Source organism: Lissotriton helveticus, chromosome 3_1 (assembly GCF_964261635.1).
Source record: "Lissotriton helveticus chromosome 3_1, aLisHel1.1, whole genome shotgun sequence".
Classification (NCBI taxonomy): Eukaryota; Metazoa; Chordata; class Amphibia; order Caudata; family Salamandridae; genus Lissotriton; species Lissotriton helveticus.
The window spans coordinates 2,046,798,783-2,046,870,871 of NC_136061.1; positions in this window are offsets into that span (position 1 = coordinate 2,046,798,783).

The window sequence follows — 72,089 nt, forward strand, 5'->3', positions numbered from 1 at the left end:
ACATACCAATCCCTACCATTTTCACAAATTTGATTGGAATTCCATTTAGTCATTTAGCCTGTAGACCTCTCTAAATACCCTGAGGTAAATTACTTCACAAAACACATCTGAAGTGTTGGAATTGACAACCAATGAAAATGTTACTTTCATTTTCTACTTTTTTTACCTGACATTTCATTGGTTATATACCTGAATATATATAAAGGAAGAGAAGAAAACACAGCCATTTTGACTACTACTTCTTGCTGTACATTTCAATAGTATTTTCACTAATTCCTTCAACTTCTTTCTAAAGGTAAGTTTTTATTTTTAAAACTGAAGTATATTGTGCACTATAAGTTAATATGGTAAACTTTTTCTGATAGATATATACTATCCCTCTGTAGTAGTTATAGATTTAGAGAGACTTCTCTGTTATAGTTATGGATGGAGTTAGGCTTCTCTTGTATAATTATGAATTTACTTACGTTAAATCACATACACTTTTTTATATTCCACTCTGATACTATACACTGCCCAAAGATAAATTCACTGATAAAAAATGCCTATCTAAAATTATTCCCAACATTGCCCTATCTCTACTAATATATATTTTTTTAATCCAAATTTCAGGCAAAATGGAAGGCGAAAACCAAGTTTCTTTTGAAATGGACCTGCAAGAGAGCAGCCAAGAATTGATTGATACAATTGATCAAATTGACATTGAATTTTTCGATGAAACTTGGGACAATGAACTACTGCAATGTGTACAAGCAGTAGATAACCTCCTTGCAAATGAGGACATTTTACACCCTCAGAGACTACAATGTATATTCCATGATAATTATGAAATTTCTGACAATGAAATGTTAGAAAGTTTAATAAATTATGAAACACAATCACAATAAAAAAAAATGCTTAAAAAATAAAAAAAATAAAAAATAATCAACAAAAACAACAATCAATTAACATACAGCATTTGAAAAGTCTATCATTCATTTTTCATTGCAGTACGCTGCCCAGAACGCTTCCCGGTTCGCGGACCGGGCGCTCCCCACGCAAAAAAAAACAAAAATGTATTTTTGTTTTTTTTGCCCCGCGGGGCCCTTTTAAAACCTCCACATTAAACCTAGGGGGTCAGGGAGGATCTAGTATGCCCCCTTATGGTCATTTTCGCCTTTGTTTTGGCCTCCTCTTGTCTCTCAATCCTACCGAGAGACAAGATGGCGGCCGCTCCGGACTGTTTAGAATGTTGACAGACACCGGAGAGCCAATCAGCTTAGCTACGCGAAGTTCCGGTACGCTTAAGGTCCGCGGACCGGAGCGCTGCCCGGAGCGCGCTTACAGATATATATCTTTTTTTAAACGTTAATTTCTCAAAATCCACTGGAGCACATATATTGAGACCTAGAAAAGGCACATCGGGCTACCAGTCCCTACAATTTTGCCAAGTTTCATGCAAATCCATTCAGCCGTTCGGGCTAAAAGTGAGGCCAACCGCCCTATGGAAAACTCAATGTTAAAAACACGTTTTGGGACCCCCCTTTTTTCTCGGTCCCCCCTTGACGGAACCCCCCCAAATTTCCAAGGGCTGCTCAGAAACAAAATGTTCCATTTTCCAGAAAATTTCAGCCAATTCCGTCCACAAACGCCAAAGTTATTAGACATAGAATTTTCAAAAATCCCATAGGGAAAAAATCCTAACTATATATACCTACTGGCGACCGCCAGTAGGTAATATATATAAAAGGCTTTGTCCTTTTCTATCTCGCCGTGGACAGCACTGTGTTAACCCTTTGCTTAAAGACTTTGATAGAAAAGCAGAAATATGAGGTGAGCAGATCTAGAGTGTCGCTGGTGTTGAGAGTGTTCTATACAGGAGTTGCTTTCCACCTAAACTTGAGAACTACCCAGAGTTCTCTGCTTCTTTTTTGCATATATATATATATATATATATATATATATATATTATATATATATATATATATATATATATATATATATATATATATATATGTGTGTGCATTTAATCTTCAAAGGACACCGATTTGAAGGCCCGACTAAAGGTTTGATTTTATTTTGCAGGAGGCAGAGCCCAACATCGGTCGTATGGTGGTTGGAGGACTACGAATCCCAGAAGTCCTTAGATGACGTCAGCAATAGCAGCTAAGAAACAGGACAAATCAGGGACTTGTTTTCTTCCTACGTCTGCCGCTGCATGCCCGCCCCAAGAGCAAGGAGCAGAAGGCGCTCCGAAATGCGTTGAGGCTTAATGAAATATCCAGCACAGTGTCTCGTGCCTGAATAAAGGACTTAACTGAGGTGGCTGAGTTCGTCTGTCATTGCGTGCACCTCAAACTGTGGCAGCGTAATTGGAAATATTTACCGGCCGAGCCAGGTCGGGGAAGTAGCAACATCACTAAAGTATTTGTGGACTGCAGGCTTTAAAAAACTTGAGAAACCTAATTGCAGAGTGACAGGTTGTGTGCATTTAATCTTCAACGGACACAGATTTGGAGGCCCGACTAAGGGTTTGATTTTATTTTGCAGGAGGCAGAGCCCAACATGGGTCGTATGGTGGTTGGAGGACTACGAATCCCAGAAGTCCTTAGATGACGTCAGCAATAGCAGCTATGAAACAGGACAAATCAGGGACTTGTTTTCTTCCTACGTCTGCCGCTGCATGCCCGCCCCGTGAGCAAGGAGCAGAAGGAGCTCCGAAACGCATTGGGGCTCAATGAAATATCCAGCGCTGTGTCTCATTGTGCCTGAATAAAGGACATAACCGTGGTGGCTGAATTCGCCTGTCATTGCGTTCACCTCAAACTGTGGCAGCGTAATTGGATATATATATATATATCTATATATCTATATATATATTACCTACTGGCGGTCGCCAGTAGGTATATATAGTTAGGATTTTTTCTCTATGGGATTTCTGAAAATTCTATGTCTAATAACTTTGGCGTTTGTGGACGGAATTGGCTGAAATTTTTAGGAAAATGGAACATTTTGTTTTTGAGCAGCCCCTGAAAATTTGGGGGGGTTTCGTCAAGGGGGGGCCGAGAAAAAAGGGGGGTCCCAAAACACGTTTTTCCCATGTTAATTTCCATAGGGCGGTTGGCCTCACTTTTAGCCCGAACGGCTGAATGGATTTGCACGAAACTTGGCAAAATTGTAGGGACTGTTAGCCCGATGTGCCTTTGCTAGGTCTCAATATATGTGCTCCAGTGGATTTTGAGAAATTAACGTTCAAAAAAAGATATATATCTGTAAGCGCGCTCCGGGCAGCGCCCCGGTTCGCGTACTTGACGCGTAACGGAACTTCGCGAAGCGAAGCTGATTGGCTCTTCGGTGTCCGTCAACATTCTAAACAGTCCGGAGCGGCCGCCATCTTGTCTCTCGGTAGGATCGAGAGACAAGAGGAGGTCAAAACAAAGGCGAAAATGACCATAAGGGGGCATAGTAGATCCTTCCTGACCCCCTAGGTTTGATGTGGAGGCTTTAAAAGGGCCCCGCGGGGCAACAAAAAAAAAAAAAATTTTGTTTTCTTTGCGTGGATAGCGCCCGGTTCGCGAACCGGGAAGCGGCCCGGGGAGCGTACTATGAGGAAAAAAGAATGATAGACTTTTCAAATACTGTATGGTAATTGATTGTTGGTTTTGTTGATTATTTTTTTTTTTTTTTTTTTTATAAGCAATTATTTATTGTGTTTCAAAATTTAATAAAATGTCTAACATTTCACTGTCTGAAATGTCGTTATTTTCATTGAACATAGCTTGTAATGTTTGAGTGTGTAAAATGTCCTCATTTTCAAGGAGGACATCTACTGCTTGCACACATTGCAGTAGTTCTTGGTCCCAAGTTTCATCCATAAATTCTATATAATTTGGATCAATTATTTCTTGGTTGGTCTCTTGCAGGACAATTTCAAATGAAACTTTGTGTTCGCCTTCCATTTTGTCTGAAATTTGGATAAAAAATATATTAGTAGAGATAGGGCACTGTTGGGATTAATTTTAGATAGGCAGTTTTTAACAGTGAATTTATCTTTGGGCAGTGTATAGTATCAGAGTGGAAGTAGGAATATAAAAAAGTGTATGTGATTTAACATAAGTAAATTCATAATTATACAAGAGAAACCTAACTCCATCCATAACTATAACAGAGAAGTCTATCTAAATCTATAACTACTACAGAGGGATAGTATATAACTATCAGAAAAAGTTTACCATATTAACTTATAGTGCACAATATACTTCAGTTTTTAAAATACCAACTTACTTATAGTGCACAATATACTTCAGTTTTTAAAATAACAACTTACCTTTACAAAGAAGTTGAAGTGATTAGTGAAAATCCTATTGAAATGTACACCAGGAAGTAGTAGTCAAAATGGCTGTGTTTCCTTCTCTTCCTTTATATATATTCAGGTACATAACCAATCAAATGTCAGGTAAAAAAAAATAGAAAATGAAAGTAACATTTTAATTGGTTGTGAATTCCAACACTTCAGATGTGTTTTGTGAAGTAATTTACCTCAGGGTATTTAGAGAGGTCTACAGGCTAAATGGCTAAATGGAATTTCAACAAAATTTGTGAAAATGGTAGGGATTGGTATGTAGTATGAGCAAATCTATATTTGGTGAAAGTGTCTCAAGGGTTTCTTCTGTAAATTACTTTCCCACCTTTTTTAATGGAGCGCTTCTCGGGGAGCGCCCCGGTACGCGAACTGGCGAGCGCCCCGGTACGCGAACCTTAAGCGTTACGGGAGTCCACCATTTTGTGTTTCGGTCGAATTAAGATACAAGATGGAGGGCACATAATGTTCAGAATGGGTAGAAGGGGACACGGTAGATGTATTTTGACCCCCTAGGTTTTCTGAGGATGGCTGAGGAGGCCCATATGTGCGAAAAAAAAACATTTTTAAAAAGAAATTCGCGCGGTTAGCTTCCGGTTCGCGTACCGGGTAGCGCTCCGGGGAGCGTACTTTGTTGAAAATTAGTTAAAAAAGTTAGAGTAAAATAATAATTGTGAGTGATCAGATGTAGGGTAGCTCTGAGAAGAGCTTTTGGGTTTATGGTACATTTAGGTACTTATAAGTAGGTACCAATGCACATTTTTAAATTCAGAATGAAAACTCTGTTCCCTTCATCTGAGAAGTGAACTCCATCTCCTCTGTAGATATCTTGCATGTAGTAACGCAAGTTATTGTTGTACACGGAGCCCATTCCATGGTCTCTCATGTAAGCTGAAACAGATTTGTTTACATGCTTCCTCGATTTCTCAATTTGTGGACACAATTGGTTCGACCACCTCCATTTCTGTCTTTGGCATATATTTGAATATACCAAGGCAGTTTGAGGAAAAAGTGCCATTAATTGCTCAAAGGTGTCCTTTAAAAGCATTTCCAGACCTACTCCAGTCAAAGTGCCCAAATCATTACCTCCACAGTGCACAATTAACAGGTCAGGTTTTGGCAAATGCATAAAGGTTTTCACCAATGGTATCAATTGGTGACATTTTAATCCTCTGTGGCCAAACCACTTAATTTCCACATCTTGTAAATTGAGGTTAGGTAAATTTCTGTTCTCAGCATACCTCTGAGCCCAATAGATGTAACTATGTCCAACAATCCAGACAGAAAACATGGTGAGAGAAGGTTCTGCTGCAGTCAGATGAAGTGTGGTAATGAAATGGCAGTTGAAAAAATAAGAGTTTAAAATTAAAAAAACTGTGGAGTTTCTGTGTTAATGAAGCAGTAACAGTGATTGGTGGATTTTGATTGCTGAAAACAGAAAGTTAGGGTGCATGGATGAGTTCTTTGAAAGATGTAATTTGAATGGTCAAAAAAAAATCATTTAATGAAAGATTGCACTGGATACGCAGGTGCACTGAGAGTTCAGAGTTCAATTGAAACATTGTTGTGTGAACTTGCAAACACCAGAGGTCTTCCAGGAGGTGGTTGCTATGCAAAAAAGGCAGAAAGGGCAGAGGGGGGAAGGGTTTTGATTTGAAAAAAGTGAGGGAAGAGTTTTGATTGGGTGACATGAGAGATATGTGTGAAGAATTACAGCATTTCTGTGCTTTCTATAGCTGCAGCCTCTGGAGTGCATACCCTTTGTTCTGCTGAAGACAAATTGGTGTATTTCTGAGACTGTTTTGAAACTCATAAAGTATTTGCTAAGGTGAGAAAAGATTAATTTAATTTAGATAGAGAATAGTATGGTTTAGGGAGAAAATTATGAAGAAAGTTGTGTATTTAAAATGTTGCTTTGTGTCAAGTGTTTTACAAATAGATTTTGTTTCTTTGAGTTACATAGCCATGTTAAAAGTGACCCTTAAAAAAACGCTTTCATGTGTCTTAGGGCATTGTAAGTCATGTCCCGATGAATGTAGGTATAAAATTGATTTCTATGATGTGTTTAAAATCGTTTTATGAAAAATATTAGGTTTCTTGAAATGTACTGTTAGAGCTTCATAGGTTGCTTGGGGCATATTTATAAGGCATTTGAGTCTCTCTGATGTTATTTTTCCCATTTTAACTTAAGACCTTTCCCCGTGGAGCAAGGTCCTTGTAAATATGCCCCACACTGTGCTTGGCAAATTTAGATTTTAATTCTTTGACTAACATAGCCATGTTAAAAGTGACCCAGAAATGGTGCAAGGGCCTTAAAAAAACGCTTTCATGTGTCTTAGGGCATTGTAAGTCATTTCCCCTTGAATGTAGGTATATCATTGATTTTGTTGCTGTGTTTAAAATCATTTTTAAAAAAAGATTAGGTTTCTTGAAATGTACTGTAAGAGCTTCATAGGTTGCTTGGGGCATATTTATAAGGCATTTGAGTCTCTCTGATGTTATTTTTCCCATTTTAATTTAAGACCTTTCCCCGTGGAGCAAGGTCCTTGTAAATATGCCCCCATCTGTGCTTGGCAAATTTAGATTTTAATTCTTTGACTAACATAGCCATGTTAAAAGTGACCCAGAAATGGTGCAAGTGCCTTAAAAAACGCTTTCATGTGTCTTAGGGCATTGTAAGTCATTTCCCCTTGAATGTAGGTATATCATTGATTTTTTTGCTGTGTTTAAAATCGTTTTTTAAAAAATATTAGGTTTCTTGAAATGTACTGTTAGAGCTTCATAGGTTGCTTGGGGCATATTTATAAGGCATTTGAGTCTCTCTGATGTTATTTTTCCCATTTTAATTTAAGACCTTTCCCCGTGGAGCAAGGTCCTTGTAAATATGCCCCCATCTGTGCTTGGCAAATTTAGATTTTAATTCTTTGACTAACATAGCCATGTTAAAAGTGACCCAGAAATGGTGCAAGGGCCTTAAAAAAACGCTTTCATGTGTCTTAGGCCATTTTAAGTCATTTCCCCTTGAATGTAGGTATATCATTGATTTTGTTGATGTGTTTAAAATCGTTTTTTGAAAAATATTAGGTTTCTTGAAATGTACTGTTAGAGCTTCATAGGTTGCTTGGGGCATATTTATAAGGCATTTGAGTCTCTCTGATTTTATTTTTCCCATTTTAACTTAAGACCTTTCCCCGTGGAGCAAGGTCCTTGTAAATATGCCCCCATCTGTGCTTGGCAAATTTAGATTTTAATTCTTTGACTAACATAGCCATGTTAAAAGTGACCCAGAAATGCGTCATTCAAATGCATATGATGGCTGTGCGCCTCTTTTGCGCCGCTGTGGGTCACTTTTGGGTAAACGATGCACCATGTTGCAAGATAGGTTTCAGTTCATCTCCAGTAAGATACCATCAGTTTAAAATGTATATAATTAGCAATGTGTAGGGGGCATGCAGAAGCTGAAGCTTTTGTAAGTGTCAAAGTTGTTGCATGCAGTGCTGCACTTCTGGGTACTGTTTCATATGCTGGACTACATCTGCACTATGAGATACCTAAGCAAAGGAAACACAGGTGATGTGATTGTGAAATGAGGAAAAGAAACTCCACATTTTTCAATTACATCACCTGTGTTTCCTAAGTTTACGAATGACATTGTGCAGATGAAGTTTAGCTCTGTCCACGGACACAAAAGAGGTCTGGCCTTTGTTCAAGAGTGAAGTGGACATGACTTACTTCATTGGTAGGCTTTCACATGTATTATCTCCTTTGTATTCTTCAACAAGCGTAAATTTGATCTGCAACTCTGAGTAGGCCTCACCTTAAACAAACCTCTGGAGAGGCCACACCTTATCGTCATCCTGAATTAATCATTTAAAATGTTAGGGACAGATTTATGATAGGTGTATGCCTCTTTTGCGCCACTGTGCGTCACTTTTGTGACGCAGTGGCGGTGGAAAAGATTTGCTATGAGGTGACAAAATTACAAATTGATGCATCTAGGCAGATGTGTCATGCTGTAAAAAACCCGTGCCACATGAAACCGATGCAGCAGTGATGCAAAAGATGCACCATGTTGCAAGACAGGCCTCACTTCATCTCCAACAAGATAAGAAGCTTAGGGGCAGATTTATGATGACTGGCGCATCCCCAGGGATGCGCCAGTCATCCTGCGCCGCTGCTCCGCCACCCATGGTGCGCCACATTTACAATGCGGCGCACCATGGGGCAAAAACGGCACAGATGTGTGACGCATCTGTGCCGTAAAGGTGGTGCATTGCTGGAGCTGCATCACAAGCGCGACGCAGCTCCAGCAAGGCTCAGGGGTGCCCCATCTCCACAATGCTGCGTCAAGACCTATGCCTGCTTCAAGCAGGCGCAGGGTTTTGACGCAGCATTGTCCTAAAAGTGACTGAGTGAAATCTCATAGATTTCACTGAGCCACTTTTAGGAGGCGTTCCTGCGCAGGAACGCCCCCCCCTGCGCAGGAACGCCTCCTTATGGCGCAGGGTTTTACAACGTGACGCATCTCCTAGATGTGTCACGTTGTAAATAGGGCGCATTGTTTGCGCCGCCGTTGCGTCAAATAAAGTGACGCACCGGCGGCGCAAGGCCTTCATAAATCTGCCCCTGAGTCTTCTGTAAATGTCAAAATTGTTGTATACACTGCTCAACTTCTGTGTACTCTTTGATATGCTACACTCCATCTGCACTATGAGATACCTAAGCAAAGGAAACACAGGTGATGTGATTGTGAAATGAGGAAAAGAAACTCCAAATTTTTCAATTACATCACCTGTGTTTCCTAAGTTTACGAATGACATTGTGCAGATGAAGTTTAGGTCTGTCCACAGAGACAAAAGAGGTCTGGCCTTTGTTCAAGAGTGAAGTGGACATGACTTACTTCATTGGTAGGCTTTCACATGTATTATCTCCTTTGTATTCTTCAACAAGCATAAATTTGATCTGCAACTCTGAGTAGGCCTCACCTCAAACAAACCTCTGGATAGGCCACACCTTATCGTCATCCTGAATTAATCATTTAAAATGTTAGGGACAGCTTTATGATAGGTGTATGCCTGTTTTGCGCCACTGTGCGTCACTTTTGAGACGCAGTGGCGGTGCAAAAGATTTGCTATGTGGCGACATATTTAAAAATTGATGCATCTAGGAAGATGTGTCATGCTGTAAAGTCCCGTGCCACATGAAACCGATACAGCAGTGATGGAAAAGATGCACCATGTTGCAAGACAGGCCTCATTCATCTCCAACAAGATAAGAAGCTGAATCTTCTGTAAATGTCAAAATTGTTGTATACACTGCTCAACTTCTGTGTACTCTTTCATATGCTAGAGTCCATCTGCACTATGAGATACCTAAGCAAAGGAAACACAGGTGATGTGATTGTGAAATGAGGAAAAGAAACTCCACATTTTTCAATTACATTACCTGTGTTTGCTAAGTTTACGAATGACATTGTGCAGATGAGGTTTAGGTCTGTCCACGGACACAGAAGAGGTCTGGCCTTTGTTCAAGAGTGAAGTGGACATGACTTACTTCATTGGTAGGTCTTCACATGTATTATCTCCTCTATAGTCTTCAACAAGCGTAAATTGAATCTGCAACCCTGAGTAGGCCTCACCTTAAACAAACCTCTGGATAGGCCACACCTTATCGTTATCCTGAATCAATCATTTAACATGTTAGGGACAGATTTATGATAGGCGTGTGCCTCTTTTGCGCCGCTGTGCGTCACTTTTGTGACGCAGCGGTGGTGCAAAAGATTTGCTATGTGGCAACATATTTAAAAATTGATGCATCTAGGCAGATGTGTCATGCTGTAAAGTCCTGTGCCACATGAAACCTGCGTCAGTTTTCATATAGGGTTTTTTTTGCAAGGTATGCATTAATTTGCAAGAAAGCCCTGTAAAACTAACATAGTGAAATTTAGAAGATTTCACTGAGTCAGCTTTATAGCATTGCTGAATCAAATCCTTACGCCTGTTTGAAACAGGCATAAGAAGTGATACATCATGCAATGTGAGGGTTCCTCCTGTGCATTGCAGTAGACATGTCGCGCTTATGACGTGATTCCTGCAATGTGCTGCTTTTGCGGCACAGATGTGTAACACATCTGTGCTGTTTTTGCTCAATGGTGCTCCACATTGTAAATTCGGCACACTATGGCTGGCAGAGCAGCGGTGCACATTAACTGGTGCATCCGTGGGGATGCGCCACTTAGCATAAATCTGCCCCTGTACATTTAAGTATGAGCAGGGGACACAGAGTCGGTGAGGCTTATCCAAGGTTAAGAAGAGATGAGTCCTGTTCACTGAAAACTTGGACATAGGCCTCACCTCCTCAGCATTGCTGGACATGGATAAATAATAGCTGCAAAATGTTACTCTTGTTAAACAATTTTACTATTATAATCTCTGAGATTTGTCTTTTACTCTGCAACATCTCATTGTTGTTATCTTTCTTTAAAGATAACGACAACAGCAACATGAGCGACAATCAGCAATCAGTTGATCTCGACCTCATCATTGAACTCATAATTGAAACATCAGTGGAAGTAGATCCCTTGGATGATTTAAATCCTGAGGATGAAGAAGAACATGATGAGGATGCAGATTTGTCAGAATTGTATGACATAGGGTGGGAAGCTGACCTGCTTGAGCCTATGGAACTATAAACATTTATTTTTAAAATTTACAATAAATGAAAAGTAAAAATGTAAACTGTTTAATTTTAAATTAAACACACCTTCAAAAACAGGTTATGTGTAGTGTCTTCAATAAAATATTAAAATATGCTCATAAAATTAGATCAGATTCACATATAAAACAGGACAGGTAAATGAAGAAGAATTCCATTTCTTTTCTGCTATTTGTGTATTCTAAATTTGCCAACGCACTAAAAAATATTCTATGTAAAAATGTCAAGTAGTGTGTTAAGTTTTTGACGACTGTTATTGATTTACTGTTTGGTAATAGTGGTTAATAAAATTTTTTATTATATTTTACCACAGATTCAACTGCAGACCATTTCAAAATTTGAAAATGCCAACTATGGCTCGAATTAGAAAGGCTACAAAACGTCAAAGACTGCAGGTGTATCAAATACTGCAGCAGTCCTCTACAAAAAAAAGTTGTCAAGTCACCAAGAAAGCACCGGGTAAGACCACGAAATCATTCATAAGTAATATTTGTAGTAAAAAAAGTATTACTACAGAAAATGTTTCAGTCCAGAAAAAGAGAAGCAATTTAAACGGAAAGGAAAGGCCAATGAAAAATGTTACTGCTAGAGCATGAGATAACTCTGTGCATGATAGTAGAAGGAAACAACAGTTTAGGGACATTCGTAAACGAATGTTCCGCAACAGGATAATTGGCAATTTGTTAAAAAATATTAAGAAAGGTCAACAGAAAGTGGTTTTTTATAAGAGAAAAAAAAAGTTGAGAAAGTTATTGATCAGGCATTTGAAATTAAACATAAGTTATTTATTTTGATAATCAATAGAATTAGGAAGCTAAACAAGGCAATTTATGATTTCAAAAGAAATAGTAGATGGAAGAGAATAGTTAATCGTAGTAATTTTTGTGAAGTTTTTTCCGGAGAATGGATGCATAGTTCAAGTTGTGAGGCATTTTTCAATGAGGAGAGTTATTTCCAGGATAATGATTTGGTGCATGCAGTTGACACCAGCGGTCGAGCTTATGAGGTGAAAGATGGTTGTCCAGTTGAAAAAGAAAAACTTGTGACAACAGAGACAGAAGAGGTGTTAGGTAATGAGGTTTTAGGAAGACGTCCTAAGGGTCCTGTGTACACCTGGAAGTGTAGTAGTATTTGCAGTGTGTGACAGGATTCCATCAATTTGCTTTATGATTTTGTACGGACATTTAATAAGAAAAGTTTGAAGCAGAAAATGAAGTTGTTGCAAGAATTAGATCCTTGCAGAGTGAGATAAGTGACAGGTTTGCATGGTCATTCACTGGCTTGTCTTTCCAGGAGAGTATGCCAGAGTGTTTTTCATCATTTCAGGATGCTAGCAGTGCATCATAATAAAGTGAGGAAATTAGTTAGAATGTTGTATTATGCTAAGAGTCCAGCAATTATGCTTAAACAATTATGCGCTGCTCTTTTGCATGGTTCAGAAGTAGATGTGAAGAATATTTGTGCAGAAATTGAGTTTTGTTACTTTGGAAGTAAAGAAGAGAATGTTGAAATTGACCAAGAAGAAGAGGGTAATGTGGAAGATAGTGTACAGGTTTCCAGTACAGATAATTTTCAGAGGGAAATTGCGACGTTTCAGGTGAAATCAAGTGAGAGGCCTAATTTCACTTGCGTGTGTTGTCAACGCACTTATTATAAGAATCAGACTAAGTTAGTGGATTTATATGCAAAAAGTGAAAGGGAAAATAATAGTGAATGGAAGGATTTTGCAACATACTTGATGGTAGAAAATTGTTTTGATTTGGGATTGGATCAACGTGTGTGTACTTATTGTTGTAACAAATTAAATCAAAACCAGATGCCTGCTAGAGCGGTTCATAATAATCTGGAATTGGTTGAGATTCCTTCTGAATTGAAGGATTTAAATACTTATGAATCTATTTTGATTCAAAGTATCCATCCCTTTCAGGCTATTGTAAGAATGGAGCCAAAGACAGGGAAATTGCCTCCATCAGATTTACAGAGAGGATTAAAGGGAAGAGTTGTTTATTTGCCTCTAGATTTGAAGAAAAACATTAATACAATTGGAGTAGAGAAAGTGGAAGAGGAACCTCTGGTTATCTTAGTTAATGGGGTTCCGACAAAGAGTAAGAAAATATGGCAAGATTTAGTGGATGTTAGGAAAGTCAAAAAGGCAACATTGTATTTGAAAAAAAACAATAAGTACTATAAGAATGTATATGTTGCAGAAGAGAAAGTAAGTGAAGAAGAGGATAGCGATTTGTGTGCTGGTCAAATTGAGAAAGTAGAACCCTCTAAAAGTGAAGAAATATATGAACATTATAGTGTTCATCCTTTGCATTCCAAGGAAGTCATGGGGAATGCTATTGAGTTGTTTCAAATGAAACAAGCCAAAGGGAGTCCCATTAGTGTTTGGGAGGAAAGTTTGGAAGCTCGGTGTTTCCCACAGCTATTTCCAACAGGTCAGGGAGGAAGATATGATGAGCGACCTCATCAAATTCCTGCTTCTGAATACCGGACTTTGCGATTGTATGCAGGAGATGCTAGGTTTCGACAATGTATTCCCTAATTGTTTCATCTCCTGTTTGAAAGCGATCTGTCTGGACTGTCATATGCAGTGAACCACATCTTGAAAAGTGGTATACACATGCAAAACATCTCGGCAAGTGACTTTATGGATAAAGTCAATGTCCAAGACAGTATTTTGGATTGTCACCTGATTAATCTCATGGCGTGTCAGCGTGGTACTAATGAGTACTGGTACCGCCGCCATGGTGATTTAAAATGTATGCTGAGGAACTTAGGAAGTCCCACATGGTTCCTCACTCTGAGCTATGGCTGGGAAGACTTACTTGAATTTCTACGAGAGGCAAATGGAAACATTGAAAACATCGAATTCAAGACACCCGGAGAACTGTGCTCTTTGGATCCAGTCAATGTATGCAGGTACTTCAATCATAGATTTGAAGCTATGATGTCTTTCATCATGAATAAGAAGAATCCACCTCTTGGAGAGGTGTTGGATTTCTTCTGGAGAAAGGAGAACCAAGCAAGAGGTGCTCCTCATATACATATGCTGCTGTGGATCAAGGATGCACCTACATTTGGAACAGATCCAGAAGACCCAGTGATGAGTTTCATACAACAGTATTCTACGTGTGCTGTTCCAAACGCAAAGGAGAAGAAAAGCCTAAGAGAAAAAGTTCTACGTTTCCAAAGCCATCGTTGTGGAAAGTACTGTCGTCGTAAATTCCGAAACAAGGACAAGTTCTACACCAAATGTCGTTTCGGCTTTCCACGACCGGTGATTTCTTAAGGAAGAGTAAACAGTTTGATGTCTTCGCTGCGACATAATGTGATGAAGAAATCACCTAAAAACACATACAATTTGAAGAGGAACGAAGAGTCCAAGTACATCAACGACTACAACCCAGTGATTTTGTCCATGTGGAATGCTAACATGGATATACAGTTTGTGGCTGATAACTGTATGGCTGTGGCTGGGTATGTGACATCTTACATCACCAAAAAAGAAAAGACAGAATTGAAGGATATGTGGGAGGACATTTCCCATGAAAAGAGCCTCAGTAAGAAGTTGTACAGTTTCAGTCTGAAGATGTTGTCGCATCGAGAAATCGGAGCTTACGAATGTTCTGACCGGTTGTCTTCAGCAAGTCTCTATGCCAAATCTAGGAGTATCGTTTGGGCGAGTCTTGGTCTTGCTGAAACGCGTAATCGAGTTCTGAAACCTGTGAGGGAAATTGAGTATTTGGCGGAAAAGGAGCCAAACAGTACCGACATTTTGAAGACCAACATGTTGGATACATATTATCCAAATCGAAGCAGTCACCTCGAGAATGTTTGTCTGTATGAGGTTCTACAAAATTACATATTCAAGAGGAACATCAAAGAAGATACTGAGAAAGGAGTGTATGCTGTAATTGGAAGTGAGGGATGTCTGGTCAAGCAAAGAAAATGCCACTTGGTAAACCATCGAAAATTGAGTGGCGAATCTCCTGAAAAAAAGGAGTTTTTCTATTTAGCACTTTTGCAACTTTTCAAGCCTTGGCGTGCAGAAGAGGAACTGCTTGGAGATTTCCTCTGTTACGAAGACTCTTTCACTGCCGCCAAGGAGACCATAGAATGTCCTGCTTATCCCAAATATGTAGAAATGTTGAATGCGGAAATCGAGCAGGAAGCAACGATTGCAGCCGAGATTGCCAGAGAGAGTTCTCAGGACAGTCAGAGTTCTGTTTCATTGAGTCAGGATCCACTAGGAGGACCTGTTATCGAACACGAAGCTGCCACTGCCATGAATGAAGTGGAAAGAGCCATGGCACATGCTCAGGAGGATGCGGTTAACTTAGAAGACTTGGAAAGACAACTCAACGTTGAGCAGAGGAAAATATATGACGAAGTTACCAAGCTAATTGATCATGGATTAAGTCATGAGAAGAAAGAGTGCTCATGTACGTCGTTGAAGCCTGTCCGACTGTACGTGAGTGGAGAAGCGGGAACTGGAAAAAGTTTCCTCATTAAAGCAATTTCATGTTATTTGCAGGAAAGGACTGAGTCATCGCTGTCTTGTGTTGTCACCGCTCCAACTGGACTGGCAGCACATAACATTAAAGGGATTACTTTACATCGTTTACTGATGCTGCCAGTGGAGCATGACAACAAATTACAATATCACAAGCTATCTGGAGATGCTTGTTGTGAAGTTTCAAGAGTCTTGAGGAAAATGAAACTTTTTATCATTGACGAAGTAAGCATGGTTTCCAATGTCATGCTTGCCTTTGTGCATTTGAGAATGCAAGAAGTTCTCAAAACAGAGTATGATGTGTTATTTGGTGGCAAACACATCATTGTTTTCGGAGATCTTCTGCAGCTGACACCAGTGAAAGGACAACCTGTGTTCAAAATGCTCACGCATGAAGATACCAGGAAGTGCCTAGGGAGCATTGGCAACGTCAATATATGGTTAAACTTCAATTATGCTGAACTGCATGAAAATATGCGTCAGGCGAAGGATGAAGTTTACAAGAATATTCTACAAGATGTTAAAATTGGAAAAGTGACCGAGCATGGGAAAGAAGCTTTACATGCACGATTACTGTCAAATTTATATCCAGAACAAGATGTGCCTGAGAATATTTTTCAGAAAATTACTGAGAAGAAATCTGGAATATGTTTGATGCCAACTCTTGCAGAATGTGCCATCTTCAACAACAAAATGTTGCATTTAGAAAACCAAGAGATTGTGAAACTGGAAGCTATTGACAGAGTAGAGCATATGGGATCAACAATTATTTTGTCTGAGAATTTGAAATCAAAATTGGATTCATTAGAGAAGACTATATCTAAAACTGCAGGTTTTGAAAAGACTCTGAATGTGTGCTTAAACTGCCGTATAATTTTAAGAAGGAATTTACATGTTGAAAGAGGTCTGGTAAATGGATCAATGGGTAATGTTGTTGATTTTGTGAAATACAGAAATAGAGATGGAATTGAATTTTTAAAAATTAAATTTGATGGCATTGAGGAAGTACAGCTAATTGGTCGTTGTTCTGCTAGATTTTTGCTTGTAAAAGACTTATATGTTCGCCGTAAGCAGTTTCCTGTTTGCTTGGCATATGCGGTGACAATCCATAAATCGCAAGGTTTAAGTGTAGACAGTGCATTGGTGAATATTGGCAGTTCTGTGTTCAAGGAGGGTATGGCATATGTGGCATTGTCACGAGTTAGAACTTTATCGGGATTGTACTTGATTGAGTGTGATGTCACAAACATTTGTGCGGATCTAGATTGTGTTAAGGAATACAATAGGTTAAGAAGAGAGTATGCGCCACATTTGCCTCAATATCCTTTGTTTGAGAAACGTGTGGTAGGCCGGAAACGAAGAAATGTGACCAATACTAGAGAGGTTGTAGCAAAAAGACGAAAAGTCGATGAACCTGAAGTTATAAGCAGAAAGAAAAAGGATTCTGTTGAAGATGTTGTTAGTTTTCAATTTGAAAACAGTTCTGGTGTCAACTGCTATGCTAATGTAGTGGTTAATGTTTTGTTTTCTCTAGAAAATGTAAAAGAAGAGATTGTGGTCAATTCGGATCAAAGATTTTGCAGTTTGTTGAATTCTGTGTTAGAGAAATGTAGCACTGATAGAACAAAAATAGAAAGTGTGTCTGAAATTCGAAATCTGTTAGACAGATGTTCAGGTCAAACACAATTCTCTCAAAATATTCAGCAAGATTGTCAGGAGTTTTTAATGTATATGCTTGATGTATTGCATGCTGAAGGTGTAGATGTAGATCACCTGTTTGGGCTTTCTTATCAATGGCAGCATGACTGCGAGAACTGTAGGGTATCAAGTACTACTAGTGTAGACTCAGAAAGATTTATATATTTAACTTTGCCAGACAGTAAATCAGTGTCCTTTAATAAGCTAGTAAAAGCAGCTGATCACAACATGGAGTGTAGCCAATGTAAGTCTGCAATGCTGTCCACATTATTTATACGAACATATGGCCAGTATGTCATTTTAATGTTCCAACGATGTAGGCCTGATGGAACAAAATTGACAACTTGAATTAAAAATTTTGTGGCTTCACAGTTGTCAATATCAGGAAGGACTTTTGTAACTGCAGCAATTATATATCATGACGGTCCTTCAATAACATCAGGACATTACACAGCTTATTTAAAGTCTAGAAATGGCTGGTCATTCTGCAACGATTCTGTTTTAACTTTCAAAAAAAATTTGCCGTATGACCTTAAAAATTCTTACCTGGTGATTTTAAAACCAAAATTTTAGGGAAAGAATCTCGGGATGTGCTCTGAGGAATGTCAAGAGGTTCTAATGGCTCCTACACGATTTGGCCTTGAGGATAAGTGTAGTACAGAGACATAACCTCTTACCATAACACTTGACGTCATGGAAAAATAACTGCACTTTGAATGAGTTCAGAAAAACTGTTTCTTTTTATAAGCTAATTGAAGCAGCCAATCAAAACATGGAGTAGAGGGAATGTAAGTCTGCAATGCTGTCTACTGTTTTATATTGCTTTGTGATTAAAAGTGATGTACAGAATTAAATAATTGTAGTAGTCATAGAGGTAGTGTAAGTCTGCTTCATAGTAAGCAGTATCAGTGTCATAGGAAATGTAGAACATGAGTGAGCAAGAAGGGTAAGATATTACTAGTCCAGGATTGTGAAAATGATCTTCAACATTTTAATTCTGAAAGTTGCGGAAATACAAAATGACGGGATTGGCTTACAAGAATTCCAAGAGTTATAAATGGCTCTTACATGATTTGGCCTTGTGGAAACGTGTGGTAGAGAGCGAGAAGTCATTTATTGTATGTAACATATTTTTCAAAACGATGGAGGTTTTCTTTCAGAAAGTGGCGGGCTGAAAGTAATAACTATTTACAACAAGGGGTGGTGATGGACAGAGTTTCTCACTGCTCCATCAGGATTCAAGCAAGCCGGGCCAAAGAGGCTGAAATGCCAGAAACCGGTCCCCGGTAGCTTGTCTCCTTTCTGGTGAAGAATTGGCTTGGTAGTTTGGTCTGCCCTGTTCCCATGATGCACTGGGCCAGGGACAGACTAATTTGCATATAGCCAGGTTCTGAGCTGGGAAGGGGCAGTGAGATAATTAACGGTGATAGATCAAGCCCTGATCTTTGGACTGGGTAAGAGTGGTCTGCTTAATTCAGACATTCTGTTCATCACCACCCCCTTTTATGAATCGTTTTTGGCCACTACAGGTGTGGCAGGGTATACTCAGACATGAGTCCCTTTCTCACTGCTCCATCAGGATTCAAGCAAGCCGGGCCGAAGAGGCTGAAATGCCAGAAACCGGTCCCCGGTAGCTTGTCTCCTTTCTGGTGAAGAATTGGCTTGGTAGTTTGGTCTGCCCTGTTCCCATGATGCACTGGGCCAGGGACAGACTAATTTGCATATAGCCAGGTTCTGAGCTGGGATGGGGCAGTGAGATAAATAACGGTGATGGATCAAGCCCTGATCTTTGGACTGGGTAAGAGTGGTCTGCTTACTTCAGACACTCTGTTCATCACCACCCCCTTTTCTGAATCGTTTTTGGCCACTACAGGTGTGGCAGGGTATACTCAGACATGAGTCCCTTTCTCACTGCTCCATCAGGATTCAAGCAAGCCGGGCCGAAGAGGCTGAAATGCCAGAAACCGGTCCCCGGTAGCTTGTCTCCTTTCTGGTGAAGAATTGGCTTGGTAGTTTGGTCTGCCCTGTTCCCATGATGCACTGGGCCAGGGACAGACTAATTTGCATATAGCCAGGTTCTGAGCTGGGATGGGGCAGTGAGATAAATAACGGTGATGGATCAAGCCCTGATCTTTGGACTGGGTAAGAGTGGTCTGCTTAATTCAGACACTCTGTTCATCACCACCCCCTTTTCTGAATCATTTTTGGCCACTACAGGTGTGGCAGGGTATACTCAGACATGAGTCCCTTTCTCACTGCTCCATCAGGATTCAAGCAAGCCGGGCCGAAGAGGCTGAAATGCCAGAAACCGGTCCCCGGTAGCTTGTCTCCTTTCTGGTGAAGAATTGGCTTCGTAGTTTGGTCTGCCCTGTTCCCATGATGCACTGGGCCAGGGACAGACTAATTTGCATATAGCCAGGTTCTGAGCTGGGATGGGGCAGTGAGATAAATAACGGTGATGGATCAAGCCCTGATCTTTGGACTGGGTAAGAGTGGTCTGCTTAATTCAGACACTCTGTTCATCACCACCCCCTTTTCTGAATCGTTTTTGGCCACTACAGGTGTGGCAGGGTATACTCAGACATGAGTCCCTTTCTCACTGCTCCATCAGGATTCAAGCAAGCTGGGCCGAAGAGGCTGAAATGCCAGAAACCGGTCCCCGGTAGCTTGTCTCCTTTCTGGTGAAGAATTGGCTTGGTAGTTTGGTCTGCCCTGTTCCCATGATGCACTGGGCCAGGGACAGACTAATTTGCATATAGCCAGGTTCTGAGCTGGGATGGGGCAGTGAGATAAATAACGGTGATGGATCAAGCCCTGATCTTTGGACTGGGTAAGAGTGGTCTGCTTAATTCAGACACTCTGTTCATCACCACCCCCTTTTCTGAATCGTTTTTGGCCACTACAGGTGTGGCAGGGTATACTCAGACATGAGTCCCTTTCTCACTGCTCCATCAGGATTCAAGCAAGCCGGGCCGAAGAGGCTGAAATGCCAGAAACCGGTCCCCGGTAGCTTGTCTCCTTTCTGGTGAAGAATTGGCTTGGTAGTTTGGTCTGCCCTGTTCCCATGATGCACTGGGCCAGGGACAGACTAATTTGCATATAGCCAGGTTCTGAGCTGGGATGGGGCAGTGAGATAAATAACGGTGATGGATCAAGCCCTGATCTTTGGACTGGGTAAGAGTGGTTAGCTTAATTCAGACACTCTGTTCATCACCACCCCCTTTTCTGAATCGTTTTTGGCCACTACAGGTGTGGCAGGGTATACTCAGACATGAGTCCCTTTCTCACTGCTCCATCAGGATTCAAGCAAGCCGGGCCGAAGAGGCTGAAATGCCAGAAACCGGTCCCCGGTAGCTTGTCTCCTTTCTGGTGAAGAATTGGCTTGGTAGTTTGGTCTGCCCTGTTCCCATGATGCACTGGGCCAGGGACAGACTAATTTGCATATAGCCAGGTTCTGAGCTGGGATGGGGCAGTGAGATAAATAACGGTGATGGATCAAGCCCTGATCTTTGGACTGGGTAAGAGTGGTCTGCTTAATTCAGACACTCTGTTCATCACCACCCCCTTTTCTGAATCGTTTTTGGCCACTACAGGTGTGGCAGGGTATACTCAGACATGAGTCCCTTTCTCACTGCTCCATCAGGATTCAAGCAAGCCGGGCCGAAGAGGCTGAATTGCCAGAAACCGGTCCCCGGTAGCTTGTCTCCTTTCTGGTGAAGAATTGGCTTGGTAGTTTGGTCTGCCCTGTTCCCATGATGCACTGGGCCAGGGACAGACTAATTTGCATATAGCCAGGTTCTGAGCTGGGATGGGGCAGTGAGATAAATAACGGTGATGGATCAAGCCCTGATCTTTGGACTGGGTAAGAGTGGTCTGCTTAATTCAGACACTCTGTTCATCACCACCCCCTTTTCTGAATCGAAAGTAATAACAGCACAACAGAGTGTAAGCTGTTCATAGGACATCCTTCGACGTCATGGAAAGTAAGTTAATTTTAAGGAGTTCTGAATTCTGATTTGTTATGTTGTATGGGTTTTTTAAACACAATCATTTTGATTGTGTTTTTTTTTCCCCGCTGTTATATGATGAATACCTTCAAGTCACTGTTTTTAGTGAAATTTGATACATTCTGAGAACAGCAAAAATAAACCATTTAACATGTATAATTAATTCTGTACTGTTTGCATTTATGATGTACATTTAGAACTGTGTATGAGGCATGGAGAAGGAGAGGCTTCTGTAAGTGTCAAAGTTGCTGCATACAGTGCTCACATTCTACGTAGTCTTTCATATGATAGACTACATTTCCACAATGAGATACCTAAGCAAAGGAAACACAGGTGATATGATTGTGGAATGAGCAAAAAAAATTGCACGTTTTTCAATTATATTACCTGTGTTTCCTAACATTACACATCACATTGTGTAGATGAGGTTTAGGCCTGTTCCAGGAGACAGAGGAGGTCTGACAATTGTTCAAGAGTGCAGTGGACATGACTCACTTCGTTGGTAGGCCTGCACATGTATTATCTCCTCTGTATTCTTCAACAAACCTAAATTTCATCTGCAACCCTGAGTAGGACTTACCTGAAACAAATCTGTGGATAGGTTACACCTTATCGGCATCTTGAAACAATCATTTAAAATGTTAGGGTCAGATTTATGATGGCCGTGCGCCTCTTTTGCGCCGCTGTGGGTCACTTTTGTGTAAAAGATGCACCATGTTGCAAGATAGGTTTCAGTTCATCTCCAGCAAGATACCATCAGTTTAAAATGTATATAATTAGCACTGTGTAGGGGGCATGCAGAAGCTGAAGCTTTTGTAAGTGTCAAAGTTGTTGCATGCAGTGCTGCACTTCTGGGTACTGTTTCATATGCTGGACTACATCTGCACAATGAGATACCTAAGCAAAGGAAACACAAGTGATGTGATTGTGAAATGAGTAAAAGAAATTGCACGTTTTTCAATTACATCACCTGTGTTTCCTAAGTTTACGAATGACATTGTGCAGATGAAGTTTAGGTCTGTCCACGGACACAGAAGAGGTCTGGCCTTTGTTCAAGAGTGAAGTGGACATGACTTACTTCATTGGTAGGCTTTCACATGTATTATCTCCTCTGTATTCTACAACAAGCGTAAATTTGATCTGCAACCCTGAGTAGGCCTCACCTTAAACAAACCTCTGGAGAGGCCACACCTTATCGTCATCCTGAATTAATCATTTAAAATGTTAGGGACAGATTTATGATAGGTGTATGCCTCTTTTGCGCCACTGTGCGTCACTTTTGTGACGCAGTGGCGGTGGAAAAGATTTGCTATGAGGCGACAAAATTACAAATTGATGCATCTAGGCAGATGTGTCATGCTGTAAAAAACCCGTGCCACATGAAACCGATGCAGCAGTGATGCGAAAGATGCACCATGTTGCAAGACAGGCCTCACTTCATCTCCAACAAGATAAGAAGCTGAGTCTTCTGTAAATGTCAAAATTGTTGTATACACTGCTCAACTTATGTGTACTCTTTGATATGCTAGACTCCATCTGCACTATGAGGTACCTAAGCAAAGGAAACACAGGTGATGTGATTGTGAAATGAGGAAAAGAAACTCCACATTTTTCAATTATATCACCTGTGTTTCCTAAGTTTACGAATGACATTGTGCAGATGAAGTTTAGGTCTGTCCACGGACACCGAAGAGGTCTGGCGTTTGTTCAAGAGTGAAGTGGACATGACTTACTTCATTGGTAGACCTTCACATGTATTATGTCCTCTGTTCTCTTCAACAACTCGAAATTTCATTTGGAACCCTGAGTAGGCCTCACCTCAAACAAACCTCTGGATAGGACACATCTTATTGGCATCCTGAAACAATCATTTAAAATGTTAGTGTCTTGCGACACTTTTGTGAGACAACAGCAGTGCAAAAGATGCACCATGTTTTAAGATAGGCCTCACTTCATCTGCATCAAGATACTGTTAGTTTAAAATGTATATCTTTAGGACTGTGTAGGGGGCCTGGAGAAGCAGAAGCTTCTGTAAGTGTCAAAGTTGTTGAAAAACTGTTTGTCCTTCAATCTTTTCCGTTGTCTTTTCTAATTTTTAAATACATGTTTTAATATTTTTCAAATGTTTGTTCTCTCTTTCACAGATTGAAAGTATAAAAATAAAAAGTGAGTAAGTTAACGACAATTATAAGGTAAATGTTTTGTACTCTTTTCGTTAAATTTCTATCACATTCACCTACTATTAGTTCCACAGCTTCATTTCTTTAACCCTCAGTTTCCTGCCTTTGCTACTTCCCTCTTTCCTTTCTCTATTACCTACTTACTCTACTCCTTCCACTCCTTTTCTCAGTCCCTCTCTTCTCATAGTTCCTCACTCTTGTTCACTCACTCCGTCTCTATTTCTCTTAGTGTCTTTGACTGATCACTCTTTCACTACTTGTTCATTATGCTTTCTCTGTGTAGTTGAAGCACACTAAGGGGCATATTATGAACACAGCCAATAAAATTATTGCTGTTTTTATTGGCAGAAAACTGCTGCTAAAGTGGTTTTAGCGGCAGTTTTCTGCCGCAAAAGCGGCTTTAGCGACACATTTCTGCCGATAAAAGCTGCAAAACTTTTATTGCCTATGTTGATGATATGGCCCTATGTTATTTACATTTCTTTGCTGTTTCAATTATTCTTTTTGTGTCACTTCTTCTTTTCTGTTTTCTGTTTTTTCTCTCTGGTATTCCACATGTTTTAATCTTATTTTGAACATTCACTCACATTCTCCAAGAAAATCTTCTTTGTTATTCTTCTACTCTCCTTTTTTTCTTTCACTTCCTTATCTATTTTGTTTTTCACAATTATATCCTCTTCCCTCTTTTCTTCGTTAAATAAATCTATTAAACAGTATCTCTGGTTTAGACCCTACAGCTGTCTTTGTTTCAACATTACTCTCTGTTTACTTCCCTTATACTTACTCTTCTTTTTTTTTTTTTCTTTTTTTTTTGGTTCGCTCCCGGTTCGCGTACCGGCGAGCGAACCAGGAAGCGAACCAAAAGAAATACAGCTTGCCAGAGTGCTAAACATTCTAGCAATTTTTTTTGAAAGGGGAGGTAGTTCTGAAAAGAACTTTTTTTTAAATGTTTTTGTTGTTTTATATATATTTTTTTTTTCTGAACATTTTTTGTTTTTTTTGTATTTTTTTTAACAGTTTTATGTTTTTTTTGTTTCTTTTGGAGGGGAAACAACAAAAAACAGGCATTGGAAAGGGCTCAACAGGAGCAAAAAAAAATTTACTTTCTGGGGCGTTTAGAGCACTTGTGGTTTTCAAATACTCTGTTGATTAAGTTAATGCTCATATTGGCACATGAGAGTAATGCACCGCAATATAAACAGGTAAACTTCATATGGACAAAGTTGTCCTGAATGTTTGGCACGGTTTCCCGTGCCTCTGGCCCTGACAAAGATATCTGTGTTGATGTCCTGGCCACAGGAGTTGGAGGATTGTCCTGAAGGTCACGAATCTCTGCCCGGCTGTAGTTTAGTGGATGCCACCTCTGCATGTGACGGTGCATGGTGTAGTTGCCGAAGCTATACTTCTTTAAGGTGCCTTCTTTAAGTCCTCTTTACATATCAGGCACGTCACATATCGAGCATTAACTTTTTTCTGCCCTTCAGGGATTGAAAAAAACTGCCAAATGAAACTAGTTTTCCGATGAGAAACCCGGGGCTCCTCTTGTTAAAACTGTGGTGCCTGTATCTCTTCTTCCTCTTGTTCATCCTCTTCCTCCTCTGTGTTGCTAATGAACTGTGGAGGTGGTCCTCTCTTCCCATGAGGAGGTGGTGGTGGTGGTGGGGGTGCACCAGCTGAAGCTACCAATGAAGCCATTGCTCAGTGATCACAAAGGGTCTTCCTCTCACAAAGATGAAAGTCAGAGTGAGGAAAGAAGGAGGGGTTTTCATCATTTTGGAAAAAAAATAGGTCTAAACCAATGAAAAGTGTTATTTTTAGATCACATGACCTAGCCTTACATCATTAGGAAACCAAAAGTGAAATGAACCAATGAAAAGTTTTATTAACAAGTCACATGACCTGTTACGCTTATGTTACGCGCTGCGGAACGCGCCCCGGATCGCTTCCGGGGAGCTGCGCTTCGCGCCTCGGTTCGCGCTCCGGAGCACTTCCGGGTGCGCTAACGCGGCGCGTCATAAGACGCATTACGCGACAACGTGATACGTCGCGCTTCCGCGACGCGTCACGATGTTGATTTCTAACGCGGCAGTTGCGCAAACGGAACGTTTACTGGTTCGCGGACCGGGTCGCGGCACCAAATTAAGCTAACGGGAAGCTTCCCGGTTCGCGAACCGGGAGCGAACCAAAGCATAATAATAAAAAAAAATATTAATAAACATATAAAATAAATTTTTTGATTTAAAGAAAAATACATTTTACAGCTATAGATATTAGCTTTTAAAAAACCAATGAAATTCACTGAAAAAAACATAGGTTATAGACCATATATAGTTAGGAATTAGCATTTACAAAACCTTGAAAATTCACTGAAAAAACCATAGGTTATAGACCATATATAGTTAGGAATTAGCATTTAAAAAACCTTTTTTTACTCACACAAAACCATTGAAATTCCATATATAGTTAGTTGTACTAACTATATATCGCGCACCCGCAATCCACTGCTGATCATGTCACATATTACATCATTCATGACATGGTCAGTGACATCACTGATGACATCTCAAATGACATCACTGATGACATCACTGATGACATCTCAAATGACATCACTGATGACATCACTGATGACATCTCAAATGACATCACTGATGACATCACTGATGACATCTCAAATGACATCACTGATGAAATCAGTGATGACATCTCATTTGACATTACTGATCACATCACTGATGACATCATTCATGTGATAATACGATGAACCTCTTCAGACTCTAATATAACCTTAGATACACTCAGTGTAAACAGACACTCACAGACTGTCACTCATCCATGGAGTTACTCAGACACTTAGTCAGTCATGCAAAGAATCAATCACACCTCCATTTCCTCAACTATACAGTTATACACACCTTACTTATTCAAACATATACTAACACATATTTACTCTCTTTTACAATGCCTGATACAAGTACACAATGATCCATACAGCCACTCACACATTCACTGGCTCTTATGCACAGTTATTTATATATGTCAACTGTCACATGTACTGTGTTTTACATATGTACTTACTTTGACATGTAGCACTGAGATATCCATTCACTCACCAATGCACTCAGTCAACCGCCCATACAGGTGTTTCCACAAGCACTTTTGAACCCATACATCTATTGAATTAACTGCTAACACATCTATGCACAGAGTCATACACCTCCCAGCCACCCACACACACACACTCAGTCTCCCATACAAATACTTGGGCAACCAATCAATAACCCATATACTTACTCATATAGCTACTGATCAACACATGCAGCAGTTTACAGAACAACAGACATAATGATGCACAAATTAAGACAGTTTAGTCACTAACTCATGCACTCAGTGACACACATTTATTCACTCACTCATACAGTCAATCATGCACCTAATAAATCCTTCATCCAGACACTTATACATCCACTCATTCTTCAATATGTAAGACATATTTTAACTTTACAGAAACATACAGTCACTGGATGTTGTCATCAGTGATGTCATCAGTGATGTCATTTGAGATGTCATCAGTGATGTCATCAGTGATGTCACTGACCATGTCATGAATGATGTAATATGTGACATGATCAGCAGTGGATTGCGGGTGCGCGATATATAGTTAGTACAACTAACTATATATGGAATTTCAATGGTTTTGTGTGAGTAAAAAAAGGTTTTTTAAATGCTAATTCCTAACTATATATGGTCTATAACCTATGGTTTTTTCAGTGAATTTTCAAGGTTTTGTAAATGCTAATTCCTAACTATATATGGTCTATAACCTATGGTTTTTTCAGTGAATATATAGATATATATATATATATCAGGAAACAGTCGCCTCCACTAGGAAGACAACGAGGAACTCAGCGGGCAGTGGAAGGTAATTGTGAACAAAGATTGATACGGCATGACGCGTTTAGGGATTCGTCCCTCTTCAGATGCCTGTGCTCCCCTCCTGACTCCTTGCTGCAGTCCCTTTTGAATGTTGAATGCATCCTCCTCATTGGGGGAAAGATGGTGTACTGCAATTACCAGCATCCCTAGTGGTGGGATGTTTGGACAGGCTGCCAGGATTCGGAAACGTTCCGATTGGGGCTGTAACAATTCACCCCCACTGCCCAACACCTTCTGCTGCCTCCGTTGCGGGCAAATACGGTAAGTCCGTGGCAATACTCCGGGCTACACCGGGAAGTCGCGGTCCCAACAGGGCCCAGTATACGCCCTCCCGTGGCTTGCAGCGCTCCAAGCACACTATCGCTACCGCGATACTTCTCCAGTGTGCCACAAAAGGTGCTTGGCTCGTTAGGGCGGGTTACCTCCATTGCGCTGTGGCCTCGCAAAAAATATCAGGAAACAGTCGCCTCCACCAGGAAGACAACGAGGAACTCAGCGGGCAGTGGAAGGTAATTGTGAATAGAGATTCGTACGGCATGACGCGTTTTGGGATTTGTCCCTCTTCAGATGCCTGTGCTCCCCTCCTGAATCCTTGCTGCAGTCCCTTTTGAATGTTAAATGCATCCTCCTCATTGGGGGAAAGATGGTGCACTGCAATTACCAGCATCCCTAGTGGTGGGATGTTTGGACAGGCTGCCAGGATTCGGAAAAGTTCTGCTTGGGGCTGTAACAATTCACCTCCACTGCCCAACGCCTTCTGCAGCCTCCGTTGCGGGCAAATACGGTAAGTCCGTGGCAGTACTCCGGGCTACACCGCGAAGTCACGGTCCCAACAGGGCCCAGTATATGCCCTCCCGTGGCTTGCAGCGCTCCAAGCACACTATTGCTACCGCGATACTTCTCCAGTGTGCCACAAAAGTTGCTTGGCTCGTTAGGGCGCGTTACCTCCATTGCGCTGTGGCCTCGCAAAAAATATCAGGAAACAGTCGCCTCCACCAGGAAGACAACGAGGAACTCAGCGGGCAGTGGAAGGTAATTGTGAACAGAGATTCGTACGGCAGGACGCGTTTTGGGATTTGTCCCTCTTCAGATGCCTGTGCTCCCCTCCTGACTCCTTGCTGCAGTCCCTTTTGAATGTTGAATGCATCCTCCTCATTGGGGGAAAGATGGTGGACTGCAATTACCAGCATCCCTAGGGATGGGATGTTTGGACAGGCTGCCAGGATTCGGAAAAGTTCCGCTTGGGGCTGTAACAATTCACCCCCACTGCCCAACGCCTTCTGCAGCCTCCATTGTAGGCAAATATGGTAAGTCCGTGGCAATACTCCGGGCTACACCTCAAAATCGTTGTCCCAACAGGGCCCAGTATACGCCATCCCGTGGCTTGCAGCGCTCCAAGCACACTATCGCTACCGCGATACTCCTCCAGTGTGCCACAAAAGGTGCTTGGCTCGTTAGGGCGGGTTACCTCCATTGCGCTGTGGCCTCGCAAAAAATATCAGGAAACAGTTGCCTCCACCAGGAAGACAACGAGGAACTCAGCGGGCAGTGGAAGGTAATTGTGAACAGAGATACGTACGGCATGACGCGTTTCGGGATTCGTCCGTCTTCAGATGCCTGTGCTCCCCTCTTGACTCCTTGCTGCAGTCCATTTTGAATGTTGAATGCATCCTCCTCATTGGGGGAAAGATGGTGGACTGCAATTACCAGCATCCCTAGTGATGGGATGTTTGGACAGGCTGCCAGGATTTGGAAAAGTTCCGCTTGGGGCTGTAACAATTCACCCCCACTGCCCAACGCCTTCTGCAGCCTCCGTTGCGGACAGATACGGTAAGTCCGTGGCAATACTCCTGGCTACCCCGCACAGTCACGGTCCCCACAGGGCCCTCAGTATACGCCCTCCCGTGGCTTGCAGCGCTCCAAGCACACTATCGCTACCGCGATACTCCTCCAGTGTGCCACAAAAGGTGCTTGGCTCGTTAGGGCGGGTTACCTCCATTGCGCTGTGGCCTCGCAAAAAATATCAGGAAACAGTCGCCTCCACCAGGAAGACAACGAGGAACTCAGCGGGCAGTGGAAGGTAATTGTGAACAGAGATTCATACGGCATGACGTGTTTCGGGATTCGTCCCTCTTCAGATGCCTGTGCTCCCCTCCTGACTCCTTGCTGCAGTCCCTTTTGAATGTTGAATGCATCCTCCTCATTGGGGGAAAGATGGTGTACTGCAATTACCAGCATCCCTAGTGGTGGGATGTTTGGACAGGCTGCCGGGATCCGGAAAAGTTATGCTTCGGCTGTAACAATTCACCCCCACTGCCCAACGCCTTCTGCAGCCTCCATTGCGGGCAAATACGGTAAGTCTGTGGCAATACTCTGGGCTACACCTCGAAATCGCGGTCCCAACAGGGCCCAGTATACGCCCTCCCGTGGCTTGCAGTGCTCCAAGCACACTATCGCTACCGCGATACTCCTCCAGTGTGCCACAAAAGGTGCTTGGCTCGTTAAGGGGGGTTACCTCCATTGCGCTGTGGCCTCGCAAAAAATATCAGGAAACAGTTGCCTCCACCAGGAAGACAACGAGGAACTCAGCGGGCAGTGGAAGGTAATTGTGAACAGAGATTCGTACTGCATGACGCGTTTTGGGATTCGTCCCTCTTCAGATGCCTGTGCTCCCCTCCTGACTCCTTGCTGCAGACCCTTTTGAATGTTGAATGCATCCTCCTCATTGGTGTAAAGATGGTGAACTGCAATTACCAGCATCCCTAGTGGTGGGATGTTTGGACAGTCTGCCAGGATTCGGAAAAGTTCCGCTTGGGGCTGTAACAATTCACCCCCACTGCCCAACGCCTTCTGCAGCCTCCGTATGCATTTATAGTGTAAGTCTGTAATGCTTTACTGAAAAGGATGTGCAGATCACTCTTTTTATGTGAGAAATCTACATGAAATAGAGTTTTTCCATAGTTAGGCCTAATACACAAATCTTTTGATTATTGAACATTACAATACGTTTGTGATATCTGTACTCCTAATGGCACATGAAGATTTTACTGACTCTGCGCTTAATTAGATTTTTGGCTTTCATTCACTCTGATAGTTAATTACTCTGCTGGCCCTGTTGTGTGGGATTCCCCATTCAAAAGGGACATATGACAGCTACTAGTAATTAGGCTTGTTCTTGTCAAAGGAAACAGTGTGGACAGAGTCTGCAAGTCCTACTGATGCCTTACACTGTACACAACTTGTGAAAACCCATACAAAAGAGAATAAAGGAGAGAAGGCCAGACCTCGAGAGCCAATCACACAAGGGGGTCTCCTTTGTTGTTTTGAAGGGAAAGGACAATGCAGCTATGACAATTAAGGGTATGGGCACAGGCCCCTAGCAGGGACTTTCAACAAACCACTTCAAGTAACCATATTGGAATGACCCATACTATTGTGCAGAAGGGTTGGAACATGTATGAAGAGATGATGAGTTATCCTATGTTTGGACAGTTGTGCTTACCTTCTGTAACTTCCACTCCATCATACCTTCAGTATAGGGGTAAGCAACAAACTGAGAAGATAGATTTCATAGCTTCCTGTTAGTGGGTCTAGAACACCTGGGATTTGGACTGGATGAAATTCTGGGGATTCACATCTCCAGGGCTACTGCTGCTGGCCCCCTTACACCGTCTAAGTTACAGTAGAAAAAATGACTTGCTAAGGGATCCTAAAGGAGAAGAATTTCCCTGGACATTCTGAGGACTATGACTTCAAATAGGCAACCTTTATCAGAGGGCAGTCACATGACCGCTGCCACCACACAGATACCCTTCAAGTGACCAAAGGAGTGGTGGAAAATAAAGAGTGCAGGCAGTGAGGATATTCTGCCGTGAGGGACCTGTGTTGCTTCTGTAAGCAATCCTACACTGAAGAGAACACCAGGCACTGCACAGAGAACAGATTCTTTCCCAGGAGCTAAAGGACTGGATGGCAGGCCCTGCGTTCTCTCTTCACGGAGGGTAAAAACAAAAAAAAACATGCTTCTAGAAGCCACAGTGAAATGTAGAGGTTGGGAGGTGGACAGTCAACTCTGTTGGTACCTAGCGACCCTCACTATGAGCAAAAATTACTGCAAATCACAAAAGAATTACTAAACAGGGTCAGAGAAAACATGGTAAGAAGTTTGGCATACTGGAGGGACTTGCCAGAATTGGGCATGCATTGCTTACTTGCATGGAGCAGTTGGTCACCACCTTTGGGAGTATAGGGCAGGAGAGAAAGGAATGATGGCTCACGCACTGGCCCTTGGAAGCAGGACTGGGTGTGAGGGAGTCTGCATGGACTGGGGGGCCTTTAGACAACTCAGCTGGCTCCCAAATAAAAAGTTTCTTTGGGTGCCTTTTTGGAACTGGGCATCCATTTAACAAGGAAATGTGTTAAATAGATAAGAAAAAGAAAAAGCATTTTCTTTTGTGATTTGAGCCAATATTGCAATAGTTTTGCTTCAAGGCTAACAAGGTGCACCATAAACCACTGTGAAGCTGCCAGAGGATCAACCTACAAGCCATGCATGATTAAATGGTCTTACAATATGCATATCAGGCTTGCAGAGCTACCAGAAGGCAGGAGGAACTGCAGGAGCCCTGCTCTCCTCCAAGGGCCCTAAAAAACCCTTTTAAATTTCTGAAATGTCACCCTAGGTTCCCCTGGCATCCAAAAAATTATCCCAGGTGAATGTATTCCAAAGTTTACTCATTCCAGGAGCAGGGGTATTTAGCCTGATTGCTCTAGCAATCAGGAACATTTGTTATTGAGTTTTAAGGGTAGTTTGCTGCTTGTTGAACAGTGAAAGAAAATCCATGCATATTGTTCAGTGCATTTCCAAATGCTTAATTGACACGGATAACAGCGAAACATTACATGTGTTAATGACTGCAATAATAATTTGGTAATATCCTTAATGTTTTTAATAGTTTTCCTGTAATTTATGATAACATGTTTCTGCTTTTGGTATTGTGGTGGAACTTTGATGAAGCCAGTAAGCATGAATTTTAATAGCTATACCATATTATTAGTGTTAACTGTATGCATATGTGCGGGTGAATATGGATTTAAAGTTCAAGGAATGTTAGGGCTGAGAATTGGTAAGAGGGTACTTTCCCAGGCATTTTCATCTGACAAATCATATATTGGTTAATTGTATGCTTTGTACTGAGTAGTGTGTGCATAATAAAGTACTTTTCCTTTTTTATAAATTAATAAATTAAAGCAGTGACTGGACCATGTTTTATTGGGTGCTCTTTTCTGAGTTCTTCAAGACTATGGTACTTGATCACACTACGCTAATTTAGAAGAGCTTAAACTGCTCTTGCTCACTACCCAGAGTGAGTCACATGCAACATTAGATGTATGGTTGCCAACATATTACTTGTGAAGGACTCTCATGCTTCCCAGCTAATAGCCCACTTTTCTGCAGTATGAGTGTCAGTATTGGACGTCACATCATTAAAATTCTGGGATTTAAAAAAACTTGTTTGTATGGTGGGCTGGCGTCAATTAACATTGTAGCAGGCAGTCTGGAAGTCAGGTATTTTAGCTTTAGTTCAATGGGCAAGAAGTAAGAATGACAGAGAGAAGATCCCAAGGATGGTGGGCATTCCCCATGACCCTTCTGTTGCTGCACAGTCTCCATCTCCATGAGTGTGAAATAATGAGTATTGTTTATACTTATTTATTGGTCATGGAACTCTTACGATTAATATATGGGAGGGGAAGGATTGTCTGCTGAAGTTGTTTGAATATTTATTTTTACCTGTATTGCAGCAGTTCCCAATAGTACTAATCAATCGCTTCAATTCGTTTCTTTCTTTAAGAACAACTAAAGAAAATGGGATAAAAAGGAAACTTAAAATCCAAGAAAAAATGGACTGGGAAGAGGAAGATCTCTTTTATTAGTGCTGCCACCACCGCACCCGCCACTTCATTTCTTGCAGGTGTAAGTTACGTTTAGTCTTCCATGTTTTGACAAATATGAATCCCACTTTTCCAATAGAGCATAGCCTTGTATCCTTTTTTCTTGTTATATTTGTTTTAACTTTCATTAATCTATATTAGTGTCTTTTTACAGCACATACTCCCTTTTTTTTACTTGTTACGTTCTATTTTGTTTTTAGTCACGCTACAATCTCCTCAATAGGAAATACTTTCAGTTGTTTTTATTTGGCTCCATCAAGAAGGCATTGAGATGTGTCACACATTTGCCATTCATTCTGAATGTTAGCACTCTAGTTGCTCATTAGATCACTGTAGTAAACTACTGCTCACCAGGGAAGTCTGCTGCTGGTATTCAAAGTGCATGTTTCAGTCTGCATGTCAGAATCTTTTAATGAAATAGAAGAGGATTTGAGAAGTCAAAATGTGCCCTAATTTTTCTTTCTGCAGCACTAATCATAATTTCTATGGCAAAATGAACCCTCTCATTTTGTTCCTTTGCAAATTAAATGTTTTAGGTGTTACCACTTTATTCCAATCAAGATGGCTTCAGGTGTTCCATACTTTTGTCATAAGTAATACTGTTAGCTCTCTAGTTGTTCTTTAGAGCACTCTGGGACCTTCTGTCATTAGGATTTACTTGGGCTACATCTGTGTGATATTTGTGCTACATTTGGGTTCTTTTGTCTCTGGTGGAAATCTTGGGAGACTTATTTGTTATGAAGTTTCCTAAGTACCTCATTTACTACAGTCTCCTCACTAGGAAATGCTTTCAGTGTTTTACTTTGGTTCCATCAAGAAGGCATTCAGATGTGTCCCACATTTGCCATAAATTCTGAATGTTAGCACTCTAGTTGCTCATTAGATCACTGTAGTAAAGCTACTGCTCACCAGGGAAGTCTGGTGCTGGTATTCAAAGTGCATGTTTCTGTCTGCATGTTAGAATTTTTTAAAGAAATAGAAGATGATTTGAGAAGTCAAAGTGTGCCCAAATGTTTCTTTCTGCAGCACTAATCATAATTTCTTTGGCAAAATGAAGCCCCTCATTTTGTCCCTTTGCAAATTAAATATTTTAAGTGTTACCACTTTATTCCAATCAAGATGGCTTCAGGTGTTCCATAATTTTGTCATAAGTAAGACTGTTAGTGCTCTAGTTGTTTTTTAGAACACTCTGGGACATTCTGTCATTGGGCTATACTTGGGCTACATCTGGGTGATAATAGCGCTACATTTGGGCTCTTTTGTCTCTGGCGGCTATCTTGGCAGACTTATTTGTTATGAAGTTTCCGAATTTCTTCATTTACTACAGTCTACTCAGTATGAAATACTTTCAGTTCATTTACTTTGATTCCATCAAGAAGGCATTCAGATGTGTCACACATATGTCATACACTCAGAATGTTAGCACTCCAGTTGCACATTAGATCACTGTAGTAAAGCTACTGCTCATCAGGGAAGTCTGCTGCTGGTATTCAAAGTGCTTGTTTCAGTCTGCATGTTCGAATGTTTTAATGAAATAGAAGAGGATTTGAGAAGTCAAAATGTGCCCTAAGTCTTTCTGCAGAACTAATCATAATTTCTATGGCAAAATGAAGCCCTTCATTTTGTTCCTTTGCAAATTGAATGTTTTAAGTGTTACCACAATGTTCCAATCAAGATGGCTTCAGGTGTTCCATACTTCCGTCATAAGTAATACTGTTAGCACTCTCGTTGTTCTTTAGATCACTCTGGGAAGCTGAAGTAGAATATAACACAACGGAATCAATTGACAGTCTCTGCCCCTGTTGGATGTACATGTTTTACTGAGAATGTCAGACTTCATTCCCACATGACTGAGAAAGATAATGTGAATTTACTGAAATATGCTCTCAGTAAAGCTTATAGAGCACCTTCCAAACCTCTGTGGGAAAAGCATGAGAAAATAGTTTTCTCTCAAACATGATTCATGATTGCCCATGAGAAGGCTTTTTCACCTGGTAAAATCACCTTAGAACACACCACAATTCCTAAAATGAGTATGGTACCATCAACAAATGATTTATAATGTAACTAAAGTCTTAAAACCTTTCCATTGACTGCAATGCTTTTTAATGAGGTGCTATCATGTATATTTGTCCCAAGATGGCTGCCAACACTTCTTGGAATAAGTGCTGACAGCCATTCAGATCTCGTGATGAGGTGTGTGTCGTTAGGCTCAGCCCAGATATATATATTTTTTTTTCCTATTGAACACATTTACACCATTTAACAAAAAGGCATGAGTCTGAACCAAGAACTACCTGTTTGCCAAATTTGGTGTAATTCTGTTCAGCAGTTCAGGCTGTAGCTGCGACTAAAGGTTCCTATTGGAAATTGCATGGGGAAAACAAATTTTGGATCCCCCTTTTTTCTCGGTTCCTGCTTGACGAATCACTCCCAAGCTTTCAGGTTAGGAGTACCGGAGTGCCTCACAAGTTTTGAAAATTTCAGGAAGATTCGTCAACCAGCGCCAACGTTTTTCCAAAAAGAATGTTGCAGTTTTCCTATGGAAACTAGGTCCTAACTATAACTACCTACTGGCAACCGCCAGTAGGTAATATATATATATATATATATATATATATATATATATATATATATAGCTAGAAAGAACTAGTTTTTATTTAAATTTGCACATGGGTGTAATTAATGTCCCTGAGTGGGCAATGCATGCTGGGCATTATAGTTCCCTTAATTGAGCCACAATATTCCCTAAGTGGTTTTCTTGCCAAGGTTGCAGTTTAAAAGCAATTCTTAATCTTAAGTAGGACTCCAGGCTTCTTGGAAAGCCACTTTTCTCTTGATGTCAAGTTCTGCACGGCAGATGAACGGTTCTACTCCGCAGCCTCTCCTTATTACTTCCTTCACAGAGATGGTGCTCTTCCTACGACGATGGCCGCTGTCATTAATCTGTCTCACAAAGTGCCCGAAAGCTTCAGGAAGGCACACATCTTGATATCGACCATCCGGTCTTCTTTCTTGCTTTCCTCGACCTCCCAGCAGGTAATGAATTGCCTGACGCGTTTTGATGCAAAGCATCTTAATCATAGGCTGCAAACAACTTCGGCTAGAAAGAGCTCGCTTTTATTTCAATTTGCACATGCGTGTAATTAATGTCCCTGAGTGGGCAATGCATGCTAGGCATTATGTTACCTTAATTGAGGCACAATATCCCCTAAGTGGCTTTCTTGCCGAGGTTGCAATTTAAAAGCAATTCCTAATCCTAAGTAGTACTCCGGGCATCTTGGAAAGCCACTTTTCTCTTGATTTCAATTGCTGCACGGCAGATGAACAGTTCTTCTCCGCAGCCTCTCCTTATTACTTCCATCACGGAGATGGTGCTCTTCCTACAACGAGGGCCGCCGTCATTAATCTGTCTCACAAAGTGCCCGAAATCTTCACGAAGGCTCACATCTTGAAATCGACCATCCGGTCTTCATTCTTGCTTTCCTCGACCACCCGGAAGGTAATTGATTGCCTGACGCGTTTCGATGCAAAGCATCTTAATCCTAGGCTGCAAACAACTTCGGCTAGAAAGAGCTCGCTTTTATTTCAATTTGCGCATGCATGTAATTAATGTCCCTGGGTGGGTAATGCAAGCTGGGCATTGTAGTTCCCTTAATTGAGCCACAATAGTCCCTAAGTACTTTCTTGCCGAGGTTGCAAATTAAAAGCAATTGTTAAACCTAAGTAGGACTCTGGGCATCTTGCAAAGCCACTTTTCTCTTGATTTCAAGTGCTGCACAGCTGATGAATGGTTCTTCTCGGCAGCCTCTCCTTATTACTTCCATCCCAGAGATGATGCTCTTCCTACGAAGAGGGCCACCATAATTAATCTGCCTCACAAAGTGCCCGAAAGCTTCAGGAAGGCACACATCTTGAAGTCGACTATCCGGTCTTCATTTTTGCTTTCCTCGACCACCCAGAAGGTAATTGATTGCCTGACTCGTTTCGATGCAAAGCATCTTAATCATAGGCTGCAAACAACTTCGGCTAGAAAGAGCTCTATTTATTTCAATTTGCGTATGCATGTAATTAATGTCCCTGAGTGGGCAATGCATGCTGGGCATTATACCTTAATAGAGCCACAATATTCCCTAAATTGGTTTATTGCAGAGGTTGCAATTTAGAAGCAAATCCTAATCCTAAATAGGACACCGGGCATCTCGGAAAGCCACTTTTCTCTTCATTTCAAGTGCTGCACAGCAGATGAACGGTTCTTCTCTGCAGCCTCTCCTTATTACTTCCATCACGGAGATGCTCTTCCTACGACGAGGGCGGCCGTCATTAATCTGTCTCACACAGTGCCCGAAAGCTTCAGGAAGACACACATCTTGAAATCAACCATCGGGTCTTCATTCTTGCTTTCCTCGACCACCCAGAAGGTAATTGATTGCCTGATGTGTTTCGATATATATATATATTACCTACTGGCGGTCGCCAGTAGGTAGTTACAGTTAGAAACTATTTTCCAAAGTAAATCCGCAACATTCTATTTGCAATAACTTTGGTGCTGGTTGACAAATCTTCACAAAATTTTCAAAACTTACGGTCCCCTCCCATCTGCTCCTATCCTGAATGTTAGGGGGTGATTCGTCAAGCGAGGACTGAGAAAAACGGGAGTCCCAAAACACATTTTCCCATGTTATTTCCCGTAGGAAATTTTAGACACGGCTACAGCCCGAACTGCTTCACAGAATTACACCAAATTTTGCAAAAAGGTCGCCCTTGGTTCAGAAAGCGCCCTTTTTTTAAATGGTGTAAATATGTTCAGTAGTTCCTGAGGAATTTAAAAAATAGTGGTGAAGAAATCATTTTCCCCATAGAAAACTTTAGACACTGTTATAGCAAAAACTGCTGAACAGAATTACATCAAATTTGACAAAAATGTACTGCTTGGCTCAGAAAGCAAACATTTTAAATATGGTGTAAATGCGTTCAGTAGTTTTTGAGAAATTAGGAAATAAATATAGTGATATCTATAGCCGCGGTGGATCCGCACACCTTGTGCGCACCCTGCACACACCCTCCCAATCACAAGCTTTATGCTAATTGACTGTCAACACTACAAACCAGAAATCAGTGAAACTAAGGTGCAAAATGCAAAAAGGGGGCAGGGTAGAAACACCCTGACCCCCTAGGCCTGCTTAGGGGGTCCCACAAGGACTCCCAGGGCCAAAAAAATATAAATGTTTTTTAAAAATTGGCAAAATCCATGCTGGGTGCTCGAATCCTGCCATAAAAAAACAAAAAAGAAGCGCGGCCTCCCGCGCATTGATAATAATTAGGCCGTGGGGGGCCAAGTCCTGGGGGGAATTATATTTAATGTAATGTGGGTCCAGAGGGGCCCCCTAGCCCCGGCTAACGCCACCCCCTGGGGCTTTTATCAACTATGTCCTATCACAGCCCCCCCAGCCCCAGAGACCAATACCCCCGGGCTACAAAATACATGGGTGGGGGGCTCAAAGGACCACCCAAGTCCCGGGGACCGCCACCCCCGGGGCTTTATAACAATATATGTGGGGCTCATGGTCCCCCTGCAGCCCCAAGTACCGCCACCCACTGGAATTATTTAAAAAAATAAAATAAATAGCCTGTGTGGGGGGCTCGAGCCCCCCACATGGACCAGGGACCGCCAACTCGGTGGGGAACTAAGTCTTTAAATTTGGGGGTCCATTAAGGACCCCCAAGCCCCCGGGACCACCACCACCGGGCCTTTGAAAATGTTGGAAGGGGGGCTCTGTGGCCCCCCTCCTGGAGCTCTTGGTGCCCCTGGGGACCAGCCACAGCCCGTTGAGGGAGTTACGGTGGGGCAGGGAGGCAGGGAGGGTGAGGGGCGGGGTAGAGGGTGCTACAAACTGGCATATGGATAATTGCAGGTAAGTAAACAATTTAATTAACAAAACGAATTTGGTAGTACGCCTTGCATCGCAAAATGCGATGCACCCCGCCCCTCCCCCTCCCCCCGCCTCCCTGCCCTACCTTAACTCCCTCCATGGGCCATGGCTGCTGGGGACCGCCACCCCCTAGGGCTGGATACTGCAGTGCCCCGGGATGCCCACACCCGGGACACTGTAGTTTGCTATGGCAGGATGGGAGCCTCGTGGATTCCGCCCTGCCATAGCAAACTTGGTTTGGATTTTTTCTCTCTCTTTCAAAATGCAAACCAAATGCTTTTCCACAAGGGGAGTTGCATCTTAGCAGCTCCCCGTGTGAAAAAGCAATGCCGGCTCCCCAGGGATGCTGGGAGCAGACGGGACCGTGGGGGGATCGGCGACCCTCACACGGTCCCCAATGGAGAGGGCCAGCCCTGGGGGATGGGGTCCCCGAGGCTACAAGTGGCCTGGGAGGGGGACCACGCGGCACCGCTCTCCAAACTTTAAATTTTAAAAAAAGGCCGGCCCCAGGAGATGGGATCCTTGGGGTGTGGCCTGAGAAGGGGGGCAATGCAGCCCCCCCTACAAAAGGCCTCGAGAGGTGGGCCAGGGGGCCCCCTTCCAGATCATTAAAACAAAAATAAGGGGGCAGGTCCTTGGGGATGGGGTCCCCAGGGCCAATAAATTAGAAAAAGAAGGGGGGCTACACAGCCCCCCTTCTTAAAATAAAAATAAAAAAAGACCCCCTCTTTGCAGCACTCTGCAAACACACCCCCAAACGCGTTTGCAGATGCGGAACGAATTCCCCTTGAATACTGGGGGTCCCTGGGGTCAACTAGCCCACAGGAACCTCCAGTATGCCCCAGGGAGCTGCGTTGCAGAGCGGTATTCTGAGGCCACGCCCCTTTTTACACCTCTCTGCAACGCAGCTCTGTAGCGCTTAATGGAGGTAACTGGTGGGCTAGTTGCACCCCAGAGACTCCCAGTATTCAAAGGGAATTTGTTCTGCATCTGTACACGCATTTGGGTGTGTGTTTGTAGAGTGCTGCAAAGAGGATGCGTGGCCACAGGGCGTGTTTGCAAACATGTCATCTCAGGCCAGGCCCCCTTCCTTCACCATTGTGCAAACTTGCCCTGTGGCGAGGTGTATGTTGGGGAATTAATTCTCTTTCAATACTGAGGGTCCCTGAGGGCCAACTAGCCCAACAGGTAACTCCAGTATGCGCCAAGGAGCTCTGTTGCAGATAAGTGTTCAGAGGCAACGCCCTTTTTTACACCTCTTTGCAATGCAGCACTGTGGTGCTTACTGGAGGTACCTAGTGGGCTACTTGGACCCTAGGGTCCCTCAGGATTCAAGGGGACTTAATCTCCCAACTTAAAATGGCTACAGGGCGCGTTTATACAGTGGGGAAGGGAGGAGAAAGGGCCTGAGGTGATATGTGCAAACACAAATGGCAAGTTTTACGTTGGGGAAATAATTCCTCTTCAATCCTGAGGGCCTCTGGGGGCCAACTAGCGCTCCATGTGCTTCAAGTAAGTACCACTGTGCTGCGTTGCAGAGAGGTGTACTAGGCTGTGCCCTTTTTTACATCCCTGCAACGCAGCTCTGTGGCGCTTACTTGAGGTACCTAGTGGGCTAGTTGGACACAAGGGACCCTCAGGATTCAAGGGGACTTAATCTCCCAACTTAAAATGGCCACAGAGTGTGTTTGCCCAGTGGTGAAGGGAGAGGATGGGGTCTGAGGTGACATGTGCAAAAACGCCCTGTGGAGCATTTTAAGAGGTAGTTTTCCCCCTGCCCTATTATATACTAGGGATTTACAGAGGAGGTCATGCTAATCACGGGGGAACCCCAACGCATAGTGTTCCCTAGTGTATGTAGGTGTTTTCACTGTATTCTAAGTTTCTTTCAACATAGCACTGGTTCTAGGACTGGTTAGTCAGTAACCACCAGTATCCAACTGAAAAAGTTGAGGGTACAGGATGATTTTGCAACAAGGCTTCTTTCTGCTGTTCTCTTTGCTCTTTCTAAAAGTTTTCCTTCTTCCGGCACTTTTCTTCATCTTTGAGGACTTCTTTTGATTCTTTCTGCATTTCTTTGTTTTCTTTCTGTGCGTTTTTTATTCTTTTTTCACATGTCCTATCTCTGTAGGCATATGTGAAAATTAGCATTTAAATAACCTTTGAAATTCACTGACAAAACTATAGGTTTCAGACACGTTATAGTTAGGAAATAGCAATTAAAAAACCTTAGAAATTCACTGAAAAAACCATAGGTTTCAGGGGCGTTATAGTTAACCAGACATTTCCCTCGTACAAAACCATTGAAATTCCCCCATATAACTTGCGCACCCGCAATGCACTGCTGATGACGTCACACATTACATCACTCATGACATGGTCAGTGACATCACTCATGACATCACTCATGACATCTCAAATGACATCACTGATGACATCATCCATGTGATAGTGGAAGACCTCCTCTCACCCTAATATAACATTTGATACACATATACAAAAATAGAAACTAACATTTTCAAAACAATGAACATACCAATACCAGTAACAACAACATATTCAGTAATTCTAAGATCTACATACACATCCACTCATACACCAACAGTCCTATATAGTCCCTCATACATGTACTCACTCATCATATGTACTCAAATACCTATACATCCTGTTACATCCTGTTACACACCACCACTCATCCATAGAGTTACTCATAGTCACTCATGCTTATAAAGAATCATACATCCATTTACTTGCATATACAGTTATAAACACACCACCACACTTACTTCTACAGAAACATGCACGTACTTACTCTTTTAAACAATCACTTATAGAAACACATACTTATTCATACAGGAACTCTTCCAATCTATCACTCTCTAACACACCCATATACACACTCATCCACCCATACAGTCCTGCACACATACTGTCTTCAACACATACAAATAGGGGCTCACTCATTCATTCATGTATGCACTAAGTAATACCCCCCACTGAACCATATAGATACTCAGACTCTCATACTGATACTCGAAACACCAAGTAATAACCCATATATATACTCATGTAGATACTCAGCAACCCATGCAGCCACTTAAACACAAACAGCCACATGCATCAAAGTCAATTGCATTCGCAAACGGTGCGAATCGCAATTTTCAGCCGTTTGCGAATGCAATTGACTAATTTGGAATGCATCAGGCATTTTGCAATTTTAGGAATCGCAACCATGTTGCGATTTCTAAAATTGCGATTGCATTTAAGAAATCGCAATTTCAGATTTCTTAACTGCAATGCATGATCATTTTTTAATTGCGAATTCGCAATTTGGAAGTGGTAAAATATCATGAAGTTGACCTTCATGCTAATTTACCGAAAACGTTCAAATATGCACAAATTGCATTTTTGAAAGTATTAATTTACACACACACATGCCCTTGGGGCATGTGTGTGTGTAAATTGCATTTGAAGTTACATTTCAGGGGTGCAGGGAGGGGTTCTTTGGACCCCCCCCTGCACCCTTGAAATTGCATTCACATTTTGCGAATCGCAATTTGAAATTCGCAAAATGTGAATGCCTTCCCATTCATTCCTATGGGCCTTTTGGCCCATAGGAATCAATGGGAAGGGTTTTCCTTAATTGCGATTCGCAAATTGTGAATCGCAATTAAGGAAAAATACCGAATCGCAAAAAAAATGAGAATTTTTCATGCATTGCAGTTTGCGATTTCTAAATTGCGATTCCTTAATTTTCGCAATTTAGGAATCGTAAACGGGTGCAATGATGCATGTGGCCGAAAGTGAGAGACTGATACAGATATTTTACCCATGAACTTTCTCTAAGATACACTTAATCAGTAAGTTATACAATCAATTTTTCCTAAAACAAATCATCCATTTAGACACTTATATACCCATTTACATAATAATTTTCAGAAAAACACACATTCACTGAATGATGTCATGAGTGATGTCATTTGAGATGTCACCAGTTATGTCATGAGTGATATCACTGACCATGTCATGAGTGATGTAATATGTGATGTCATCAGCAGTGCATTGCGGGCGTGCAAGTTATAGTTAGCTGAACTAACTATAACGGGGGAATTTTAATAGTTTTGTAAGAGTGAAATGTCCATCTAACTATAACGCCTTTGAAACCTATGTTTTTTTCAGTGAATTTCTAAGGTTTTTCAAATACTAATTCCTAACTATAACGTGCCTGAAACCTATGTTTTTTTAGTGAATATATATATATATATATATGTATATATGTATATATATATATATATATTACCTACTGGCGGTCGCTAGTAGGTAGTTGTAGTTAGGACCTAGTTTCCATAAGAAATCCGCAACATTCATTTGAGAATAACTTTGGCGCCGGTTAATGAATCTTCGCGAATTTCTCAAAGAAGATGGCCCGCTCCTCTCCTTCCTTGAAAGTTTTGGGGGGATTTGTCAAGTGGGGGCTGAGAAAAAAGGGGGGCCCGAAACGTGTTTTCCCAATGTTATTTTCCATAGGATGATTAGACACGGCTACAGCCCGAACGGCTTTACGGAATTACACCAAACTTGGCAAAATGGCAGGGACTGGTACGCAGTGCGGTCTTTTGTTTAAATGGTGTAAATTCTTCCAGTAGTTTTTGAGAAAATTGTATTTGAAAAACTTTATATATCTATAGGCGTGCACCATTGCTCGCACCTTCCCGTGCGCGAGCGGAATTTTGATTTGCTGTTGGATGTCTGTCAACATTCGAATCGGTAGAAATCAGGAAGTGTTGGCCGCCATCTTGTTTTCGAGGCAGAAGGGAGCCTAAAAAAAGTGGGAATCATGAAAAGGGGTCAGGGTGGAGTCTCCCTGACACCCTAGGCCTTCTCAGGGGGTCCCTAAAGGACCCAAAAGTGCCCCAAATTTTTTTATTTTTCCAAAAAATCGTGAGGTGCGCGCACCGTGCGCGCACGTTCAGAAAGAAAGCTGCCATTTTGTGTAGTTTTAAAACAGAGTGAGAAATAAAAGTGGAGAACGAGAAAAGGGGGCAGGGTAGAGTCTCCCTGACCCCCTAGGCTTACTGAGGAGGTCCCTGAAGGACCCTGAAGGACTAAAAAAAATATATATATTTTTTTTAAATCGCGAGGTGCGTGCACTGTGTGCGCACGTTCAGAAAGAAAACTGTAAAAAAATACAGTTAAATAATAAGTTAGAGTGTTTAGATGTTGGTTGGCTCTAAAAAGAGCCGTTGTGTTGATTGGGTGTGTTTTGTACCTACAGGTAAGTATCGATGCAGAGTCTAAAGTTTAAAAGGAAGAGTCTATTCCCCTCATCTGTAAAATGTACACCATCTCTCCAATAGATGCCTTGCATGTTGTAATGCAAGTTGTTTTGGTATATAGAACCCATACCATAGTCTCTGAGGAAAGCAGAAACAGACTTATTCACATGTGTCCTTGCTTTCTCAATCTGTGGACAAAATTGGTTGGACCAGTTCCATTTTTCCCTTTGGCATATATTAGAATATACCAAGGAAGTTTTTGGAAAAAGTGTCATCAATTGCCCAAAGGTGTCCTCTAAAAGCATTTCCAGACCTACCCCAGTCAAAGTGCCCAGGTAATTGCCACCACAGTGCACAATTATGAGGTCAGGGTGTGGTAGATCCATAAAGGATTTTACCAATGGCATCAATTGGTGACATCTCAATCCTCTCTGGCTAATCCACATAATATCCACATTCGGTAAATCAAGGTTGTGAAAGCATCTATTTGCTACATACCTTTCACTCCCAAAAATATAGCTATGTCCTACTATACAGACTTTCAGCATTTTGAAGGCAGATGTGGTTGTACTCAGATGGGTTGTGGAAATGAAATGGCATTTTGAAAGTAGGAGTTTAGAAAAAAAAAGTGGTTGAGATTCAGTGCACTTGAAAAAGAAGAAATTATTGGTGGTTTCTGATAATTTAAGATTGAAAACTAGGGTGCATCCTACTGTTTTTTTTAAAGTAATAATACTATTGGTTTAGAAAAAGTCATTGAAAAGAACATTGCACAGGATAAGCTGGAATATTGAGAAGTCAAACACACTTGCTGGTTTGGTTTGCAACATTGAGAGATGAACTTTTAACCTTTTGAGTTCTATAGAGAGTTGCCATGGTAACAGGCAGAGAGAGCAGTGGGGGAAGTTTGAACATTATGTGAGTTTGAAAGTGTTGAAATGTACAACCAATTAAAATGTTAGTTTGGTTTTGAATTTGTGTGGGAAGAAATTTGATTGGGTATGTACAGAGATATGTGTGTTTAATGAGAGGGAATCAGGGCCATTTGTGGTTGCAGTGTCTGGGGTACATTTCAGAGATTCTGCTGAAGACAATCTGGTGTGTTTTTGGCACTGTTCTCAATCTTCAAAAGCATTTTTAAAGGTGAGTTATTAATTTGTGAGGGGATATATGTTGTGTATTTTAAGTTAATAATAAAAATGAGTTGCAATGTGGTAGTTACTCACTCTCCCGCTCTTTCACTGTCTCTCTTCGTCTTCATTTCTGTCCAACAGTGTTCTTTTCCCTTCTCCTGTTTCTCTATAAATCCTTCTGTTTTACTTACACCTTTTGCCATTTTCTTAATATGTTTTTGTTTTCTCTCACTCTCCTTTCATTGCCCTTTTTTTCTTCACTGTCATTATCCCTTTCCTTTACTCCTGTTTTTGCAATTCTCTCTGACCATCTGATTTAATTTCTTTTGTTCATTTTTTCACTCTTATTGTCTCTCTCTTTTTGTCTTCCTCACCTTTGCTCTCTTTATAGAACACTACTAGGAAGATCCTCTTCCCCCCCTTTCACTGTAGTAATTATTTGACTGAATTGCAAGGATTAATGTTATGTGTCTAAGGTCACATTGTGAGTCTCATGTTTGGATGTAATTTGGCAAAAAAGTAATGCTGCAAATTGGAAATGTATTTTGAAAATGACTCAGGTTTCTGCACTGTATTGTAGTGCTGAAATAGATAGGATGTGTTCTGTTTCTTAATCGTTTTAGTGTGGTAAATGTGGTTTGGTAAAAAGTTGGGTTTTAAACTTTTTGTCCAGGATCACACTGAGTGTCTGTGTAAATTAAAGAATTATATTTGTACCTTTTATTATAATCTCTCCTGTCTCTTCTCACAGTCTACCTCCCTCTGGTTATACTGTTTTCTTTCATGAAAATATTGGGGCAGATTTACAAGCCCCTTGCGCCTCATTTGCGCCGCCGTTGCGTCACTTTTGTGGCGCAGCGGCAGCGCAAATCCTGCTCCATGGTGCAGGGGTACTTACAACGTGACGCATCTGGGAGTTGCATCACGTTGTACTGCCCTGTGCCACATGTAGGCGTCCCTGTGCAGGGGGGGCAATCCGGCACAGAAACGCCTCCTAAAAGTGGCTGAGTGAAATCTACAAGATTTCACTCAGTCACTTTTAGGCCCATGCTGCGTCAAAACCCTGCGCCTGCCTGAGGCAGGTGTAAGGATTGACGCAGCATTAACTAGATAGGGCCCCCAGAACATTGCTGGCGCTGCGTCGCACTTGCCTCGCAACTCCAGCAATGCGTCACTTTTACGGCACAGATGCGTCACTCATCTGTGCCGATTTTGCACCATGGTGCGCCGCATTGTAAATGCGGCGCATCCATGATGGCGGAGCTGTGGCGCACAATAACTGGCGCATCCCTGCTGATTTGCAGGGATGCGCCAGTTATTGTAAATATGCCCCATTGTGTCTTATGTTTGGATGTAATGCTGACAAAAAGTAATGTTGCAAATTGGAACTGTATTTTCAAAATGACTCCGGTTTCTGCACTGTATTGTGCTGCTGAAATAGATAGGCTGTGTTCTGTCTCCTAAACTTTTTCGTGTGGTAAATGTGTTTTGGTAAAAAGTTTGGTTTTAAACTTTTTATCCAGGATCACATAGAGTGTCTGTGTGAATTAAAGAATTATATTTTTCATCTTTTACTATAATCTCCCCTGTCTCTTCTCACAGTCTACCTCTCTCTGGTTACACTGTTTTCTTTCATAAAAATATTGTGTCTTATGTTTGGATGTAATGCTGGCAAAAAGTAATGCTGCAAATTGGAAATGTATTTTGAAAATGACTCAGGTTTCTGCACTGTACTGTACTGCTGAAATAGTTAGGTTGTGTTCTGTGTCTTAAACTTTTTCGTGTGGTAAATGTGTTTGGTTTTAAACTTTTTGTCCTGGATCACACTGAGTGTCTGTGTAAAGCAGACACAGAGATGGTACACACAGAAGAGAGATGGTGCAGGCAGAGACACAGATAGTGGAAGTAGACACAGAGATGGTACACACAGAGGATAGATGGTGCAGGCAGAGACACCGATAGTGGAACCAGACACAGAAATGGTACACACAGAAGAGAGATGGTGCAGGTAGAGACATAGATAGTGGAAGCAGACACAGAGATGGTACACACAGATGATAGATGGTGCAGGCAGAGGGAGAGATAGTGGAAGCTGACATAGAGATGGTACACACATAGAATAGATGGTGCAGGCAGAGACACAGATAGTGGAAGCAGACATAGAGATGCTACACATAGAGGATAGATGGTGCAGGCAGAGACACAGATAGTGGAAGCAGACACAAAGATGGTATATACAGAGAATAGATGGTGCCGGCAGAGGCACAGATAGTGGAAGCAGACACAGAGATGGTACACACAGAGAATAGATGGTGCAGGCAGAGACGCAGATAGTTGAAGCAGACACAGAGATGTTACACACAGAGGATAGATGGTGCAGGTAGAAACACAGATAGTAGGAGCAGACACAGAGATGGTACACACAGAAGAGAGATGGTGCAGGCAGACACACAGATATTGGAAGTAGACACAGAGATGGTACACACAGAGGATAGATGGTGCAGGCAGAGAAACAGATAGTGGAACCAGACACAGAGGTGGTGCACATAGAGGATATATGGTGCAGGCAGAGACACAGATAGTGGGAGCAGAAACAGAGATGATACACACAGAAGAGAGATGGTGCAGGCAGAGACACAGATAGTGGAAGCAGACACAGAGATGGTACACACAGAGGATAGATGGTGCAGGCAGAGGGAGAGATAGTGGAAGCAGACATAGAGATGGTACACACAGAGAATAGATGGTGCAGGCAGAGACATAGATAGTGGAAGCAGACACAGACATGGTACACACGGAGGATAGATGGTGCAGGCAGAGACACAGATAGTGGAAGCAGACGCAGAGATGGTATATACAGAGAATAGATGGTGCAGGCACAGACACAGATAGTGGAAGCAGACACAGAGATGGTACACAGAGAGGATAGATGGTGCAGGCAGATACACAGATAGTGGAAGCAGACATAGAGATGGTATACACAGAGGATAGATGGTGCAGGCAGAGACACAGATAGCAGGAGCAGACACAGAGATGGTACACACAGAAGAGAGATGGTGCAGGTAGAGACATAGATAGTGGAAGCAGACACAGATATGGTACACACAGGTGATAGATGGTGCAGGCAGAGGGAGAGATAGTGGAAGCAGACATAGAGATGGTACACACATAGAATAGATGGTACAGGCAGAGACACAGATAGTGGAAGCAGACATAGAGATGGTACACATAGAGGATAGATGGTGCAGGCAGAGACACAGATAGTGGAAGCAGACACAGAAATGGTACACACAGAAGAGAGATGGTGCAGGCAGAGGCACTGATAGTGGAAGCAGACACAGAGATGGTACACACAGAGGATAGATGGTGCACGCAGAGGGAGAGATAGTGGAAGCAGACATAGAGATGGTACAAACAGAGAATAGATGGTGCAGGCAGAGACACAGATATTGGAAGCATACATAGAGATGGTACACACAGAGAATAGATGGTGCAGGCAGAGATACAGATAGTAGGAGCAGACTCAGAGATGGTACACACGGAAGAGAGATGGTGCAGGCAGGGACACAGATAGTGGAAGCAGACACAGAGATGGTACACACAGAGGATAGATGGTACAGGCAGAGACACAGATTGTGGAAGCAGACACAGAGATGGTACACACAGAAGATAGATGGTGCAGGGCTGCAGGCAGAGGAACAGATGTTGTAGTCACAGAAAAGATGTTGCAGAGAGAGGGTGAGATGGTTCATGCAGAGACACAGATAGTGCAAGCACACATAGACGTGGTACACACACAGGATAGATGGTGCAGGGCTGCAGGCAGAGACTGTATGATTTGCTACTTTGCTCAGAGACTGTTGCTGAACCTTCAACTTTATTATGAAGTGAATCATTGTTTACATCATGTAGTTGTTGTAATTGCTATGATGTATGTTAGTAGTGGTCTATAACATGTTTTTGTACTTCACAATAGATTTAAAGAAAAGACTAAAGAAAATCAAGATGTCTAGTAAAAGAGGTAAAGAGAAGAAAGTATATAAAAAGGCTTACTTGTCCAAGACCACAGAATTACAAGATGCATCCAGACAACATTGTACAGAGAAAAAGAAGAATGCTCCTGGTAAGACAACAAAGGATTTTCTAAGGAAATTAACTGTAAGGACAAAAAATGCAGATAATTTGGCAAAGATGAATACATCTTCAAAAACAACGAAAAGAACAGTATTACAGAGAAAAGAAGGTGTAAAAGTGTGTGGCAATGAGAACATCTTTAGTAATAGACGAAGGAGTCAATTTGTTGAAATGAGGAAGAGAATGATTTATAACAGAATTATCTTAAATGTATTGAAAAGTGGAAAGATTTGTAAAAGGAAAACTGCTTTTTATAAGCAAAAAACAATTAATCGAAGGTATTGTGGATGAAGCGTTAGAATTAAAAAAGAAATTATATATTTTAGTGATCAATAGACTTCGTACACTAGACAAGGCAATTAAGGTTTTGAAAGGGAAAAGTAAGTGGAAAAGACTAGTTAATATAACTCATTTTTGTAATGTTTTTTCTGGAGAATGGAAGCATAGTTCAAGTTCTGAGCCATTTTTTAACAAAGAGAGTTACTTTTAGATTAATGATTTGTTGCATGCAGTTGATACCAGTGGTCGAGCATATGAGGTGAAAGACGGTTTTCCAATTGAAAAAGAGAAAATTGTACCAAGAAATGCAGAAGAGGTGTTAGCTGATGAAGTTTTTGGGAGACGTCATAAGGCTCCAGTGTACACTTGGAATTGTAGTAGTATTTGTAGTGTACGGCAGGATTCAATTGATTTTTTCTGCAATTTCTTACGTAAGTATAGTAAGAAAAGTATTAAACAGAAGCTTAAGATGTTGCAAGAATTAGACTCCTGCCTAGTGAGAGAAAAATCAGGTTTGCAAGGTCATTCACTGGCTTGTCTTTCTAAAAAAGTATGTCAGGGTGTTTTTCACCCTTTTAGGATGTTAGCAGTGCATCATACTGAAGTGAGGAAACTAGTGAGAAGGTTGTATTATGCAAAAAGTCCAGCACTTAAGCTGAAACAGTTAAACAGTGCTCTTTTACATGGATCTGTATTAAATGTAAAGAACATTTGTGAAGAAATTGAGGTTAGTTATTTTTCTGAAAAAGAGGGCAGTGCAGAAACTGATACAGTAATAGAAGGGAATGTGGATGAAAATGTTCAAACTTTTGGTACAGAGAATTTTGACCAAGAAATTACAAGGTTTAAGGTCACTTCAGGAGAAAGGCCCAATTTTTCTTGTATTTGTTGTAAAAAAATTCATTATAAAAATCAGACCAGGTTAGTTGATCTCTATTTAAAAAGTGAAAAGGAGAATAATAATGAATGGAAGGAATTTGCAACTTATTTGTTGGTAGAGAATTGTTTTGATTTGGGTTCTGATCAACGTATTTGTAAATATTGTTATAAAAATTAAATGAAAACAAAATGCCAAGTAGAGCTGTACATAATAATCTTGAGTTGGTATATATTCCTTGTGAACTAATGGATTTAAATACTTATGAGTCTATTCTGATTCAATGTGTGCATCCATTTCAGGCTATTGTTCGTACGGAGCCTAAGCCAGGGAAATTGCCTCCTTCAGATTTATTGAGAGGTTTAAAGGGAAGAGTTGTATATTTACCTCTAAATATAAAGAAAAATACTGAAACAATTGGTGTAGAAAATGTGGAAGAGGAACCTCTAGTTATTCTAGTTAATGGCGTTCCTACAAAGAGTAAGAAAATCTGGCAAGATTTAGTGGATGTTAGGAAAGTCAAAAAGGCAACGTTGTATTTGGTAAAAAACAATCAATACTACAAAAATGTATATGTAGAAGAAGAGGAAACAACTGTAGAGGAGGACAGTGATTTGTCAGCTGGACAGATTGAAAAAGTGGATGTGTCCAGAAGTGAACAAATCTACGAACATTACAGTGTTCATCCACTGCATTCCAAAGAAGTAATGGGGAATGCTATTGAGTTATTCCAAATGAAAGAAGCAAAAGGAAGTCCCATTAGTGTATGGAAAGAAAGCTTGGAAGCTCGTTGTTTTCCACAGTTATTTCCAACAGGACAAGGTGGACGATATGATGACCGACCTGTGCAGATTCCAGCATCTGAATACCAGACATCAAGATTATATGCAGAAGATCTAAGGTTTCGTCAATGTATTCCATATTTGTTTCACCTTCTGTTTGAGAGTGACTTGTCTGGACTTTCTTATGCACTGGACCACATACTAAAAGTGGAGTACATCTGCAGAATGTTTCCGCAAGGGACTTTATGAATAAAGTCCAACAGAATGATACTGTTTTGGAATCTCAGCTAATTAATCTGATGGCATGTCAGCGAGGTGCTAACGAGTATTGGTACCGACGTCATGGGGAATTGAAATGTATGTTAAGAAACTTAGGAACTCCTAAATGGTTCCTTACTCTAAGCTGCGCTGAGTATGCTTGGGAAGATTTACTTCAATTTCTTCGAGAGGCAAATGCAAACATAGACAATATAGAATTCAAGACACATGGAGAATTGTGCTCTTTTAATCCAGTAAATGTATGCAGGTATTTAAATCATAGATTTGAAGCTATGATGTCTTTTATCACAAACAAAAAAAATCCTCCTTTGGGAGAGGTTCTGGATTTCCTTTAGAGAAAGGAGTATCAAGCAAGAGGGGCTCCTCACATACATATGCTGCTATGGATCAAAGATGCCCCCAAATTTGGAACAGATTCAGATGAGACAGTGATGAGTTTTATTGAACAATATGCTACATGTGCTGTACCAAAAAGTACAGAAGAAAAGAATTTAAGACAACAAGTGTTATGATTTCAAACCCATCGTTGTGGAAAAGTACTGTAGTCGAAAATACAAATCTAAGGATAAGTTCTACACAAAATGTCGTTTTGCATTTCCACGTCCAGTAACATCGAAAGGAAGAGTGAACAATTTATGTCATCTTTACGACATACTGTGACAAGAAAATCACCGAAAAATACCTACAACTTAAGGAGAAATGAAGAGTCAAAATACATAAATGACTATAACCCAGTCATATTGTCAATGTGGAATGCTAACATAGATATTCAGTATGTTCCAGACAACTCTATTGCTGTGGCTCTATATGTTACATCTTACATTACAAAATCTGAGAAGACAGAACTAAAGGAAATGTGCGAGGACATTTTTCATGAAAAGAGCCTAAGTAAGAAATTGTACAGCTACAGTTTGAAGATGTTGTCTCATCGAGATAGTGGAACATATGAATGGTCAGATCGCTTATCATCTGCAAGTCTATATGCCAAATCTAGAACAATTATTTGGGTGGGTTTAGGACTTGCAAGAACACGAAACCAAGTTTTGAAATCTGTACAAGAAATTGAGTATTTAGCAGAGAAAGAACAAAACAATACAGATATTTTGAAAACAAATATATTGGATACATACTATCCAAATAGAAGTAATCATCTTGAGAACGTTTGTCTCTATGAAGTACTGCAAAGCCATATATTTAAGAGGAATATTTCAGAAGATATTAATAAAGGAGTATATGCTGTAATTGGATCTGAAGGATGTCTGGTGAAACAAAGAAAAGGACATTTGATTAATCATCGAAAACTGAGTTGCGAAACTCCTGACAAAAGGGAATTTTACTATTTAGCTCTTTTGCAACTCTTTAAACCATGGCGTACAGAAGACGAACTGCTTGGAGATTTTCTCAGTTATGAAGATTCATTCAACGCAACCAAAAATACTATAGAATGTCCTGTTTTCACTAATTGTCTAGAAATGTTGAACGAGGAAATTCAGCAAGAAGCTACAATTGCAGCAGAGATTGGTAGAGACAGTTCTCAAGACAGTCAAAGTTCTGCTTCGTTGAGTCAGGATCCACTAGAAGGACCAATTATCCAAAATGACGCAGCCACAGCAATGGATGAGGTGGAAAGAGCAATGCAACAAGCTCAGGAGGATGTAATAAACTTAGAAGAATTGGAAAAACAACTAAATGTTCAACAGAAACAAATATATGATGAAGTGACTGAGCAGATTGAGCATGGTTTACTTCATGAGAAAAAAGAGTGCTCATGTACGTCCTTTCAACCTGTCCGACTGTATGCGAGTGGACAAGCAGGAACTGGAAAAATTAGTTTTCTAATTAAAGGAATTGCATCTTATCTACAGAAAAGAACAGAGTTGTCACTCTCTTGTGTTGTTACCGCTCCAAACTGGGTTGGCAGCGCATAACATTAAAGGGATTACTTTACATCGTTTGCTGATGCTGCCAGTAGAGCATGAAAATAAATTAGAATACCACAAGCTATCAGGAGAAGCTTGTTGTGAAGTTTCCAGAGTTCTAAAAAAAATTAAACTTATTATTATTGATAAGGTAAGCATTGTATCAAATTTAATGCTTGCCTTTGTGCATTCAAGAATGCAACAAATTCTTAAAACAGAGTATGATGTGTAATTTGGAGGCAAACACATCATCGTTTTTGGAGATCTACTACAGCTAACACCTGTGAAAGGACAACCAGTGTTTAAAACTGTTACACATGAAGATACCAGGAAGTGCCTGGGAAGCATTGGAAATGTTAATATTTGGTTATATTCCAAATACACAGAACTGACTCAAAATGTGCGACAGGCAAAGGATGCTGATTATAAAAGTATTCTTGAAGATATAAGGATTGGAAAAGTAAGTCAACATGGCAAAGAAGCTCTACAGGCACGAATACTTTCTAATTTGTTTCCAAAGGAAAATGTTGGTGCAGAGAATAAATATAGAAAAATTGCAGAAAAACAATCAGTAATATGATTGATGCCAACTCTGCAAGAATGTGGAATCTTCAATGAAAAAATGTTGAAGTTAGAAAGTCAAGAAATTATAAAATTGGAAGCTATTAATAAAATAGAGCATGAAGGATCTACTATTATTTTGTCAGAAAAGTTAAAGTCAAAATTAGATTCTTTAGACAAGTCAATATTTAAAACAGCTGGTTTAGAAAAGAATCTATATGTATGTTTAAATTGTCGTATCATTTTACGACGTAATTTAGATGTGGAAAGAGGTTTAGTATATGGAGCAATGGGTCATGTTGTTGATTTTGTGAATTACCCAAATAGAGATCAGATTGAAATTATGAAAATCAAATTTGATGAAATTGAAGAAGTTCAACAATTGAGTCGTTGTTCTACTTGATTTTTGCTTGTAAAAGATTTATATGTGCGCCGAAAACAGTTTCCTGTTTGTTTGGCATATGCAGTGACTATTCACAAATCTCAAGGTTTAAGTGTAGATAGTGCTTTGGTGAATATTGGAAGTACTGTGTTCAAGGAAGGTATGGCATATGTTGCTTTATCTCGAGTTAGAACTTTATCTGGATTATATTTGATTGATTTTGATGAAACAAAGATTAGTGCAGATCTAAATTGTGTGAAAGAGTATAATAGGTTAAGAAGAGGATATGCTCCAAATTTACCTCAATATCCTTTATTTGAAAATGTTGTGGTAGGTCGAAAAAGAAGATTGGAGAAAAATTGTTGTGAGGTTGTAGAGAAAAGAAAAAAAGTATATGAACCCGTAATTGTCAAGAAAAAGAAAAAGGATAGTATTGAAGAGGTTGTTGGTTTTCAGTTTGAAAACAGTTCTGGTGTCAACTGCTATGCTAATGTAGTGGTTAATGTTATTTTTTTTCTTCAAACTTCACGGCAACAGATTGTTGATAATCGGGATCAAAGATTTTGTTGTTTGTTGAATTCTGTCTTTGAAAAATATAGGAGTGATAAAACAAAAATAGAAAGTGTTTCTGATATTCAAAATGTTTTAGATATATGTTCTGGAGTGAATCAATTTTCGCAGAATATTCAGCAAGAATGTCAGGAATTTCTTATGTATATGCTTGTTTTATTGCAAGATGAAGATTTAGATATTGAAAATATATTCAGAGTATCTTATAAATGGCAACATGATTGTGATAATTGTTCATTTTCAAGTAGTACTCAAATAGACACAAAAAGATTTATATATTTGACATTACCAGACTGCAAATCAGTGACTTTTAATAATCTGGTTAGAGAAGCAAATCAAAACATGGTCTGTACCCAATGCAACTCAGAAATGTTTTCAACATTATGTATTCAAAGATATGGACAGTATGTAATTTTAATGCTCCAACGATGCAGACCTGATGGAACAAAATTGACAACTTTAATTAAAAAGTTTGTGGCTTCTCAAATATCAATTTCAGGAAGAACTTTTGTAACTGTAGCTATTATTTTCCATGATTGTTCTTCTACAACATCTGGACATTATACAGCTTACTTAAAATGTGCAAAAGGCTGGACTCATTGTAATGACACTCAATTGACTTTTAAACAACGTTTGCCTTTTGACTTACCAAATTCTTACCTAGTGTTTTTGGAACCCATATTTTAGGTAAAACAATTGGCCTAGGAAGATTAGGGCTGTAAAAAAAGGTTAATGGATGGCACACACAGAAGAGAGATGGTGCAGGCAGAGATACAGATAGTGGAAGCAGACACAGAGATGGTACACACAGAGGATAGATGGTGCATGCAGAGGGAGAGATAGTGGAAGCAGACATAGAGATGGTACACACAGAGAATAGATTTGTGGCTTCTCAAATATCAATTTCAGGAAGAACTTTTGTAACTGTAGCTATTATTTCCCATGATGGTTCTTCTACAACATCTGGACATTATACAGCTTACTTAAAATGTGTAAAAGGCTGGACTCATTGTAATGACACTGAATTGACTTTCTCACACAGATAGTGGGAGCAGACACAGAAATGGTACACAAAGGAGAGAGATGGTGCAGGCAGAGACACTGATAGTGGAAGCAGATACAGAGATTAGTGCTGTAAAAAAAGGTTAATCTACTGCTGAGAATTACTTTGTAAGTCAGGGTGATTTCTTTTTAAAGGTATACAGCTCCTTGGTGACATAAAGGATGAGCAGAGTGTGATCAGCATACCAGATGATGTTGAGGTTCTGATAGCATGCTATTTGTTTAACGTACTATGTTTATGATAAATACAATCGGGTGGAGATATAACCATTGTTAGATGGACCAAAAGATGTGGGTGCTTTTGTTTCAGAAGGTCGGGAGATGGATGCTTAAGAGTACTATTAAGTAACTACCAAACTAAGGATTTCACAGATACTATTTGGCCATGAGGAATAGTATCACAAACAAATGACTATTTCGGGTAAATTTTGTTAGCATATGTTTGGATATTAGTTTATTTAAAGTGTATAAGAAAGAAGTAGTAATGTTCTGTTACTTTGTGATTGTTGTTGAGATTGTTTACTTAGGTAAGAAATTGCGGTTTGAAAAAGACATTTAAGATATGTGTTTTTCTAATTGTTATATTGTGAATGAAAATGTTGAATGGGTTTTTTAAACACATTCTTTTTGATTGTGTTTTTTTTGCCCGCTGTTATATGATGAGTTGTATTGAACTCACTGTTTTTAGTGAAATTCAATATATTCTAAAAACAGCAAAATAAAATATATAACATATTGTACAAATTATTTTGTATTTTGTATTGTGCAAAATATATTATGACTCAATTCTTTCTTCTCTTCCACAGATATTATATTTAGGTAAGTACAACAAACAAAAAATACTTTTTCATTACTTTCTTACTTCTATTTCTCTCTATCCTTTCTTCACTGCCTCTCTTACTTCTTTACCTTTTCTCATGTAACTTCTGTTTCCTCATTCTAATTACTCCCCTTCATTCACGTTTACTGTGCTTGTCTCACCATCAGTACTCTTCCTTCACCCTCACTCATCTTGTCCAACTCCCTCTATCCTCTGTCTGTTCATCACTTCTCTTTCCTATTTTTCTCTATCACTACCCTTCTCTTGCTGTATGGATCAGTCTCTTGTCACTGCCCCTTACTCTCTTTCCTTCATATGATCACTGAGTGACCTTCACTCACTCCACTTCTTTCACTTCCTCACTCCCTTTCGCTCACTGCCCTTTTCTCCATTCGTGTCTAAGTCTGTTCCTCGGTGTCAGTCAGTATAACTGATTTACTACTTCACAGTCCCTCACTCTCTCTCTGTTTCTCTCTTTTACTGTCTCCCTCTTTGTCCTCTAGTCTTCCTTTTGTTTTCTCTCTCTTTCCATACATTCTTCTCTCTCACTTACTTCTTTTTCCTTTCTCTTAATATGCTTCTTTTTCCATCACTCCCCTTCCCTCACTGTTATATCCCTTCCCTCACTATCCTTGTCCTTCATTCAATCTGAGTCTTGTTCCTCCACTTCATGTTCTCTTCTCTCTGCATCACTCTCATTCCATTTCTCTTGCACCTATTCCATTACTGTTCCTCACACTCTTTCACTTAGTCCATCTGTCAATTCCCTTCCCTTAACCTTGTTTCCTCAATCCCTTTCGTTAACTCTCATTCCTTAAGTTTCTCACTCATTTTAGTACATTACTTACGTTCCTTTCAATCCTCTGTGTTTGTCCCTCACCCTTCCTTTCTTTCTCTTTCTGTTTTTTTTTACTTGTACTTTGTTTTGTATTATGAATAATATACTGTAACTTATTTTTTTCTTCTCTTCCACAGATACTATATTTATGCAAAATAATTTTATTAAGTTGTCATTATTTATAAGGAAAGTATGACAAACAGAAAATAGTTTTTCTTCACTCTCTTACTTGTGTTTCTGTATTTCCTATTCATTAATCTCTCTGTTACTCTTCTTTCTCTAGTCATCTTACTCTCCTTTTCTTATTCTAATTATTGCCCTTCATTCACTTTTATAGTCTTTCTGTGACTATCAGTACTCTCTCTTTTCTGTTACTCACCTTGTGCAACTCCCTGTTTACCCTGTCTGTCTTTCATTTCTGTTTCCTATTTTCCTCTATCACTACCCTTGTGTTGCTGTATTGCTTAGTGTCTTCTCACTCACCCCTTAGTCTCTATCATCCCTCATTCACCTTCACTTACTCCCCTTCTGTCACTCCCTCACTCCCTTTTGCTCACTCCCCTTCCTTTATAACCTCCCTCACTCCCCTTTCCTCCATCTGTCTCTAATTCTCTTCCTGTGTCTCAGTCACTATAACTGCCTCACTCCCTCACAGTGTCTCATTCTCTCTCTCTTTCTTGCTCTCCTTGTGTGTGTTTCTCTTCACAAATGTACCTCCGGTCAATGACACAATTTTTAGGGATAGCCTTACGTATCTTTTTAGCTTTTTTCCTGATGTTTCGCTTTTGCCCTCCCTCAGTTCCCTCCCCACTCTCATTTTTGAGCCTTCCTCTTCCGCATAACCTTGTATAAATCACGGTGCAACAAGTGCTAAGTTATATGTGCTGCAACCAGAAAACCCAGAATTCAGTCTTTACCCAGTATTTGGGAAATCACAAAGGTATAAATAGCAACAAAATAACCAGCTGACAAAAATATTGTTCACAACAATACCTTTTTAAAAAGCTCCAACGAAAGTCTGGGCACGTCCACCAGAACCAAGAAGGGGGCCCAGCCCAGCCTCTTCCTGGCTAAGACAGGCACAAATGGGCCCGCCCTTGGACCGGCCTTCGCCCGCGCGCGTCCCGCGGTGCGGGAGCCCTGATGTAAATGCAAGTGCCTCCTGGCGCACACAGATGGCGGCAAACTCTGGTGCTCTCCCTCTCTTTCTCTCTCTCTCTCTCTCTCTCTCTCTCTCTCTCTCTCCCTCATTCTTCCTCTCTTTACCTTTCTGTTTCCTTCACTCCTACTATATCCCTTAGTTCCCTTTCCTGACTCTTAATCTCTTTCCTTCTCTCTTGTATTGTGAAATATATATTGTATATATTATAATTCATTTTTTTCATGTCTTTCACAGATATTATATTTATAAAAAATATTTTATTAACTTTTCATTTCTTAGAAGGTAAGTATGACAAATAAAAAAATATTTTCTCATCACTTTTCATTACTTATAAGGTAAGTGTGAGAAACAAAAACTACTTTCTCATCAGTCTCTTATTATGACAGAATAACTGTCTCGCTCTTTCTTGCTCTCTCTCTCTCTCTCTCTCTCTCTCTCTCTCTCCCTTACACTTAATCTCCTTTCCTCTCTCTTTCTACCACTCCCCCTCTCTCCCTCACTCACTTTCACTCTGTGTTAATTTTAATTCAAGTTCCTCTACCCTCACCCTCTTATCCATTTCTTAACTGTCACTGCCCTTTACTCACCGTCACTCCCCTTACCCCACTCCACTTACTCCTGTCTGTTTCTCACACCCCTTCCCTTTTGCGCTCACTTTCGCGTACCCCCCTTTGCTTTCTGTTTCAAACAGGTGCAGGATTTTGACGTAGTATAAGTCCAAAAGTGACTGAATGAAATATTATAAATTTCACTTGTTCACTTTTAGGAGGTGTTCCTGCACCAGAACATTCTTCATGTATGCAGGAAAGCCTCCTTTTGGTGCATGGTTTTACAATATGATGCACCTTCCAAGTACATCAGATTTTAAAAACCATACTTAATGGCGCATCTTTTGTACCACCGTTGCATTACAAATGTGATGCAATGGTTGTGTAAAAGACACACAAGGGGATTTTAAAACTGCCCTTAATACATATAAATTCATCCATGCACTTTCACTAATAGTGCAAATTAAAGCATAGAGTTGTAACATATTTATACACATATGTTACATTTCAGTGCTTTGGAAGTACTACAGTATACTATAGGTAAACACCCTATAGATTTATGCCGTACCACATCCTTATAGTTTTGCACTTTGATATTAATTCATTCATTTATGAACTAGACATTCACTATGACAAACTTTTACATACAAACATAGAAATATAGTTGTTTTTTGACCAGTAGAGGTAGTTCTAAAAAGAACTGTTTTTTTTTTTGGGGGGGGGGGGGGTTTGATTTGCTGCAAAAACGGTGAAAAAATGAACTTTTTAAATGAAACAATTGTTCAACAGGAACAAACAGCTACAAAAAAAAGAAAAAATTAATGGGAGCAGTTGTGCCTCCTATTCTTCTCAAGAATAACTTCTATGGAGCGTTGCCCATAAGCAATTAATTTGTTGCAATGAATGCAACAAATCATTAGATTCCTAAATTCAGGCTGGATGTTTGGAATCATGGTAGATGGAAGTGGTGGTGGTGGTGCTGATGAAGTGCTTGGAGCAGAGCCCTGCTCCTTCTCGGACCTTCGCACTACAGCCCTCGCGCAATTGTTGGGGTGGATGTTCTTCACATGGCGTTCCATGCTGTAAGTGCCAAACTAATATTTCTTGTTGGCATTACCCCTAGATAATACTGCTTCACATCTTACATGTGACAAGTGGAGCATTCACTTTTTTTAAACCTTCAGGGAAGGTAACAAATTTCCATACAATGGATTCCTTTTTTTTGGTAGGCCGTGGCTATTCTTCTACAAATTCTTCAGATGAAGATGAAAAATGATCAGATTCCTGTGGAAGTTCAGCCATTTGGAGTTGTTTCTCAAAGCCCAGCAGCTGAAGAAAAAAGATGGTTCTTCTGTGAAAGTCAAAGAAGAATGAATAACATGGTCTTTCAATAATTGGAGTAGGAAGTATTATAAACCAATAGAATGTCTTGTTTTAAAGTTACATGGTTTGACGTAATCTTATGGTGCGCTTACGTAGCGCTTACGTAGCGCTTACGTGCGCTTACGTGCGCTTACGATGCATTTACGGTGCGTTTACATAGTACGTACCATCGCGAGATTCGTAATTGTTTTAAAAAAGTAATATACAGTCCTTAAAATGAAAAAAAACACATGTTCTACATTATCCCAGATAATGTGTATGTTTACATTGTACAATAAATACGTAGATATAATGTTTTTAAGTGTATAAAACTTTCGGGGGGAAACACACGTAGGTTTTATAGTGCGTGTACGGGGCTCTCACGGGGCGTTCAAGTGCTACGTACCATAGCGAGATTTGTAATTACTTTAAAAAGTAATATACTGTTCTTAAAAGTTTAAAAAACCCATTTACTTCATTATCCCAGATATTGTCTACCTTTAAAATTTACATTAAATTCATAGATATAATTTTTTTTAATGTGTATAAAACTTTCGGGGGGAAACGCACGTAGGTTTTACGGTGCGCGCACGGGGCTCTCACGGGGCGTTCAAGTGCGACGTACCATTGCGAGACTTGTAATTACTTTAAAAAGTAATATACTGTTCTTAAAAGTTTAAAAAACACATTTTCTTCATTATCCCAGATATTGTCTACCTCTAAAATTTACATTAAATACGTAGATATAATGTTTTTAAGTGTATAAAACTTTTGGGGAGAAATGCACGTAGGTTTTATGGTGCGCGCACGGGGCTCTCACAGGGCGTTCAAGTGCGACGTACCATCGCGAGATTTGTAATTACTTTAAAAAGTAATATACTGTTCTTTAAAAAAACAATTTTATTCATTATCCCAGATATTGTCTACCTTTAAAATGTACATTAAATTCATAGATATTACATTTTTGAACTTTAAAAAACTTTCAACGCAGCTCTTACAGTGCGCTTACGGTGCGCGGACCTTGTGATGATACCAAAAAAAAAAAAGCTTGCAAATAAAAAAAAAAAATAATAATTTTTGTACTTAGTTTTATCATTATTTTACTATAAAATGTGAAATATAAATAAGTGATGTCATTTGAGATGTAATCAGTGATGTCATGAGTGATGTCACTGACCATGTCATGAGTGATGTAATATGTGACGTCATCAGCAGTGCATTGCGGGCACGCGAGTTATAGTTAGCTGAACTAACTATAACCGGGGAATTTGAATGGTTTTGTATGAGAGAAATGTCCAGCTAACTATAACGTGTGTGAAAGCTATGGATTTTTCAGTGAATTTGCAAGGTTTTTTAAATGCTAATTCCTAACTATAACGTGTGTGAAACCTGTTTTTTTTAGTGAATATATATATATATATGAAATCCATTTCTCGCGCACTCCCAGCTCTTATTACCCATTCATGACCAATACTGCAAAATGCTTTCTGTTATTTATTCATAACAGCTTTCTTCAGCGACACTGCTCGATGCGTTTCGTGGTCCATGTCGCTTGCTCACAAGACTATTTTACAATTCATTGTCAGTTTTTAGTGTGTAAGTAAACAAGTGAAAGTTAAAAAAGTGCAATCAGGAAATGACCAGATTCATGTGATTTCCTGTGAAAACCGCTATGAATTCTGGTATTTGTGGTTTAGAATGTCTACCTTGATGCAATCCATTGCCTCTGTGTTTCAAATAATGTTTTGTGTATATCGCTGTTGCGAGTTCTAATCTATATAGTCTACAATTTTTATACGCTATCAATGTATTCTATGTGTCTGCTTGTTCCCTCCAGTTTTTTTTTTTAACAGCCTATTTCATTGTTAGATACTCCAATCTGTTAAGTATGTGGACTTGTAAGTAATTTATTCTTATATTTGTTCCCTCCAGTGGGCACTCTGATATGTATCAACCTGTGTATAACCAGAATAATTATGTCATTAGCGGTGTGGTGTGAATGTGTGAAAACAAAAAGAGGGTGACTAGAAAAAGGGAATTAAAAAACCATTCATTTGTTAAGGGAAGTGGTTACTTTACAGTTCCTTAAGATGGACATGGTATCAAAGACTGCGGGGATCAAAGATGGTAATGTAATTCCTCATCCTGGTTCAGTCCATGGGGGGTCAAAGTTCTGAAATTTAGGATGTGTTTCGATTCCTTCTGTCGCAGTTCTCTAGCAGTCCCCTCCTCGCGGATGAGGTCCTACTGTTTCTATGGCATACAATTTCAGTTCCCTCCAGTTTCTGCCATGGGCTTTTTCCATGTGTTTTGCGACTGCGTTGCTCCGATCACAGTTCACTGTTGCCCTCACATGTTCAAGAATGCGCTTTTTGAGGTTGCATTTTGTGCTGCCCACGTATTTTAATGCACATGGGCATTTTATGATGTATACTGCGAATCGGCTCTTGCAATTTATTAGTTATTGAATTTTCCATGTGCGTGTGTTTGCCATTTAAATTTCTTTTTTGTTGGAGGCAATGGCGCAAACTTTAAGTCCTGTGCATTTAAAGAACCCTTTGGGTTTCAGCTATATTTCTGTTTTTTTGGCATCTGAAAATGTCTGTGGACCAATCTGTCCCGCAGGTTTTCCTCGTTTCACCCGGTTAGTTTGCTTCAGCTTTCCTCTCCAATGTTTCTTTCAAGTTGTTGCCGGCGTTCTCTTGAGCCCCTATAGAAAGGTTGTGGCCCAAGCAGGGACTGCCAAGCGCTCTTTTGGTGGTGAGTTTCGAGTGCAGCAGAGCCTCGCTGCTAATAAATGAAATCCGTTTTTGCACAGGCAAAGTTTCTCGTGCACTCCCAGTTCTTATTACCAATTCACGAACAATACTGCAAAATGGTTTCTGTTATTTATTCATAACAGCTTTCTTCAGCGACACTGCTCGATGCGTTTTGCGGCCCACGCTGCTTGCTCACAAGACTATTTTACAATTCATTGTCAGTTTTTAGTGTGTAAATAAACAAGTGAAAGTTAAAAAAGTGCAATCAGGAAATGACCAGATTCATGTAATTTCCTTTAAAAACCGCTATGAATTCTGGTATCCGTGGTTTAGAATTTCTAGCTTGATGCAATCCATTGCCTCTGTGTTTCAAATAATGTTTTGTGTATATCGCTGTTGCGAGTTCTAATCTATATAGTCCACAATTTAATACGCTATCAATGTATTCGATTCATCCCAAACTGGCTACCATATATTTTCTTCCTAAGGTACACAAGCATCCCACTAAACCACCAGGGAGGCCAATATTTCGGCAAAAGAATTTTTACAAGAGCCCATGGCTAACTTTCTATAACTGATCTATACAATAAAAGCTTAATAAGTCCCTGTTGCTCTGATGGAATTTAGCAAAATGATGGGCTACAGGGTAGGTCTTGTCCTTATTAGCTATCGCACGCATGTACTCAAGTATGCGCTTCTTCGCAGGGTGGATCCTGCTGCCTATATAGCGCTTAGCGCATGGGCACTCGAGGCAGTAGATAGTATATTCCAAATTACAATCCAGAATCTTTTTATCTCTCTAGTGGGTTTTACATCATCTGGTCTTCCTAGATAGTTTGAAACCTTCTTGCTGTTTTTGCAAGCTTTACAGCGCAGACATGGAAAAAATCCCTTAGTATTTGCTATTTTATAGGACTGTGACAGAGTTGAAAAGTGACTATGGACTAGGTGGTCCCCAAGTGATTGGCAACGTCAGTAAGTGATTGGTGGGCGCTCTGCGAGATGTTTCTTGAGTGTGGTGTCTGTTTTCAAGATGTGCCTGTTTTTCTTAAAGATGTGCACCACCTCACCTGATCTTATGTTAAAATCAGTGATCATTCTGGTAGGTTCTTCTCTTTTAATTACAGGTTTCACTACCAGAAGGTCCCTCCTATTCACTTCAGCTACCTTGTCTGCAGCCTATTTTAAGATGTTTTTAGAATATCTCCTAGTTTTGAATCTGGTGCTAGCCTCATTCCTAGCTCTTTGGTAAACTTCCTCCACCGGGCAGTTACGTTTCAGGCGTAGAAATCCACCAAAGGGGACAACTCGTACCAGACTCCTGGTGTGTTGCCAGTAGGTAGTTATAGTTAGGTCCAAGTTTCAAGAGGAAGAACATTTTTTGTTTTGCTTATAACTTTGGCGTCGTTTGATGAATCTTCATGAAATTTTCAAAATGAATTCTTTGTTCATATCAGCTCATATGTTGAAAGTTTGGGGTGAGTGGTCAAGGAGGGCCGAGATAAAAGGGGGTCCAAAAACGTATTTTCTCCATGTTAATTAAACTTTTGACAAGGCTACAGGTAGAACACGTGAACGGAATTACCCCAACTTTGGCAGGGAGAAAGGTCTTGATCTAGAAAGCATGCTTTTGTTTATTTGGTGTAAATTCATTCAGTAGTTTTGGAGAAATATCAACATTTACAGATATTGATATTTAGGAATTCTGCCATCTGATGGCTGAGGCGTTACGAGCACAAGCTAGCTGCTGATTGGCTGTGAGTGGTGCGAGCTGTTGCAACTAGGAAGTGTTGGCCGCCAATTTGTGATTCCGTTGAAGTGCGTAAGGGGGAAAAAGGGCAAAAAAAGTGGGAAATATAAGGTTAGGACCACTGTAACCTCTATGGGCTGTTTAGGGTGTGCTATAAAGGGGGTGCAAAGTTAAGTATTAACCCGTACCGGTGTGAAAGTGGTGGGCTACGGAAATTAAGTGAGGTATTGCCTAGAGTCTGTTGCTGCTAAGGTAAACTGGTGTGGGACTCGGGAATTAAAGCGTGAGCCCATATTGTGTGTCCTATGCTGTGAAGCCATGTGCTGTGGCCGCTGCACACACTTGTGGAAGTAGTGTCAGCATGTGTTTATAACTACTAGGATGAACTACTGACCCATACTGGTCTGAAAGTCCTGGGGTATGGAAAATATGTGAGGTACTGTCTAGAGTCTCATGCTGCTAAGCTGAGCTCCTGTCGGACTCGGGGATGAAAGCGTGAGTCCAAACTGTGTGTCATATTCTGTGAAGTCATGTGCTCTGGCCACTGTGCCACATCTGTCCAAGTAGTGTCAGCATGTAGTCATAGCTACTCGGAGGAACTTTTGTTTCTAACATTGTAACATGTGTATTGTGCTTTGGGGTGTTATACAGGGAGTGCAAAGGTACATTCGCGCGTATCAAATTAATTCGGTATTTGTGAAGCGCAAACTACTCACTCTTATGGGTGTGATGGCGCTGGGGTGTAAGCTGAGCTGCTAAAGGAGTTGGGGTAAAGTCGCTGAACTACTGACCCCTACCGGTATGAAAGTGCTGGACCACGGAAATTAAGTGAGGTATTGCCTAGAGTGTCATGCTGGTAAATTGATCTGCTGCTGGACTCGGGGGTGAAACCGTGACCCCAAACTGTGTGTCCTATGCTTTGAAGTCATGTGCTCTGGGCGCTGTGCCACACCTGCCCAACTTGTATATGGTGCTTAGGTGGAGTTGTATAGGGAGTGCGAAGGTAAATCAATACAGTATTTTGTAAAGCATAAACTACTGACCCCTAAGGGTGAGTAGAGCTGGTGATCAAAGCGAGAGCTCCTTGCTGCAAAGTGAGATGGTGTGGCAGCTACGCCTCAGCTGTGTGGAGAATACATTTTAGCAAGGGTCCCGGAGTTGCCGTTACCTGGCACTAAAATAGCAGACCTAAGTTGTAAGTTATTGGGTGGCTCTAAAAAGAGTCCTTGTGTTCATTAGTTGGAGTTACATATAAGTGTGGATGCACAGCTTTAAGTAATTCAGGGAAACTCGATTTCTCTGATCTGTGAAGTGTACTCCATCTCTTCTGTAGATATCAGCCATATAAAAACATATGTTGTTGTTGTAGATGGACCCTATTTTGTGGTCTCGGAGGTATGCAGACACAGCTTTGTTGACTTTCTTCCTAGATTTTTCAATCTGAGGAAACAAATTGTTTTGACCATTTCCACTTCTGTCTTTGGCATATATTTGAATATACAAAGACAGTTTGAGGCAAAATTCACATCAATTGTCCAAAGGTGTCTTTCATAAGCATTTCCAAACCTAACCCAGTCAATGTACCTAGGTCCTTTTCACCACAGTGCACAATCATGAGGTTAGGGTGTTGGAGATGCAAAAGGCAACAATTGGTGCCACTTTAATCCTCTCTGTGGAAACCATTTAATGTCCACATTTTGTAAACCTAGGTCTAAGTCAATACGTCTCTGTTCTGTATACCTCTTGCACCAAATAACATCGCTATGTCCATCGATCCACACTAGCATTTTGAAGGTATGTCTCAAAGGTATGGAAAGATGCCTGTAGCTCATGCAGTCCCTTCGTGGTGTAAGAGACATGTTTAAAGATGGGATACTAGTTTTTTTTTCACATACAAAACGTTACCTGATTGGGAAATAAATAGCATTGTTTTTTAAAAGTAGGGTGCACATTCGTTTTGTGAAAAAGCATATTTGTGATTGGTTAAGAAAAAGCAGTTTGAATGTGGAGTACATATTATAGGATAAAACTTGCTCAACTCAACCACACCTGTTACTTGCGTTTGGAAAGAACTGTTTGAACTTAAAACAATTGTGAACTTTTAACCTGCACGTGCCGTTAAATGTTCGAGAAAATGTTGCAAAAATGTATCATTAGGTTTAAAAAAATTGATGAACCTTAAACATGCACATTTTGTAGAATGTTCTAGAAAATTAAAAAGAAACTAACGGAGAGAAGCTTTGAAATGTAAAAGAATCAAGGAAGTATTCTAATTTTTTGGTTGCTTGTATTCATGTGTGGAGTAACAAAATTATAGTAACAGCACCAGGAAGAGGAAGAAGCAGGGAGTGGGGGGACAGGGGAGATGGGCACAATGGCACACATGTACAATGAAGTACAGAACAAGTATAGACAAAGAATGGCCAAAATAAAACACACCAACAAAGAGCATAAGTCACACAACCTGGCAACATCACATCACTGAACAAGCAAAGAAGTGAAAACCACGCTGCATTCATACAGGATGTGTAGAAAGGCCGGTTGTGTGTGTAGTGGGATGTCTGCGACCGTGGTCATCATGGATGAGATGCCTAGCCTGTGGCACATGAGCAGGTTCACTGTGTGTTACGTTGCCAAACAGCTGCTCCTCCCTCCCGCGAGCCCCCACTCTTTTGTGTGGTGCGCTGTTGTATCCTGTGTACTTGCATGGTACAACATTGTAATGTCTATTCCGGCATGTCCTTCGGCATTCGAACTACACCATGAGAGTGCCGTTTGGTGGTGGAGTATCCCACTTTACAACATTGTCTGCTGCAGGCCATGTGGCAGGCCACACCATTACACAGAGGCACACTTAACACACTTCCTACACACGGACATGTCCGAGACACCCCGTTTCCCTTGCCGGATAGTCACACCCATGCGCTGACCTGTGTACGCCAGACCAGCACACGTGTGTTGTGCTTGAAGGAGGATGCGTGCCTAGCTACATGTCCAGGGTCACTGCCAATGCTGAGGTGACATGGTAACGTCTGCTGAAGACAACACACTGTCATGCTAACACAATGACCACGTGGACACACTTGCTCAGATGCCGGTTTGGGGGGCGTTGGGGGTCATGGTGTTGTTGCGATGAGTGTTGTGGCCCTCATGGGTATTCCTGTATTGTGCTCATTGACTCTATGGCACCTGTGGGTGTTCGGGTATGATTCTTAACTGTGTTTCCTTTCATGCTGCAGGTAGTCGTCCTGCTTAACACCAGCAGAAAATTCCTGATGGTAATGTGGGTTATCGCCGTAATTAATTTCGTATTGCAGTTGTGAAAGTTGTGATGTAATTTTTCTGTGTGCAGAACAATATACAAACTGGGCAGTGTATCCCCTCAAGATGCAGCACCTGACACACTATTTCTAATCAATATAAATACAATGAGATTTCTTCATTGATTTTGCGTGTCCACTGTAAGTGGAGGCACTACCTATGTGCAATTCAATAAATCTAACACAGTATTCAGAAGTTGGTGCAAACTGCAGAGATCACCAGTATTCCCGCGATAAATGCTCCAAAATTTAACACCATGTTGGATACTAGCAAATAACAGTAATAAGAACAAGAGTCAGACAGCAGTTAAGAAAACAACCAAAAAGGTTCATACTTTTTTTGTGATACTTAACATATATAAACCATAAACTATTTTTAAATTGTATTTTGTTATTAATATATATATATATAAAAATAAAGAAATAAACAAAATGTAACAAACATAATAGAAAAGAACAAGGTGGAAGAGTGCTGTGCGGACCATGGATGTCGACGACAGAGCCTGGAAAATAAAGCCCAAAATAAGGACGTGTGTAATGCGCATATCAATGGACTGAGAGAGAGAAATAGAGAAGGAAAAACAATCCAGAGAGAAAAAGAGAGGGAAGGAAAGAAAGGGAGTGGGAAAGGGCGAAGGGAAAGAGAGATAGAAGGAAAGGAATGAAGAGAGTGAGAGAGAGAAGAGAGGGAAGAGAGAGAGAGATAGAAAGAGAGAGAGACTGTCGCCTCTGCGCATCCATGAGCAAATAATTACCTGGTGCCAGCGGAGTGTGCAGCAGTGGACTGACTCCACTTACCCGTCAAAATCCCGCTGATCTCAGATGTGTTGCTAAGTCCTGAGTCATGAATGGCAGCGACCACAACAGATTCTGCACGGATCTGACAGATGCCGCTGAGTCCTGAGTCTTGAATTGCGGAGACCACATCAGCTTCTTCTCGGATCTCCCAGATGTTGCTGAGTCCTGAATGGAGGAGACCACTACAGCTTCTGCCTGGCCCGGCAGATCTCACACAAGTCGCTGAGTCCTGAGTCGTCAATGGCGGAGACCACCTCAGGGTTTGGTGCCACTAAGCCTGTGGAAATCAAGTTTGTGTCACGTGGTGGTAGGCTCCTGATGTCCACATGAGTGTGGGGTGGCACTAACCCTATGCATATGAAGTCCGCGCCTCTGGGATGGTAGGCTGCTGACTGCCATACTGCTGAGGGTGCGACAAACCTTCTGCGCAACTTTTCATGAACTCCTCAGGGAGTGGACGTGAGATGTTGAGAACTAGACCACTGATCTGCACACCAACAGCGAGCGACAGGTAGCTATGTGGGGCCATCGTCGAAATGTTATCGGAGTGGGGTAGGGGGGCATATGACAGAACAGGACAGGGATAGCTACAATGTCATTTGAGATGTCACCAGTGATGTCATCAGGGATGTCATGAATGATGTAATATGTGACGTCATCAGCAGTGCATTGCGGGGGCACGAGTTATAGTTAGCTCAACTAACTATAACAGCAGAATTTCTATCATTTTGTATGAGTGAAATGTTCAACTAACTATAACGTTCCTGAAACCTATGTTTTTTCTGTGAATTTCTAAGGTTTTTTAAATGCTAATTATATTATATATGTATATACCAATAACATAAAATCTATTTAAAAAAACATTCTATTTTAAATTAATCACATGAAACTATTTAAAAATCTTTTAACAAAAATGTGCCACTCCAGTCAGTGAAACAGTAGGAACAGTGTTGGATAGTGGAGTTGTAAAAATTACTGTTCCTACTCCAGTGAGTGCAACAATAGGGAAAGTGTTAGATAGCGGAGGGGTAAAATTTACTATTCCTACTCCATTTAGTGCAAGAGTAGGGAAAGTGTTAGTTAAAGCAGGGGTAAAAATTACTATTCCCTCTCCAATGAGTGCAGCAATAGGGAGAGTGTTGCATAGGGGAGGGGTAAAAACTACTATCCTACTCTTGTGAGTGCAACAGTAGGGAAAGTGTTGGATAGCAGAGGGGTGAAAATTACTATTCCGACTCCAATATGTGTAACAATAGGTAAAGTGCTGGATAGCGGAGGGGTAAAAATTACTATTCCAACTCCAATGAGTGCAACAGTAGGGAAAGTGTTGGATAGGGGAGGGGTAAAAATTACTATTACCACTCCAGTCAGTGCAACAGTAGGGAAAATTTGGATTGCGGAGAGATACATTTACTGTTCCCACTCCAATATTTGTAGCAGTAGGGAAAGTGTTAGATAGCAGAGGGGTAACATTTTCTATTCCTACTCCAAAGAGTGCAACAGTAGGGAACGTTTTGGATAGAGGAGGGGTAAAAATTACTATTCCCACTCCAGTGAGTGCAACTATAGGGAAAGTTTTGGATAGTGGAGAAATGACATTTACTATTCCCACTCCAATAAGTGCAACTGTAGGGAAAGTGTTGGATTGCAGAGAGGTCACAATTTAGCCACTCCAGTCAGTTCAAAATTAAAAACAAACAAAATATACATTTTTTTAAATGAATACAAAAATATATAAATATGATAAAAATTAAAAAGCAATGATATTTAATATTAAAAAATAAACATAATATAAAGGTAAGTACATATGACAAATACCTACAAATATTATATTAAATACAATTAAAAATAATTCTCAAACAAATACATATTTTTAATTAGAAAATATTTAGAAACGGGGGAGTGGCTAACGCCCATGGAAGATGGCGGCATTTCAGTGATTCTCGGTGAGGCGACGAGGAGACTGAGGGACACCATGGCGGCATGTATGGCAGTGTATTGCTAAAAATGGACCAGCAAGCGTTGGAACCTATGCGGAACACCGGAGCATAAATTTCATGTTGCACAGAGCTTCATAGGTTAAGCGCTCCTTCATTACCATCACTAGCGGCTTTAACAGCAGGAGGCCCGCCATCTTAAATACGCACGCACTTTGGAAAGAGCCATCTTCCTGCGACTTTTGCTTTACAGCTCGCAA